General features: G+C 41.9%; 3 protein-coding genes across 4 annotated transcripts; all 3 read left to right on the top strand.

Annotated features, from left to right (window-relative positions):
- Positions 1–50,366: 50,366 nt before the first annotated feature.
- On the top strand, positions 50,367–52,021 carry LOC149029135 (uncharacterized). Its single transcript, XM_089140524.1, has one exon. The coding sequence runs from the start codon at positions 50,884–50,886 to the stop codon at positions 51,955–51,957; it is 1,074 nt and encodes a 357-aa protein (XP_088996650.1). The 5' UTR covers positions 50,367–50,883; the 3' UTR covers positions 51,958–52,021.
- Positions 52,022–52,072: 51 nt separating this feature from the next.
- On the top strand, positions 52,073–54,484 carry LOC149029134 (UPF0496 protein At3g19330-like). Of its 2 annotated transcripts, none has more exons than XM_089140516.1 (3): positions 52,073–52,280; positions 52,397–52,506; positions 52,603–54,484. In XM_089140516.1, exons 2-3 carry the CDS (start codon positions 52,407–52,409, stop codon positions 53,676–53,678), a joined length of 1,176 nt encoding a protein of 391 aa, XP_088996642.1. In that variant the 5' UTR covers positions 52,073–52,280; positions 52,397–52,406; the 3' UTR covers positions 53,679–54,484. The 2 variants fall into 2 exon arrangements, with proteins under 2 accessions (XP_088996642.1, XP_088996633.1); XM_089140507.1 differs by having other exon boundaries at positions 52,383–52,506.
- Positions 54,485–56,715: 2,231 nt separating this feature from the next.
- LOC149029133 (uncharacterized) lies at positions 56,716–57,297 on the top strand. Its single transcript, XM_089142229.1, has one exon. It carries the CDS (start codon positions 56,716–56,718, stop codon positions 57,295–57,297), a length of 582 nt encoding a protein of 193 aa, XP_088998355.1.
- The last annotated feature ends 14,792 nt before the right edge of the window (positions 57,298–72,089 follow it).

Genomic DNA, 72,089 nt, shown 5'->3' with positions numbered 1-72,089 from the left:
GACTTACCCAGAGGAGGGCTGGTGTATAACTTAAAGCATGTCAACTATTAGAGACCTGCATAGTTAGAAATCATAGTATCATTCATATTTTGCATTCATTATTATTATCTGTACATTATGGCATTGTTGGATAATTGATGGGATTTGTGATTGTTTCTTACTGAGTTCTTTAGAACTCACGTCTTTATTTTGTATATGTTTATTAGCCTGTACAGAAGAAGGAATTATACAGGAAGATGGACTGGTTTCCTATGAAGGAACCATCCCGTATGAAGAAGATGTGGCACCGTCAGTGGGAGATGGAAATAGCATGTGCGGGAGCTCTTGCAGCTGCATGGAGTGCGCTTATCGCACCTATTGATGGTCAAAGATGGAAGGTGGTCAGAAAGTTCGCTCAGCGAATAGAGAAGAACTGGAGGACACTCTACCTTGAGATTCATGAAAAACACTTTTTAAACTTAGAAAAGGAAACTGGGAAGAAATTGATATAACTCTTTTGTTTACTTCCGCTGAACCCTTATTCATTTTTATTCATTATTTCTTTCCTTTATTATTGTTATTGGAGTATTTGGACTCCATTAATTCATTTAATTCAGTTATTGAATAGTCTTTGCTCTTGATTATCTTTATTTATCTTAAATATTGTTGATAGACTAAAACCTTGGATCTTGTGACGGATCGCATCCATGGGTTGTCGGGTGGGTAGCCGAGACCGGCGGGTGGGGTGTGACACCATCAGCGAACAAGACGATGCCGGCTGTAGTCAATAGGAGCCATCAATGCAGTCCAAGCTTGAGTGCTGGCTACCTCGCTAGTCAACACCTTGTCCAAATATTTCTGGAGTTGTACCATATATGAAAGGGTCCTTCGTACTGTGGCACGGGTTCTCTTCCGGACCTACAATGTCATCTAAAAACAAGTCCCCCGAAGGGTAAGCTCAAAAGAACTTAGAAAGTAATCCAAACACAATAAGCATATTCACATGATATCAAAGGCAAATAAATGTGCAATGATATGAAACAATATATGCAAGTATGCTTCTAACTCTATATATGTATGTTGGTCTCTATTGGTAGACATGCTTTAAGTGATAGCACCATACTCCTTTGGGTAGGTCTCAAATCACTCTCTTCCGGTTGGTAATGGGTCCTGCATTACTCTCAGACATTCCATGGTTGGGGTTTAGGTCAACACTCTCTCACATCACCATTTGGTCTGAGTACTGGCGCATGTTAGTCAAGCCTAGCCCAATGCAAATCATCTACTTGCTTATATCAATTTGGATCCAGATACTTCCATTCCTCCCCTCTTAGGATTCTTTCTGATATCCTTCTCACTAGAGTCAACGTATCCCTCTCGGACTACAAACTCATTAACCCTATTGGTCATCCACAAGTAGCAAACGGGAAGCTCTCATGTCCTTTCACGGGTTGGTTACCGGTCTTGAACGCCCATGAGCCCAAGTCCACTAAATGTGACCCTACCAATGAATGGCCCCCACAATGTGATTCATGTCCTCTCACGAGTTGATTACCAGTCTTGAGCACCCATGAATCCCCAATGCAGCCATGGGTCACTCGGTCTCAATTCCCTTCCGAATCGGGTTTGATATAACAGGGTATTCCTAGCCAAACACTGCTAGACCAATCCTAGGTATGTCAACTAGTAGTCAAGGAAAGAGCCAAGGGCAACATAGGAAAGTGTCCAAAGACAGAAATACCAAAAGGGCATTCCCCATTCCACAACTTCGACCTAGGCATCCACATCATATCATGATTCCATACATATCATACTCACACTCATAGCCACATCATAGTCCATATCACATTCTCATAATCAATAATCAATTCTAATATGTAATTCACAATATGGACAAGCTACTGTAACTACAGACATATCATGATGTAAACAAATTGAAACAACAGTAGCTAGGCATTCATTTATGTCATAATACAAAAAGACATGTAAATAGGCATATTGTGAGTTGGAATACTCACCTTGAAATCCGAACTTATAGTCTTCAAATAAAAGATCAGAGATCAAGATCAAAACCACCTAAACAAGCTTGACAAAACATGTATAGGTCATAAGAAACAATTCCCAAAAGATTGGAGTCAAAACGAAGCAAAACTGGGAAATTCTGCAGTCAACAGCAGTCTTAGTCGATGGCCTTGGTTGATGGGATCGACCAAGCAGATTCAGTACGGACAGAATACAATGCTTTGGTCATAACTTCATCGTTTGAAGTCAGATTGATTCGAAATTCGAAGGGGAACTTCACATTAATATACTAAGACTATCTAGCATGGATTAGACATCATCAATGGTCAAAAATCATAACTTTCTAATTTGGCAACATGACTTTCTAATTTGGAAACAACATGGTTTTCATTGCAAACACACCATGGATTCAAAGGAGGAATTAGAGAGAACAGGGCTTCACTCTAATGGAATATCAGTAACAAATCAGAGACAAGAACTATCATAAGAATGGGTTAAATCATGCTAGAGAAATAAGATCAAACATGCATTCATGAAGATATCCATGATCTCTTTTAGAAAATCAAATACGGGGATCATAGCATCATTAGAATGAGTGGAGATTCATTCACAACCTTGAAGATTGTAGAAGAGGTGTTTGCAAGGATGCAATACCATCTTCATAATCACAGCAAGAGTAATAATACATTAAGAGAATACTAACCTTGAATGAGAGGAATAAAAATAGAAACTTACTAGAATGCTTAAATCAATGATCAACATAGAAAGCTAGAATGGCTAGAATGAATGGGAATTCATTCAAAGTTTATATGTATAGTAGATCATGCTTAGAAATTGATAAGAAACAAGTCTACAATAGGTTAGGACAACAACTTACAAGGATGATGAATCATGTTAACAAAACCAATCAAAAACATGGAGAATTGCCATATGGCTTCAAGAAATGCATAGAGTGATTGGGGACTCACTCTAAGACACAAGGAAATCAAAGAATAGGTAGTTATAGTAGTGTAACACCTTCTCTACAATCATAAAACATTAAGCTACAATAGTAAAGAGAAGAGAATAGAGAAGATTGAGGTAGAATACTAACCTTGATGAAGATGAATCAAACTAGAAACTAGGAGGAATGCTTGGAGTTCTTCCTTGGTTTGAGGAGGAGGCTCTAGGGTTCTTCCCACGTTCACTAGCAATTGAGAGGCCAAACAATAGGGTTTAACATGAGGTTACATTATATAGAGGATCTCAAAATCAAAACTTCCAAACATAAGATATTCTGTCCTCGCAGCTGCTTTGGTCGATGCTTTGGTTGATGGGATCGACCAAAGGGTCTTCCACCTTCAAATTGCTGAATTTATGGTGTCACATCCACCCAACCGGTACCCTACAGGCATACCCGGGTATGTGATCCACAGCCCCAAAGATCGAGTATCGAGGAACCATGCCTCCCACATACACGATAACATAATCATGAACAAATATAATCAATGTAATGTCATATAAAAAATGAGATTAAAATAAGGATAAGAAGACAATATAATCAAAGTGCGAAAGTAAATGATACCCAATCATAAATATAATCAGGTGTAGAGAGTGAGCAGAAATCACTCCCTGAATCAAAGCGGAAAGTAGTTCGAATCACAGTTAAGGGGTTACAAACCAAGTCTCAAAAAGAGAATCCGTTCTTCCACAATCTTCTTATACAAAATATCCTCAAAGACATGGCCGAATCCGTTCACTAGAAGATCTAGTCTTGGTACGAAGCATAATCCAATGAGTGATCTTCACCGTAATCTTCGTGGTTGCCAGCACCTTGATGGTAGTGTGACACATCAAAGGGCGCTTCATAGAATTGGCCATCCAGTTCTTCGGTGCATGTGGAATAGTCTAACAAAACATTTGCGCAAAAAGGAGTGAGCTCAAAAGAACTCATCAAGGCTAGTTATTCCACAATAACATAGATACATGAAACAAAACATAACATGATTTAAGATGATATGGAACAGACGATGCATGTATGAATCTAACTCTATGTATACTGGTCTCTATGATAGACATGCTTTAAGTCATAGCACCATACTTTCTTGGGTAGGTCCAGTCACTCAGCTCCGGTAGGTAATGGGTCCTACATCCCTCGGGACAATCCATGACTGGGGTTTAGGTCACCGCTCTCTCACATCACCATGGTCTTTGTCAATATTTTCTCCATCACTACAGCATTTTTGTAAAACTAGTTTCATTGGAGGAATACAATAATACAATTAGAAGAATTAATTTAGAATATTGACCAGCCAAACCCACGAACCCATTGGAACCAACAAAGATTCCAAAATATTAACAACTGCATATCCTCAATTTTGCCTTCAAATAAAGGAAACATCCCAAGTTACAAACTTTGCACATAGGCCACTCTGTTAGGCATCGTTTAGGTTAATTTTCAATTAATAAATGGAATATAAAATTTTTTAATATGAGAAAAAAATGCCCCTAACATGTCTAAAATATTAAATGTTACGAATGAGATGCACATGTGTGGACACATACATGTACTGTCACATCTACCCAGCTAGTACCCCATCCGCGATACCCGAGTGTGTGTTCCACAACCCCAAAAATCAGTTCGTGGAAATCAACCTCCCACATTCACAATAAATACAATCGAGAACAAGACTAAATCAATGTTTAAATATTATAAATGAATAATCAAAGTAAGATTCATAGAAAGATTACAATTCAATCAGAGTGCGGAAAATAATACCAAAGGAATAAATCAAATATAAAGTGTAGTAGAAAATCACTATATAATAGCAGCGGAAAAGTAGCTCACAATGTAAATGAAATTACAACCGTCTCAAGGTTATAAGAAAAAGAAATAAACTAAGTCTAAACATAAGTCTCTTCAAATCTATAAATAGTTTATCTAAAGGCTTCAATGTCCCATCGCTGACACACAAGCACCAGAGACTGATCAATCTTGATAAGTTCCAGGTTTGTACTAGTAGTCTTCACAATCGTAGTCATACCCACCAGTACTTTGGGTACCGTATGAGTCATCCGTCGGATTTCGTAGCATTGGTTCTCATAGTCATCTGTGTCACATCTACCCAACCAGTACCTTATCTGGCATACCCGAGTGTGTGATCCAAAGCCCCAAAGATCAAGTATTGAGGAAATAATCCTCCCACAAAAGCAATATGAACAGAAATAATCAAAGTGTAATATATAAACAAGAGATCCTAAGGAAAGAGTAAGATTATATAATATCGAGTGCAAAAGATAACCAGATAAGTATCTAATCAAAAGAAGTAAAGTGAAGCGGAATCTCACTCCACAAGTGTAGCGGAAAGTAGCTCAAAAGAAAGAAAGAAATTACAACTGTTCTCAAAAAGGAAGTAACAAAATTAAACAAAACAGTTTTCAACTTTATAAAGGATGTCTTTATAAGTGTAGACTTCTGAAATCAGATATGACGCTTCCACTCCACGGTCAGGTTAAACATAGTACAAAGCATGATCACATGAGGGATCTTCACCGTGATCATCGTAACTGCTATTACCTTGCGTGAAGTATACCTCTTCACCTTATGCTTCCTCATATGGACCGTCATAGTATTCGAACCCTGTAGAGAAGTCTATCAAAAGATATTGTACAAAAGGAGTGAGTTTCAAAAAAACTTAGTAAGGCAAGTTAAATCCAAAACAACATAAATAGCATGATTACAGAGCATAACATGATGCAATATGATATGAAGCAGACGATGTATGTATGATTCTAACTCTATATATGCTGATCTCTATTGGCAGACATGTTTCCTCTCAAGGGTTGGTTTCCGGTCTTGAGCGCCCGTGAGCCCAAGTCTATCCATTTGCAACCTACCAATAAATGGCCTCTAGCAAGTATTCACAATGTGATTCCTGTCCTCTCACGGATTGGTTACCGGTTTGAGCGCCCATGAATCCCCATTGCTACCACGGGTTGTTCGGTCTCAATACCCTTCCGATTAGAGTCTGATATAACAGGGACATCCTAGCCAAGCACTGCTAGACAGCCCTAGGTATGACAACCAATAGTTCAGGAAAGTGTCAATGGGCACCCCGAAAACATCCCATACTCTTTCTGTTGATGTCCAAGGACAGAAGTGTCAAAAGGACACCTCTCAATCCCAAACCATACCTAATCAGTCACATTCTCAAATCAGTCATATCATACACACTTCCAGTAACTCATCATATAGAAAATATACAATGACATGATCAATCTCATATACAACTGACAATAAAAGATATACATAAACCAAAGAATACATATGTGTAATGCTACTGTAGTTGAAGTACATGCATCAGTAGTATAACAACGAAAGAATACATTTATGGTAATGAATTCAAAAGAATCAGAATATAGAAACAAAGATTCACGCAATCTATGTAATTATAGAAGTAACTATCCTTACCTTATATAGCTTTGAAGAATATCCCAAGAATCTAGGAGAATCGTTCCAAACTTAGTAAGAAGATCCAAAACAATCATAGATAGGTTATTAGGAAGAGGTCTAAAAGATAGAAGGTCAAACCATTCAAAATAGACCAAACACAGAGCTACTGACTTGCTTGGTCGATTGGTTGGTCTCTTGACCCAGTCAACCAACCAGTGACCAACTGAGTTAGTAAGAGACAGAATTGATGTTTCTGATTCCAAATTTGATTTTCATGATCCGAAACATCACAAACTTGGAGGAGACCTCTATGATAGTATCCTAACACTAAAGAGTAAGTCTAAACACCAACATTGATCAAAACACAAAGATACAAATTTGGAAACAAAACCTTCCATAATAGTAACAGTTAGTGTTTTTGATGAAAACATAGCATGGTCATGAAAGGATTCTCATTCTAGTAAAGAATAAACAGAGATCATACACTAATCTATCATGAAAAATAGATCTAAATATGATAAAAATCGAATCAGAGATTGAATCAAAGAATAGACATTGTTTCATGAAGATTCCATAGTGATCATGGCGAAAATCAATATGAAAACATGAAACAAAAGAACACAAGGACATTTTAGAAGGAAATGGTTGCAAGAATGCAGCATCCACTTCATAATCCCAAACATAAAGAGACGAAAACGGTAGAAGTAGATTACAAAAGAGAGTACAAACTTTAGATGGGGGAATAGGAGATGGAATGCTTGAATCTCCGCAAAGATCTTCACCAAAATGCAGAGGAGAGGCTTGAGAGAGAGTCTTCACATGTTCCAAAGGGCTTAGGAGGCAGAGGAGATGAATTAATCTCGTAGACAACAATATATAGAGCAACCAAGACCTAAACAGCAAAACAGATCTTGTTGGTCGATTGGCCCAATCGACCAAGCATGACAGCAAGGCCAAGACAGGGATTTGAATGACCAAATCAAAACCAAATTTAAAGAGCTTCTCCACACACATCATATGAGTTACCTAGTATGTAGAAATGCCTTCGAACCAAGTCAAATAATACTCCAAGTCCCTCAGCTAAAATCATCTTCAACTAGGTGTAGTTTCCTTTTTAGTTCCGAACAAGTTTCCATATATGGAACACCATCATCAACTTCCATGGGTTCTGGGTCAAACATCAAGTCTTCCACTGGGATGGCCAATAGTTGACTTCTTCCTTTGCTTCGGGTCATTGGACCTACAAACAACAGGGTTTCCGGGTCAAGGTCAAGGCTGGCTTTCACATTCCCCCCTCCTTAAAAGAAATGAAATTGAAAGCGTACCTGAACTTCTAAAGAGGTGAGGAAACTTCTCCCTCATGTCTTCTTCATTCTCCCAAGAAGCTTCTTCAGGGGTATGGTTCTTCAACCGAATCTTCACCAAATCAGCAATTGTTTGTCCTTTTTATCTAGGATTTCGGCTGGCTCTTCATCATAGGTAAGATCAGTGCTAAGTCCTCTAGTTGCTTGCTGTAGTATGTGTTCCAGATTCTTTATGTATTTTTGAAGCATTGAAACATGAAACACATTATGAACTCCAGCAAGAGATGGAGGCAAGGCCAAACAATATGTGACAGGTCCAACCTTCTCAAGAATCTCGAAAGGTCCGATGAAACGAGGCTAAGCTTTCCCTTAACATTGAATCTCATCACACCCTTCATAGGTGAAACCTTCAAGAAAACTTTATCCCAACTTGAAATTCCAATTCAGTCCTTCTCTTATCCGCATAGGATTTCTATCTTGATTGAGCATACTTAATCCTTTCTGTAATCATATTAACCATCTTCTTCGTCTCATATTTAACTCCTTTTGGGTAAGGAAGTATTTCAAACTTTTATGATCCGTGAAAATAGAAATTTTCTCACCATTGAGGTAATGTCTCCAAATCTTCAAAGCGAAGACAACAGCGGCAAGCTCTAAATCATGAGTGGGGTAATTCCACTCATAATCTTTCAATTGCCCATAAGCATAGGCTACGACCTTACCATGTTGCATCAGCACGCAACCCAAACCAATCTTTGACACGTCGGTATAGACTGTCATACTGCCAGAACTATCAGGTATAGTCAAAACCGGGGCACTTGTCAATCTATCTTTCAACTCTTGAAAATTCTTCAGACACACGTCAGACCAAACAAACCTCTCTTCTTTTCTAGTCAGCTTAGTCATAGGAGCAGCCAACCTAGAAAAGTTCTCAATAAACCTTTTGTAGTATCCTGCCAATCCAAGGAAACTTCTTATTTCCAAAACAGTCTTCGGTCTTTCCCAATCAGCAACTGCTTGTACTTTTTTGAGATCAACACGAATATCTTCAGCTGAAACCACATGGCCGAGAAATACTACCCTTTCGAGCCAAAAAGCACACTTGTTGAACTTAGCGTAAAGCTTCTTTTCTCGCAATCTTTGCAAAGTGAAATTTAGATGCCTCACATGCTCTTCTTCATTCTTCGAATAGATCAAGATGTCGTCGATGAAAACAATCACAAACTTATCAAGCACATCATGAAATACTCGGTTCATGAGGTCCATGAGCACAACAGGAGCATTAGTCAAACCGAAAGGCATGACTCTAAACTCATAATGCGCATACCTTGTTCTAAAAGCTGTTTTGAAAATATCAATTGACTTCACTTTCAACTAGTGATATCCAGATCTCAAGTCAATTTTCGAGAATACGGTTGTGCCGTTCAACTAATCAAAGATCATCAATCCTGGGCAGCGGATACCTATTCTTGATGGTCAACTTGTTCAACTCATGGTAATCAATGCATAGACGCATACTACCATCCTTCTTCTTAACAAACAAAACCAGAGCTCCCCAAGGTGATACACTAGGCTATATAAAACCTCTATTTAAGAGCTCATTCAGCTGGTTTTGCAGTTCCTTCAGTTCAGTAGGAGCCATTCTATACAGAGCCTTAGATACTGGAACAACTCCAAGGATTAGATCAATAGAAAATTCAACATCCCTATCAGGAGGCAGCCCTGACAGATCACCAGGAAAGACATCAACGAAGTCACAGGCAACCTTGACTTCTTCTAACTTCTTGTCCTTAACCTTGTTTTCAGATGAAGCATCTTCTACTAATGCACAAACTTGCATTAATACGGTCAAGGTCTTCTTATTAATTCTTCCTCTTTCGCCTTGTAATTCGAAAACTTAACTTCCACAAATCTGAAACTAAATTTTCTTTGAAGAGCAAAGAACTACAGCTTTGTGGGCTATCAACCAATTGATTCCCTAAATGATATCAAAGTCTTTCATATCGAGAAGTACTAAATTGGCTTCCAAGCTCTTCTCACCAACCAAAATAGGACATTTAGCTAATACTTTATCTAGTTTCACCATAGATCCAGTAGGAGTACTAATCAATAAACAACTACATAAATTCTCAGGTGTTAGGTCAGTCTTCTTGATGAATGTAGATGATATGAACGAATGGGATGCACCCGTATCAAATAAGACAAATGCAGGAATAGAAGCGACTAACAATGTACTTGTAACCACATCATGGTTTACATCTTGTTCAGTACCAAAAACACTGAACACTCTACCAAAAGGAGGGGCAGGAGCACTCTTCACTACCGAAGCAGACTATTGAACTGGCCTCTTTGGACAAGCACGAGCGAAGTGACATGTCTGCTTACAAAAGAAACAAACAGAGTCCTTAAGTCCCACTGGGATAGCTGCAACTGGGGGCTTCTGAACCAAAGGCCTAGGATTTGCATTCACAGGCCTAGCATTAGGAATGTTCACTGATGCCGATTCCCTCCATACTAACCATGCTGGCCGGCTTGTTGAAATCCAGGACTCTGACCTATACTCCTAGGCTGGAAAGCAGGAGTAGGGTAAGGTGCATGTCTCATAAAGCGCCGCTCCATACAATCCACTAAACCAGGATTCCTTGACAGCCATGGTCTTTGCGCACGAGTGCTCTCTTTCTCAGTCTCTTCCAACTTTTTCGAGTTCTAAACCACTTGAGCATAGCTCTCGATAGGCTAAATAGTGAGATATGCTTTAATTGTTGGTCGCAATCCTTTAAAGAATTTCTTTGCCTTAGCACGGTCAGGCTTCAAAGTATCAGCAACAAAGAAGTGGAGTTCCTCAAACTTCTGTTGGTATTCCAACACAGACAGGGATCCTTGCGTCAAAGTCATAAACTCATTTTCCTTAGCATCCTTCACGGCTTCAGGGAAATAGTTTTTGCAAAAAGCCTCTTTGAAAGCTTCCCAAGACACAACATATGCGTGCAGCTCTTCCAAGATAGGCTGAGTGGAGGTCCACCAGGCTTTAGCTTCGTGTTGCAACTTCTGCTCAGCAAACAGAATCTTTTGAGCTTCAGAACATTGCAGATGTTGGAGAGCCTTCTTTAACTCACGCAGCCACTTGTTAGGAAACAAGGCATCTTTGGACACACCGGTGAAAGTGGGCACTTGCAGCTTCAAGAAACTCTCAATCAAACGCGTATGAGGAGTTCCAGCCAACCTTTTTGCATTCGGGACCGTGGCATGAGGATTTCCGTTAGCACCAGCACGAGTCTCATTGTGCAGAGTCATGAAACCCGCCAGTATCTGATTAAACTGGTTTGCTTGCTGCTGCATCATATTGCCCATAATGTTGGCAATATCACGGACTTTCCGATGTTCAAGGCACCAGGTACGTCATGATTAGCTTGATCATCAGTATTGGTCAGCTGATCATGGACCACCAATTGGTATCTCACCGTCGAAAGGTATTTCACCACTTCCGTGGCCACGAAAGTCAACACAGAAAAAGAAAGGAAAATAGGAGAGAGAAAAAAACGTTAAAGAGGGAGAGAGAGCCAAAGCGGGAGAAGAAGGAAAAAGGGATTTTCTGGTTTCTTCGGCGAATCCGACGATGAAACGTTGCCGGAATGAAGTGAGATTTGAAGGGAATGGTCGTGGCACCTAGCTCTTCATATCCAACGGACAAAATATCATTCTACCACAGTTCTCGGGAAGCCCCTCTGGTGACCTTTATCCATTCTCTTTGTGATTCCATTTATTTGATGGTGTGCTTGAGATTTTGAGTTCCTCTAGTATTATCTAGAGATGGGATATTGATTGTGTACTCATTATTATTAATAGTGGAAGTTTTGGGTAGACTCCGATAACGGTCCCGTGGGTTTTACCTTTGCGGGTTTTTTCCACGTTAAAATTCTTCTGTGTTTGTTTCTTTAATTTACACTAGCATATTATTTAGCCCCATCAAACTAGTACTAGAGCTTGGTCGATAGCTGTGTAAATTAAAATTGAAAGTACCTCAAGTACTATGATTAAGCATAATGGATCAAATTGGTTGATTTGGAAGCCTATGATGGAAGATCTATTATTTTGTAGAGATTTATATGAACCTGTTGAAGGTAATATTAATCGACCATCATAGATGTCTGAAGCTGAGTGGACCAAATTAAATAGGAAAACTATTGGCACGATCTGACAGTGGTTGAACATTAGTGTTCTCTCTCTCCTCTTTTCCTTTCTTTTTCTGCGTTCTCTTTCTTGTGCGGCAACCATATATATAGGAGAGTGAGGTGGCAATAGAGTTTCAAAGAAACCCTATTGCTTCACTTAAAGCTGGGCCCCACATGGCTTTAATGGGCCATCGGCCGGACCCAACAAATCTCCCCCTCCGTGCCCACGAGGGAGGAAACCACAACTTGACTCCTTACTAGGAATCCATGTGCGCAAGCTCCTTGCACACCTCAAACTTCTCTCGAGTAACAATCTTTGTTAACATATCAGAGGCATTCTTATCAGTGTGAATTTTCACAATCTTCAACAACTCATCTTCCACCACATCACACAACCAATGATATCTCACATCAATGTGCTTTGTGCGAGAGTGATATGTAGAGTTCTATGTGTTCCAACTTTCCTGGTCGCTGAAGAGGTCTGACTTGGTGACAGGCGATTTTGACAAGGCACTAGAATGGTGCACTTCTATCCAGATGCCTGCCGAGAGCAGAGCCTTTTCTACTGTCCTGGATAGGGATTTTATAAAGTCCCTGGTGATGTAAGTTTCTCTTCATTGCCTTTCGTTCTAAAGATTTTTTGCTCTTGACTAACTCTTGAGTTGTTGCAGGAGCCTTGCTAGTAATTTCCACAATCAAGTGGAAGCAACTTTTAGACCCAGTAGACTGGGTGATGAGCTTTCCAGGCTTCGAGAAGAATCCAAAGCCAAGGATACTGAAATTGCTTGTCTTGGAAATAATGCCTGGGAGGTTGCTCGAGTGAAGAATTCTGAAAACGAGAGACTTTGTTTGGATTTGGACTGTGCCAGGGAGAAAATTCAAAAGCTGGAGCAGGAAGTTGAAAAGCTTTCAGCAAGGGCGGAAGGGTCTGGAGCTGTATCAACGCCACAAAGGCAAGCTGTTACCCTTTTGCCCGAGTCCCTTCCGACTGATGTTTGCAGGGCTTGCATCTTCAAATATTTGCAGAGTAAATCTTTTGTTGACATGTTGAACGCTTATAACTTGCAGGCATATTGGGCAGTGAGAACGAGGTATGGGAATTGATACTAAGGAGAAATCCTTATTTCAACACGACTCCCCACCGCGCTAATTGTCATCCTGAAGTGTTTTCAAAGCTGGGATTTCCTCTTCTGCTTGGGCCAAAGACGTGGTGGACCTTCCTCCTCCAGATCTGGATATAAGGCATCATCTTGATGACTCTCCTCCTCTGTCTCCTCTTAAAGGATTCAGCTATGAAGAATTTGCCTTGAATGCAGGTCTGCTCAAAGGTCAGGCCTCTAACGAAAAAGCTGGATAAAGAGTATGGAATTGCAGAGGATTCTGTAGGTGGGAGTTTACGGAATTCTTCACAATCCCCGAGGAAGAGAACCAAATGATGAGAGGACCTATGTCTCCACGGCCAATAGCCATCATATGTCTTCCCGACTCCGTTCTTCTTGACTCTGTGTTGCTTCTGACAAAGCTGTTTCAATCCTGTTTTGGAGTTCTTCACGATCACCGATGATGATTTTCCTTCTTGACCGAATGAAGATTGTATCTCAACACTTGTTATCTCATATGTATATTTGATGTAAAGGTTGACCCCTTCTGGTCGTTTAAAGGAATAAAGAATTAACTTAATCTTTAAACTTTGTCAGTCACTTGAGTCTCTGCTGCAATAGGTCTTAGTTGTCACATCCAGCCAGCCGGTACCCTATCTGGAATACTCGGAGGTTTGATCCACAGCCCCAAAGATCAAGTTTAGGAACGATCATATCCATTTATCACAATAAAAAAATCAAAAGCAAGAACAAATCATTTTATTCCAATATTTATTAATAAAAGTCAAGAAAGGATCTCAGAAGGATCACTAAAGAATATCAGAGTGTGGAACAATAAGATACCAATCAAAAGACAACTGTAGAGTATAGCAGAAATATACCCCACAAACATAAGTGGAAGGTAGATGGAAATCTAAGTAAAGCTCTAAGCTAATACAATAAAAGTCTAGAAGAAACAAGAGAATCTAATCAACATCTTTAGTCAGCTCTTCTTCTTCTTCAGTCTTCATCTTCTTCACTTTAGGGTCATGCTCTTGAAGCTTCAAATCAGTATCTAGCACACGACCCCATCTGCGAATAAAACAATGGCGGCTGCCTTCAATGGGAGCCATCAATGCAGTCCAAATATGAGTGTTGGCTACCTCGCTGTTCATTATCTTGTCCAAGGACTTCTGGAGCTGAACCATATAAGGAAAGGTTCTCCGTGCTGGGGCACGAGTTCTCTTTTGATCCTGCAATATCATCTAAAAACAAGTCCCCCGAAGGGTAGCTCAAAAGAACTTAGCAAGTAATCCAAACACAATAAGCATCTTCACATGAATTCACAAACAAACATATATGCAATGATATGAAACAATAAATGCAATATGCTTCTAACTCTATGTATGTATGCTGGTCTCTATTGGCAGACATGCTTTAAGTTATAGCACCATACTTCTTTGGGTAGGTCTCAATTCACTCATTCTCGATACGCAATGGGTTGGTACACCTTACGGACAACCTTGGCTGGGGTTTAAGTCACCTCTCTCTCACATCACCGTTTGGTCTAAGTACTGGCGCATGTCAGGGTAAAGCCTAGCCCAATGCAAGTCTTCTACTTAGTCATATCAACTCAGATCCAGATATGTCCATTCCTCGCCCCTGGCGATCCTTTCCGGTATCCTTCACACTAGAGTCAGCATAATCCCAGACTACGGACTCATCAACCCTATTGGTCATCCACATATATAGTAAACGGGAGGCTATCACGTCCTCTCACGGGTTGGTTACCGGTTTTAAGCGCCCGTGAACCCAAGTCTATCCATATGCAACCCTACCAATAAATGGCCCCCACTATGTGATTTATGTCTCCTCACGGGTTGGTTACCGGTCTTAAGCGTCCATGAATCCCCATTGCTACCACGGGTCGTTCGGTCTCAATACCCTTCCGAATCAGGTCTGATATAATAGGGGTATTCCTAGCCAAACACTGTTAGAACAATCCTAGGTATGTCAACTAGTAGTTAAGGAAAGAGTCAAGGGGCATCATAGGAAAGCGTCCCATACCACTTCCACTGATGTTCAAAGAAAAAAACGCCAATAGGGCATTCCCCATTCTATAACTACGACCTTAGCATCCACATCAAATCATGATTCCAAACATATCATATTCACACTCATATCCACATCATAGTCCATATCACATTCTCATAATCAATAATCAATTCTAATATTAAATTAACAATGTGGACAAGCTACTGTAGTTGCAGAAGTATCATGATGTAAAGAAAACCAAACAACAGTAGTTAAATCATGCATTCATATCATAATACATAAAGACACGTAAATAGGCATATTATGAGTTGGAATACTCACCTCGTAATCCGAACTTATAGTCTTCAAATAAGAGATCAGAGAACAGATGCAAAATCATCTAAACAAGCTTGACAAAACATGTATAGGTCACAAGAAGCAATTCCAAAATATTGGAGTCGAAACGGATCAAAAACAGAGTTGCTGTCACTACGGGTTGACTGGTTCAGTCGACCCAGGCAGTCCGCCCAGAATAGTGTTCGATAGCAACACCAAATCAGTCATAACTTCTTCTTTTGAAGTTTGATTGATCCGAAATTCGAAGGGGAACGTCACACAAACATACTAAGACTATCTAGCATGGATTAGACACCATCCATGATCAAAATTCATGACTTTCTAATTTAGAATCATATTTTCTATTTTGGAAAACAACATGGTTTTCATTGAAAACATGCTATGAATGAAAGAGATGAACTAGAGATCTCATTCTAGTATATGAACACAGTAAATCAAGAGTAAGAATGATCATAGAGATGCATCTAATATGCTTGAAGAAATCAAAATAAGAACATGATCATAGTTTAAGAAGAAATCATGAAAATCATGTTGAGAATGAATATGAAATCATAGCATATAGAATGAGAAGAGATTGTAGAAGATATGATTGCAGAGATGCAATATCTTCCTCATAATCTCAGATTAGAGAAGAGAAAGATCATGGAAAGAATGAATCAATAACATAGAAGTAAGATTACTAACCTTTGATTGAAGAACAAGAGAGAGAAAGCTTGAGAGTGAATGTAGATCTTCTTCCACACCAAAGGAGGCTCAGAGATGAGTTCCCTTTGTTCTCTAGGTGTTTTGGAGGCTAGGGATACAAAAAACACAAAGGCTTATGGTATATATAGCAATATAACCCTATTTAGAAGATTCTGCCCGAATTCAGTATCCTTGGGTTGATTGGCTGGGTAGACTGGCCCAGTCGACCTAGGCTGTCAACTTCGCCGAAAATAGGGATTTGAGGGCCATCCACTACTCGAAATCAAACGAAACTTTAAACACACAAACTATAACTTACCTAGCATGGAAAAATGGCTTCGAATCATATCTAACCAAGCTCTAAGGTCATCAACCAATCTTCTCTTCATCAAGGCGTAGTCTCTTTTCTAAATCAACCAAGGTCTTCAAGTATGGGGCATCACTGTCTAACTCCATGGGTTTGGAGTCGAACACCATCTCTTCAATTGAGATGGCCCACAAGCCTTCTTCCTTCACTTCAGGCCTTTAGATCTACACTAAGGGAGAGGTCCGACTTGACTTCCTAGGACCTTCTAAACATATCAACACCATACTCAAGGTCCAACTTCAAGGTTAAACATCAAACAAGTTCTTCTTCATCCAAAACAAATAGGGTGTCTAATTTAGGTTTTGGGCTGGATTTCACATTAGTTGTTCTTAGAACAATGTCTTTACTTAAGAATTTCCGTAGAAATTCAATAAGTTTGAGAAGGTCTCACTCGGGTTTTAAACCGACGCCGTTACTTAAGGATTTCCGGAGAAATTCAATAAGTTTGAGAAGGTCTCACTCGGGTTTTAAACCGATGCCTTGTAGAAGGTCCCACACGGGTTTTAAACCGATGCCTTTACTTAAGGATTTCCGGAGAAATTCAATAAGTTTGAGAAGGTCTCACTCGGGTTTTAAACCGATGCCTTTACTTAAGGATTTTCAGAGAAATTCAATAAGTTTGAGAACGTCTCACTCGGGTTTTAAACCGACACCTTGTAGAAGGTCCCACACGAGTTTTAAACCGATGCCTTTACGTAAGGATTTCCAGAGAAATTCAACAAGTTTGAGAAGGTCTCACTCGGGTTTTAAACCGACGCCTTGTAGAAAGTCCCAGACGAGTTTTAAACTGATACCTTTACTTAAGGATTTCTGGAGAAATTCAATAAGTTTGAGAAGGTCTCACTCGGGTTTTAAACCGATGCCTTGTAGAAGGTCCCACACGAGTTTTAAACCGATGCCTTGTAGAAGGTCCCACACGAGTTTTAAACCAATGCCTTTTGTTTTTTTCGCTGGATCTGATCTTGGGTGTTGTGTGTTACCCCCGATCAAAAGATAGTGTGTTGAAAACTAAGAATTGTATTGATTGAATTGAATATTGTTACATCATGAATGAAAATGATAATCTTCTCAAGGATAATATTTCTTCAAGTGTCTAGCATTCCATGAACGATCCAGCTCTTTGCTTGTTGTCATGTTCTTCAGCTTATATGCTGCTGAACCGACCGGTTTAATAACCATATATGGGCCTTCCCATGAAGGGTCCAATTTCCTCTGGTGGCGTGGGTCTGAAGCTAAAGTATTCCTTAATACCAAGTCTCCCACTAGGTATTGACGACTCTTCACTTGGGAATTATAATGTGACGCTATCCTTCTTTGATAATGTTGAGTTCGTGCTCTTGCTTTTGCATTTCATCTAATAGTTCAAGGCTATCTAGCAATCCTTGTTCGTTTGCTTTTTCCTCGAACTCTCTTTCCCGTAGTGTTCCAGCCATTACTTCGACAGGCGCCAATGCTTCAGATCCGTAGGCCAGCTTAAAAGGAGTTTCTCCTGTGGGAGTTCAAACCGTAGTTCGGTAGGCCCACAGAACGTTGTGCAATTCTTCGACCAATAAAGCTTTATCAGCTTCGAGTCTCTTCTTTATCCCCTCAAGTAATGTCCGGTTTGTAACCTCCACTTGGTCGTTGCTTTGGGGGTATGCCACTGATGACATACGATGCTCGATCAGATATGTACTGCAAAATTGTTCAAATTGTGGATTATTGAATTGTGTGCCATGATCAGTCACGAGTATTTTTGGCACCCCGAACCGATAAATGATAGACTCTAGCACAAACTTCTCCACCTTTCTTTTAGTGATGGTCGCCAGAGCACTAGCCTCGACCCATTTGGTGAAGTAATCAATTGCTACTATTGGATATTATCTTCAGCCGGATGCCTTGGTGAATTTTCCCATGATATCGATTCCCCACATCGCGAAAGGGATAGGGTCTAGAATCGAAGTCAAGGTTTCAGCCGGTCTTTTAGATACCGTTGCATGGATCTGGCAATTGCTACACCGACGAACATATTCCATAGCAGCTTGTTGAAGCTTAGGCCAATACAGGCCGAGCCTTAAAATTTTGTGGGCCAGGGCCCGACGGCCATGTGAGCCCCACAAATTCCTTCATGAACCTCTGCCAGAGCTATTTCCGATCCTTCGGGACCCAAGCATCTTAAGAGGGGTCCAGCATAGGACCTTCTGTATAGCCTTCCATTCTGCATTATAAATCATGCGCCCGTACCTTGATTAATCTAGACTCTTTCGGATCTTCTGGCAACTTACCATCTCTAAGATATTCCATGATCGGATCCATCCAACATCGTTCAACTTCAATATAGGATATCTCCTTCTCCTGATTGCTTGGGAATGTTACTTCCTCTATATAGACCAAAGGGTCTAAATTCTTTTCCTTGGCATTACCTAGTCTTGATAGCTCATCTGCCATTATATTTTCTTTTCTTGGGATCTGACATACTTTCAAATTCCTTAATTCTTTCCACAATGCTTGCACAACCTCTTGATATTTTTGTAGTCAAGGTTCTTTGACACCATACTCCCCTTGTACTTGATTGACAATAAGCTGCGAGTCACTAAAAATAGTTACCTCCACTATTGCCAATGCTTTGGACAAGCGACGTCCAGCTATTAGAGCCTCGTCCTCCGCTTCATTGTTACTTGCTTCGAATGCGAATCAAGTAAAACCTGCTGGGCTTTTCAAAAGAATTCCAGCCCCTGCTCCTTGTTTATTGCTCGAGCCATCTACGTATACCTCCCACATGGTCAGAATACTAGGCTCGACAATCTCCTCCATTGGTGCAGTAGTTTCTACTACAAAGTCGGCCAATGCTTGGGCCTTAATTGTCGTTCGAGGCTTAAAGCTTACTTGGAATTCGCTTAGCTCGACCGACCAAGCCACCAATCTTCCAGACAAATCAGGTTTACGAAGAACTTTACTAAGGGGAAAAGTAGTAAATACCTCGATCGGATGCGCTTGAAAGTATGGCCGTAGCTTTCTGGCTACTATCATAAGAGCCAAATCCTGCTTTTCGATCTGAGAATATCGTGTTTCCGCGTCGAGTAGTACATGGCTGACATAATAGATTGGCCACTGCTTTTTGTCATTTTCCCGAACAAGCACCGCGTTTACTGCCGAGGAGGATGTTGCCAAATATAGTTGCAAAATTTCTCCCTATTCCGGTCGGGATAGTAGCAGTGGTCTTCCCAGTGTTTCCTTCAGATCTTCGAACGCCTTTTGACACTCTTCAGTCCATTTCACCTCCTTGCTGCCCCTCAAATCTTTGAGTGCTTTGAAAAAAGGTAGGCACTTTTCTCCCGACTGTGAGATGAACTGGTTCAATGCGGCTACTCTTCCCGTTAAGCGTTGCACATCTCGAACAGTCTTGGGTGCTTCCATATCTATCAAATCTTGTATTTTGGCCGAATTAGCCTCAATAACTCTTTGTGACACCATAAAGCCCAGGAACTTGCCCGACGAGACACCGAAGGCGCACTTTTCCTGGTTCAGCTTCATCTGGTATTTTCGTAGTACTGAAAATACCTCCGCTAAATCCTCAATGTGTTTTGATCTTGCAATGCTTTTCACCAACATATCATCAACATATGCTTCCACATTTCTCCCGATCAAGTCTTTAAAAATTTTGTTGACAGCCCTCTGATAAGTAGCCCCTGCATTTTTCAGGCCAAACGGCATGACGTTGTGGTAGAAGCTTTCACGATCGATCATGAAAGCAGTAAGCTTTTCATCCTCCTGGTTCATGAGTATCTGGTTGTATCCCGAGTATGCATCCATGAAACTCTATGTTTTATATCCTGCGGTGGCATCTATTAACAAATCTATTGTGGGCAACGGATAACAATCCTTGGGGCAAGCCTTGTTGAGATTTGTGTAATCTATACACATTCTTCACTTTCCATTTGCCTTCTTGACCATCACCACGTTGGCCAACCAGACTGGGCATTCAATGGGTTCAATGAAACCAGAGTCCTTCAATTTTTCAACTTCACCACGAACGGCTTCATGATTTTCAATGGAGAAACTTCTCCTCTTTTGAATTACTGGTTTTACCTTTGGATCTATCCAAAGTTTATGCTCTGCAACCTGCCGATCAATTCTCGGCATATCCTTTGCAGACCACGCGAACACATTGCTTTTTTTCTTGAAAGAAAAGACTTCAGTTCCTTCTTGAATTCTTCTAGCTGCTCAGACCCATATAAGTAATTCTTTTTTTGTTATCAGGATACAGCTAAATTTGTTCCAACTTCTCGACTGGCTCGGGCCTTTGCATCTCTGCCTCGTCCCGATCGTCTCGTATTTCTATTGGTAACGCAGTTACCTCCCTCGGGCCCTCCTTATCTTTCAAATATGCCACATAGCACTGTCGAGAGATTCTTTGCTCAGAAGAAACCTTACCAATTCCCATTTCTGTCAGGAATTTTATCTTCAGGTGCTTTGTTGAAACTATAGCACCTAACTTCGATAAAGATGGCCTTCCGAGAATGACGTTGTAAGCCGGAAGTTCTCGAACCACCAAGAAGTTTGCCTGAACAATAGCCTCTTTAGGGAAGCTTCCAATCGACAAATCTAGCTTTACTGATCCTTCTGCTATTACGGACGATCTCGCAAAGCCATATAAGATGAGGGCTCCATCAAGTCTTCATCCACTCTAAGCTTTTGATCAGCTGAATAAGATAAAAGGTCTGCAGTAGACCCGATGTCAACTAACACCCTATGTACTTCTCGGCGTGCAATCTCTACCTTGATGACTATGGCATCATCATGAGGTAAACAGACGCCTCTTTCATCTTCCTCACCGAAGGTGATCAAACCCTCACCATTCGGCCTTTTCCGCTTCTGTGTTTCTCCGGTTCCAACAAACTTGGATTTGGCTTTCAGCTTCCGAAGCGACTCAAGTTCGGGACCTCAAATATTGTTAGTATGGGTGACCGAGTGGCATCAATCACTTCCTTACCTTTCTTAGATTTAGGAGCCTCTGTCGGTCATTCTGGACTAACCGAACGTTCCCTCTTGTTACCTGTGTCTTGCGGTTCTGATCATCTTCTTCTGACGAAATTGGACAAGTGTCCCTGAGATATCAATCTTTCAATATCCGCCTTTAAATGCCTGCAATCATTGGTATAGTGACCGTAATCCTTGTGGAGACGGCAATACCTCTCTCTATCTTGCTCCCCAGGCTTCGTGGGAAGCTTTGGTGGCCACTTCGTGATATTTTGCCTCTTGATAATGTTAAAGATGTCAGCCCGAGGAGTATTTAATGGAGCATACTCACTTTTGCCAGGAGATCTTTGCCGCCATGCCTGGCGAGGCTTTCCAACTCGATCATGAACATTCTGCTTCGGCCTCTGCTTGTTCTCAGGGGCCTTCTGTTCTTTCGTAGAGGCGTTATTGTCCCCCTAGCATGCATCCAGGATCTCTGTCACCTCTGCCTGCTTCTGACACCTTTGCACCAGTTCAACATAGGTGGTAGGCATGTCTTGAAGTAGTAACTCCAAGAGTCGTCGGTTAGTGAGTCTAGTGAACAAAGCAGTTTTAGCTACCTGTTCATCTAGATTCTCTATCACCATTGTGACCCTGTTAAATCTTTTTAGATATTCCCGAATCGATTCGCTTTTCCCTTGTCTGATAGTGAACAAGGTCTCCTCGGTCTTTTTAATCTGGATTCCACTTTGGAATCGTCCTATGAATTTGCGCGCCAACTCTTCAAAGTCCACGATCCTTCTCAATGGGAGATTTGAAAACCATTTGTGTGCTACTCCAGTCAAAGATGAACCGAAAACCCTGCAAAGGATTTCATCTGAATTACCCGCAACAGCCATAGTCTGCTGGTAGTAACTGATATGAGCGATGGGATCTCCCGAGCCTTGGCAAACAGAGTCTTTCGAATAACCGAATAAATATCATCAGTTATTCTCCCTCTCGCCAATTGTCCGAGTTTTTGATTGATATTGGCCAATTCTTGGCCAATACGTGCTGATCAATCACCAACAACACGATTATTTTCCCGAACCGCGCGCCTGATAGTTGGTGAGTGAGTTCGCACTCCTGCTCCCAACCTTGTCGTTGAATCAGTTGTGCTTCCTTGCGGTCCTTCAAACCGCTCATCCTAGGTTCTCCTTCTTGCCTCCGAGCGCCTTCTCGCAAATTCTGACGGACATCCTGGTCATCGATCAGTCTTTGCTCCCTTCGCGGAGAACGTCGTGGTGGGAGTGAAGCCAATACTTCCTCCCTCTGTACCACACCCCTTCTCGCACCACATTGATCAGGTGCTTGCGGTGCCACCACCTGCCTGGTCAATGTACGGAGCGCCTGACTCACCTCCAAAAGCTGGAGTTTCAGTTGATCTAGTTGATACTGGAGTGGATCAGGAGGATTATTACCTCCCTGACCACCATCTTCCCGTACTTCAAGAGGTCGACTTCCCTCAGGGATATCTGGATTATTTGCTCCGGTGAGTTGAACGCTAGCTTCTCGTTGGGCCGCTACAGCTGCTACTGCTGCTGATCTAGTAACCATGGCTTTCTAAAGACTTTCCCACAGACGGCGCCAAATGATGCGTTCAAAATCTGCTCAGCCCTTAGATCTCCTGTGGATGACCTGCAAAAACGAACGTCAGATGTGGCCCGACCGCTAGGATCAAGAGTCCATCTCCAAAGGCTAAGTCAGTTGATGAACTGATCATAAACGGCTCTGCCTGAGCACAGAGCTAAAGAATGAATGATGAGAATACGATTCAGATTGTATGTATTTCTATCTCTCTACCTTGTGGGTAGGTGATGTCTTATATAGTGTGTACCTTCGAATCTCCTTTGTTGGATGTTGTTAGTGCTAAAATTGCCGATCGCCTCGAACCGTCACCTTCGCACCGAACTCCTCAGATCTTGATCAATCTGGTTTGCTCTTCAGTCAATCAACCTTCCACTCCTGAAAAATAGAACACCAGTGAGAAACGGAGCCGATCGTCTTGATCGGCGTCACGTGTCCGACGGCCTAGTCAAAATGGTGAAGACGATGCTCCAGAGCTCAAAAGAGCTTCTAAGGTGCTCTAATGGAGTCAAATCAGAGTGCATTAGTGTTTTTTGGTTGATCTCAGAGACTTACCTCTTTACGAATCCTCCTTTTCCTTTTATATAAACTTTCCCGCTCATAATACTTTCAATCATGACCATCGGATCATCGCTCCTGATTGGATGGTGTTGATCATCCTTTCTCTATAATCTCGAGTGAACTCATAAGTTCTTTCATCTCATCATTCGAACCCGGTTAAGCCTGATGAGACCGATATAAACCAGAAGTGGATATTTTAGCCACAACACAAGCCCCCAAGCCTGCTGATCAGGTTGAATTTACATGAGACTCTGATCAGCAGGTTTGAACCTGTCCATCAAAATCATCCTGCATACCCTGCTAAGCTCTTACGTCTTTTCCCAAGGTACTTTTTTTTTTCCCAAAAAACTATGACGCCAAGCCATCATATCGTCATTAACTTGAAAATTGACTAATAGCTCTCCCCCTTATAAAATCATATCTTTTGTAATTGTAGAACCATCTTGCGTGATTATCACATCTCTGTACTCAGCCCCCAAATCATTTTGCAAACCGGCTGATCATAAATATAACTTTTCATCTTCCTTAACGTTATCGCCGCTTGATCATAAATTTTGTCTCTTCCCCACGTACAGTCATCATGTTCTCCCTTACTTTTCATATATCATCCTCGCATTCCTAACTGCAATTTCCCCAAATTCATCGATTGATTCCACGCGTCGGTTATGAAAAGTAATGACCATTGAACTTGGAACATCGTGCATTTTCCCCCCATTTTACAAGAAATCTCCTTTCGCCCCTCTTCATTCTTTATATATTTATCTATCAACTGTCACCTGCTCTCCTCCGTACTCTGTCCTCCTCTTTCGAGAATATAAAATACACTTATCCGCCATTTTTTTTCTCTCACTTTTCTTCAAATTTTATCCTTCAAGTTTTCTTCTTCTTCCTTTCCTGCTTCCACCATGGATCCTGCTTCCAACCCTTCAGCACCCAGTACCTCCACTCAGTCCATTATTCCTTTAAACATCGAACAACTGAAAGATATGTCTGGTGCCTCCTCTTCTCATCAGAATCCCTCAGACTGGAAACCCACTCTGTACACTCACGACGAAGCCATCGTTGTTTATACTCCTGTAGACATGTCCAAGGAGAAGATGGACCCAAAATTGCATGCCCTGAGTGGTATCCCACCAAGATAAAGAAGTCTCACCTGGCTTCTTATTTGGAAAATTACCATTTCCCTTCTGACGCCAGAATATGGGTTCTCGAACCTTCTGACTGTCCTTATTTAGTTGATCCAGGAGTCATCACCATTTATCTTGTCCATCTCGATTCAGGTTTCAGAATTCCTTTGATCCTAATAGTTCAGTCTTTGTTAGATTACTATCATGTCTGTCCCTCTCAACTCACTCCAAGCAGTTGGAGATTGATTTACTGCTTTTTCGCCTTCATTCTCAGAATGAAACGAACCCCCTCTGTCGATCTTTTCAGGAACTATTACACTCTGAAAGTATCCCGCGAACGCGGATATATTCACTTTGCTAGAAGAACCTGTATTTCAAATGAACTAGGTAAAGAATCCCAGATTTTCATTGACTCTTCTATTCCCCATGATAACAAACAGTGGCGAGAAAAGTATTTTTTCTACGCCATTCTGAATCCAAATTTCCGCTCCCGATGGTGTTTACACTCTTTGAACTCCCTGTCCCCTTTGAAAGTGCGTCCAGAACTCAATGAATATGACTGGAAACTTGGGGTTTGATTCCTACTAGAACTCCAATTGACACGGCCGTCTTAAAAACAGATGCAGGCCTAATCAAACACGGTCTCTTCCCAGGTAAGGATAATAGTAATAATATACCTTTCCTCTCTTTACCACTACTTTTCCTTTAAACCTTGTCTTCATTTTCTGCATCTATAGAAACTGTTGTTCGACCAATTCCTAGTGTCACTGAACTTCGAAGGGTTGTCTTAGAAGAAGAAAAATCTGATTTGAAGGTTATCAAACCCTCCAAGAAAAGAAAGCACACTGCTCCTCAAAAAGAAAGTCTACTGAGAAGGAAACTTCCCCTTGACAGAAGAAAGTTGACCAAACGCCAGAAGGTTCCGTCAGAGAAAACCCTGATGTTCAAATCGTGAAGACTGTTGCCAGTAAAACACCTGGTCCCAAGATGAGGACCTCCAGAACTTTCAACACCCTGAGATTTAGACTTCGGTCTACAGGTCCAGCTTCTGGCCAAGGGTTATCTGGTTCCAAGAAAAAGAAGAGAAAAGAATCCAATTCTGTTCCTGTTGAAGCCCCCAATGAGGAAAACAAACATCATTAACTAGGTCATGCATTCAAATCACAATACAATAAGACATGTAAATAGGCAGATTGTGAGTTGGAATACTCACCTCGTAATCCGAACTTATAATCTTCAATAGCGGGATCAAAGAAAAGATCCAAAATCACCTAAACAAGCTTGACAAAACATGTATAGGTTATAAGAAGCAAATCCAAGAGATAGGAGTCAAAATGGAGTAAAATTGGAATTATTGTCAGCCTGGTCGATTGGTTGGTCTACTGGCCCAATCGACCAACCAGTCGACCACCAGAGTCAGTACGAGATAGAATTGATGTTTCTAATTCGAAACTTGATTTTCATGATCCGAAACATCACCAAACTTGGAGGAGACCTCAATGACATACCCTAACACTAAAGAGTAAGTCCAAACACCAACATTGATCAAAACACAAAGATACAAATTTGGAAACAAAACTGTCTATAAAAGTAACAATTAGGGTTTTTGATGAAATTGTACTATGATCACAAAGGGAAAACCAAGATGGAGGGATTCTCATTCTAGTAAAGAGTAATCAGAAATCATACTCTAAACCATCATGAAAAGCAGTCCTAATCATGCTAAGATTCAAATCAAAGAATGGATCAAGAATAGACATTGTTTCATGATGATTCCACAATGGTCATGGCGAAGATCAATATGAAATCATTAAAACAAAGAGAATGCAAGGATATTGTAGAAGGGATGGTTGCAAGAATGTAGCATCCACCTCATAATCCCAAACATAAGAGATGAAAACAGTAAAATAGATTATAAGAGAGACTACAAACCTTAAGCGGAGAAATGGAAGATGGAAGGCTTGAATCTTCGCAAAGAACTTCACCGAATGCAAAGGAAAAGCTTGAGAGAGGTCTTCACACGTTACAGATGGCTTAGGAGGCAGGGGAGACAAAAAGGCTCGAGGTTTGATTAAATAGGAAGCTAAAAACCCGAAACAAAAGGTTTTCTCGAATTTCAGATCTGGTTGGTTGATTGGTTGGTCTACTGGCCCCAATTGACCAACCAGTCGACCAACAGAGACAGCAAGGCTAGAATGCATTGTTTTGGTCATAACTTCTTTGTTTGAAATCCAATTGATCCGAAATTCAAAAGGGAACCTCACACAAACATACCAAGACTATCTAGCATGAATTGGACATCATCCATGGTCAAAAAAATCAGTACTTTATAATTTGGGAACATGAGTTTCTAAATTAGAAACAACATGGTTTTCATAGCAAACTCACCATGTGGTTTCAAGGAATGCATAGAGTGAATGGGGGTTCACTCTAAGACATAAGGAGATAAGAGAATAGGTAGTTACAGTAGTGTAACACCTTCTCCATAATCAAAACATCAAGTTAGAACAGTAAGAAGAAGAAACGAGAGAAGAAGGAGATAGATTACTGAAATCAAGGTCCAACTTCAAGGTATAACATTAAATTAACCTTTCTTCACCCAAAACAAATAGGGTGTCCTAACTAGGTTTGGGCTGGATTTCACAACTACTCTTCAGTTGGCAGATAAGTCAATTAAGATTCCCAAAGGGATGGTCGAAGATGTTTTACTGAAAGTGGGAGAATTTATTTTTCCAGTTGATTTCATTGTGCTAGATACTAAACCTTTTTCAATTAAAGATGAAATCCCAAAAATTCTAGGAAGACCATTTTTGGTTACTAGTAATGCATTAATCAATTGTCGAAATGGTCTCTTACGGTTGTCTTTTGGAAATCGAACTGTGGAGTTTAATATGTTTAGGATAGGGAAACAACCACAAATAGAAGAAGAGATCAATATGCTTGAGGAGTCTTTAGATTTTCCTAATGATTTGATTACCAACTTTGAGATTGATTTTGATTTTGAATTTAAAAAATGTATGGATATGTATGATGATGATAGTGAAACTTTCTTTTCTGAAATCTTAAATTTTCACACACCTTTGGAGCCTATTGAACCTCTATCCATCTCCATCTCCACTCTCAAGCCCTCAATAATTGAACCCCCCCAGCTAGAATTGAAAGAGTTGCTTTCTAATTTGAAGTATGCTTTATTGGAACAAGATAATACTCTTCCTGTCATTGTTGTCTCTGATTTAATTTCTGACAAAGCAGAAGAGTTGATCACACTGTTGAATGATAATAAAGAAGCATTGGGTTGGTCTATCACAAATATCAAAGGTCTAAGCTCTTCCATTGTACAACATCATATTCATCTTATGAAGGATGCTAAACCTTCTAAAGAACCTCAACATATGATGAGAATTTTCTCTTACATGGTGAGTGATTTTCTTGAAGTCTTTAGGGATGACTTTTCTATTCATGGTTTTTCTTATTTGGAGTGCCTTTCCCATCATATATAGCAATTGAAGATAAGACAAAAGCTTCCCATGATAAACACATCTTGATTGAAAGGTATACCCCTCTTTTGCCTTGTCCTTATTCTTCATTTCAGCATGCATTGAGGACATTCCTTAGAACTAGAAAGGGCACTTCGACTCAGAATCGAGGTGACTTGATCGAAACTCTTAGGAATGAGATTATTGAAAAGAACTCTCACATCACTGTCTTTGTGGGCATATGCAAAGCAAAGCTACAAAGTAACTTGGGTTTCTGGTGTTTGCTCCACCATGTCATTCAAGCCAACCGTAGTACTACTCAAAAGAAAAGAGAGAGAGATAAATACAAGTGTCATTAATACCTTGGTAGAAAATACTTCAAAGCCTTAGTCCTTGGTCCCCTTACTTTATGAGTGGTTTTGCTTAAAGGAGAGGTGTACTTGAAAGATATAAGGTGAGGCTTTGATTGAGATATATACTTTGTCTCAAGAATCAATATGGGGTAATAAAGTTCAAGTGTGGGGGATCTTAAATCCATGGTGAGAATAAAAGTCATAGCTATTTATCCTGTATGAGTACTTACCAATTGTTAGAGTTGGAATTTGCGATGTTTTATTTTGAGCTGAATTGGAATTTTGGATATATATTCACTGCAAACATCAACGAGACAAAACTCATCCTCTAGGGGTAACCTAGTGATTTAAAGGCTTGTTGCACATGCTAAGTGTAACCGTGATTCCTACGAAAGTGAGTTAGGATTTATTTTGTTGCACTAGTTTCTTATCTGCATTTGTATTTTTCTTTAATTTTTGCTTGAGGACAAGTTTAGTCTAAGTGTGGGGGAATCTGATGAGCACATTTATGTGTGAAATCTTACGGCATAAAGCATGCATTTTACACACTTAGAGTGGAGCTACCTTGGGTTTTATGTTGTTTTTGCAGATTTGAGGACTTTTCAATATTTAAGCAAATATTTGGAGTTTTGGGTATGAATCATGCAATTTTACACGTCAAGAGGTCCATTCAAATTCTCAAATGCAAAAATGGGCCTAATCTGGAGCATGATGGGCTAGAGATGTGATTATGGGCCAACTCCAAAATATTTAAGAGATAAAGAAGGCAAATTTGATCTACGGCTGAGATTATAAATTATCAATCAAATCTACAGAGATATTATTGAGAGAGTCCAAATGGAGAAAGAGTCCTTGCATACCTCAATATCTTATTTCCTATTTGTGATTTGATTAAAGAAAGAAAAAGAGGAAAAAGAATTATATTCGGATAAGGAAGAAGGAAAAAACCCATTTTTGAATGTCTCTGTTCAATTTCGATCAAGTCCTTCATCGAACGGTCATCCGGTGTAGTCCGATCAAGCTGATTTTTGGAGAAGAGCTTCAGGACTTCTGGATCCTGAAATCAAACGGTGGAATTATACATTTGATCTCTCTAAGTCAGTCCGATTAGTACGTCAAACCCTAATTGGTTGAGTCAGATAGAAACCCTGAGTTTGATTCAAATTCTATCAAGATTCATATCCCATGTAAACTCTATAAAAGGAGAGCATACTCCATTAAAGGAGAGGTGTTTTTAGAGCTTAGTAGAAGAATTCTTTCTTCTCTCTTCAGTTTATTTAGGCTTTCTCTAGTTTTCTTTGCTCGCATTTATGAGATTTAAATTTTTAGATTGAATGTTTAGGTTTAATTTTTCTATGTAATGCAGTTCAAATTCAAGTTTCTAGTTCAAGTTTCAAGCTTTAAGATTCGTTTTTCTCTGGGTCTAGTAATTGCAGATCTAGATCTAGATCTGGTTGTTAGGGTTGGTTGAGATTCGAATCGTTTGTTCAATTTGTGAGTAAGTAACTGATATGGAGAGTTTATGATCAGACCGGGTTCATACCTGTTCTGACCCTCGACCCCGGTCGAGAGGGAGAAAACCGAATCGCTCCCGAACGAACCGGATCCAGAAGATGGCTTGCCAAAGAAGATAGATTATTCGGCTGCAAGCGTGCCCTAATCTTACTTATGGATTAGGGTAATCACCCTGATGACAGCAGACTCAAACTGACGGCTGCGGATAATCATCATCAATGGGATAACTATCGCATAACCTAACGGTTATCTCAGGAGTCCTCTACTAGCCCAAACTAGTAGAAGTTTATCCTTCAACGGATCTTACTAATGAGATCCAACGACTACCCGAAGAAGGCTCGAGTGCATCCAACGAAGGAGATTCGAAGGTACACTCTATATAAACCTCACTACTATACAAGGTGAGGGACGAATCAATCGATCAAGGAGAATACTATCTGAGACTTAGGTTCAGATCCATACTGATAGACCTAAACTATCAGCGTCCTGCTATCTAGATCACCTTTCCCGTTTCTTCATTCATTAGCTCTGTGCTTCTAGCAGAGCCGTTTGTGATTAAGTTCATCAACTGACTTAGCCTTCAGAGGTGGACTCCCGACCCCAGCGGTCGGGCTACATCTGACGCTTTTGTTTTGCAAGACACTACGTGGAGATCCAAGGGCTGAGCAGATTTTGGACGCATCATTTGGCGCCGTCTGTGGGAAAGACTTGAGAAAGCCATGGTGACTAGATCAGCAGCCGCAGCAGCCGCTGCACAACGCAATTCCGGTGTTCAGATACCTGGGGTGAATAATCCGGATATTCCCCAGGAAAGCCAAAATCCTATCGAAGTGGATAAAGGCCAGGGAGGACGTAATCCTCCTGATACAATCCAAGATCAATTGGATCAGGTAAAGATTCAACTCTTGGAGGTGAGCCAAGCACTCCGCTTGCTCACCAGACGAGTGGTTTTACCACAAGAACCTGATCAACACGATTCGAGGAGACGTGCATTGCCACGTGACCAAAGAATGGCTGAAGACCGGAATGTTGATTAGAATTTTCGTGAAGGAGACCGAGGACTTCGGAGGATTGATGATCAACTAAGGCGAGGCGATTTGTTCGATAGACCGCAAGAGAGTACAACCGATTCAAATACAAGGTTGGATTCTGGGGTAAGAACTCACTCACCCACTGTCAGAAGAACCGTTCGTGATGATCGAGCAATTCGTGACGAGAGAAACGTTCGTGAAGGACGGGCTGTTCGTGATGAACGAGTGGCACGTGATGATCGTGTTAATCGAGGTCGTGATCGTATTGCTGAAGACCATCCGACCCAGATTGGTCAAGAATTGGCCAACATCAATGAGAAGTTAGGGCAATTGGCTAAGGGAAGAATAACTGAGGATATTTACTCAGTCATTCGGAAGACTCCTTTTGCTGAGCCAATCGCGGGATATCGGTTTCCCCATAACTTCCGTTTGCCTACCTTCTCAACATTCGATGGCTCCGGAGATCCAACAGCTCATATTGGCTATTACCAACGAGACCATGGCGTTTCGGGTAATTCGATGAAATTTTATGCGGGGTTTTTGGTTCATCTCTAACTGGAGCGGCACAAAAGTGGTTTTCTAACCTTCCCTCGGGAAGGATCGTAAACTTTGACGAATTGGCACGCCAATTCATAGGGCGATTCCAGAGTGGGATACAAGTCAAGAAAACGGAAGAAACCTTGTTTCTTGTCAAACGGGGAAAGAACGAATCGATCGGAGAGTTTACGAAAAGATTCAACAAAGTGACGATGGAGATAGAAAACTTGGATGAACAGTAGCCAGAGAACCGCTCTATTCACGGGACTCACAAATCGGAAACTCCTGGAGTTATTACTACATGATATACCCACGACTTATGCTTTGAGTTGGTACAGAGATGCTAGAAGCGGTGCTGAAGTCATGGAAATTCTAGATGCGCGCCAAGGAGATAATAAAGTCTCCAATAAGGAACAAAAGGCTCTGAGCGAGAGGCGAAAGCCAAAGAAGAATGTTCGTGATCGGGTTGGAAGATCCCAACCTTGGCGCCAAAGATCCCCCGGTAGAAGTGAGTACACTCCATTGAATGCTCCTCGGGCCGATATTCTGAATATCCTCAAAAGAAAAAATATTTTGAAGTGGCCGCCTAAAATTCTTTTGAAACCCGGAGAGCAGCGGGATCGGGAAAAGTATTGCCGATTCCACAAGGACTATGGTCATTACACTAATGACTGTCGTCATCTAAAGGCGAGATATTGAGAGATTGATATCTCAAGGACATCTGTCCGATTTTGTTAGCGAGAAGAAGGGAGGAGCCACGCGGGCCACGTGCGGCTGCCCCTAAAAGGAATCGTTCGGTTAGTTCGAACGATCAAGGGAGGCCCCGAAGTCCAAAAAAGGCAAGGAGGTGATTGAAGCTGCTACTCGATCACCGATCCTTACCATCTTCGGGGGTCCAGAGCCCGAATCATTCCGGAGTTTAAAAACCAAATCCAAATTTGTTGGAGCCGGAGAGGCGCGAGAAGCGGAAGAAGCTAAATGGTGAAGATTCTATCACCTTTAGCGAAGAAGACGAGAGAGATGTTTGTTTACCTCATGATGATGCTATAGTCATCAAGGTAGAGATTGCACGGCGGGAAGTGCATAGAGTATTGATTGATACGAGTCTGCAGGTGACCTAATTTCTTACGAAGTGTATCAAAAATTGAAGGTGGATCAAGATTTGATGAAACCTTCATCAACACACCTATATGGCTTTGCGGGGTCATCTGCGGTGGCGGAAGGATCGGTTCGATTGGATCTTTCCATTGGAAGTTTTCCCAAAGAAACAAGCTGTCCGAATCAACTTTCCGGTGGTTCGAGAACTACCAGCCTATAATATGATTCTTGGGCGACCATCTTTATCCAAGATAGGTGCTAATGTTTCGACAAAGCACCCAAAGATAAAATTCCCGACTGATATGGGAATCGGTCAAGTCTCCTCCGACCAAAAGATCTCTCGGCGGTGTTATGTTGCCTATTTAAAAGACAAGGAGGGTCCGAAGAAGGTTCTTGCCCTCCCCATAGAAGTTCGAGATGATCGGGAAGAGACAGAGATGCAAAGGCCCGAACCGGTGGAGAAAGCGGAGCAAATCCAGCTGTGTACCGAGGATGCGAAAAAGATTACTTATGTCGGGTCCGAACAGTTGGAAGAGTTTAAAGATGAATTGAAGTTATTCCTTCAACGAGAATAAAGATGTATTCGCGTGGTCTGCTGAGGATATGCACGGATCGATCGGGCCATTGCAGAGCACAAACTCGGATAGACCCTAAGGCGAAACCAGTGATACGAAAAAGAAGAAATTTCTCTATTGAAAAGTATGAAGCCGTTCGGAATGAAGTTGAAAAACTTAAGAATTCTGGTTTCATAGAACCAATCGAGTGCCCAACTTGGTTGGCCAACGTGGTGATGGTGAAAAAAGCGAATGGGAAGTGGAGGATGTGTACAGACTACACAGATCTAAACAAAGCTTGCCCAAAAGATTGTTACCCGTTGCCTCGGATTGACCTCTTGATAGATGCTACTGCAGGATATGAAACTTTAAGTTTCATGGATGCCTACTCGGGGTATAATCAGATCCTTATGAATAAGGAGGATGAGAAATATACGGCTTTTATGACTGATCGTGAAAGCTATTATTACAAGGTCATGCCTTTTGGCCTTGAAGAATGCGGGAGCAACATATCGAGAGGGCCGTCAACAAGATTTTCAAAGAGCTGATAGGAAAGAACGTTGAAGCATATGTTGACGACATCTTGGTGAAAAGCTTTACAAAAGCAAATCACATTGCAGATTTAATCGAGGTTTTCTCGATGCGAGGAAACATCAAATGAAGTTGAACCCCGAAAAATGTGCCTTTGGAATCTCCTTGGGCAAATTCTTGGGTTTCATGGTATCACAGAGGGGAATTGAGGCAAATCCTGCCAAAATACAAGCTCTGGTTGATATGGAGGCTCCCAAAACTGTTCGGGATGTAAAATGTTTGACAGGGAGAGTTGCTTTGCCTTAAATCGATTTATCTCCAAGTCCGGAGAAAAATGTTTGCCTTTCTTCAAGGCACTTAAAGACCTGAAGGGCGATAAGGAAGCAAAGTGGACTGAAGAGTGCCGAGAAAGCTTTTGAGGAATTAAAAGAAGCACTTGGACAACCACCGATCCTGTCCGAGGCGAGAGAAGGGGGAAATATTACAGCTATATCTAGCGACATCCCTTTCCGCGGTCGGTGCGGTACTTGTTCGGGAGAAAGATAAGAAACAGATGGCCGATTTACTATGTAAGCCACGTGTTGCTTTGGATGCGGAGACGAGATATTCGCAGATTGAGAAGCGAGCTCGGCTCTCATGATGGCCGCCAGGAAGCTAAGGCCATATTTTCAGTGCTCATCCAATTAAGGTATTTACAACTTTTCCTCTTAGTAAAGTTCTTAACAAACCTGATTTGTCCGGAAGGATGGTATCCTGGTCGGTTGAGCTAAGTGAGTTCCAAGTGAGCTTTAAGCCCGGGACTGCAATCAAGGCTCGGGCATTAGCCGACTTTGTAGTAGAAACTACTGCACACCGGTGGAACCCACCATTGAAGATCCCATTATACCAACCACTTGGGAGGTATATGTCGATGGTTCGAGTAATAAAGATGGAGCAGTGCGGGAATTCTATTAAAAAGTCCGGCGGGATTCATTATTCGATATGCTTTGAGATTCGCATTTGATGCGAGTAATAACGAAGCGAGTACGAGGCCCTAATAGCGGGACTTCGGTTGTCAAAGGCATTAGCTATTGCAGATGTTACTATTTATAGTGACTCTCGACTTATAGTCAACCAAGTCCGGGGGGAGTATGGCATTAAAGAACCACGCTTGCAAAAATATCGGGAGATAGTGCGGGCATTTCAGAACCAATTTCGGAATTTGAAGATATCTCGATTTCGAGGAATGAAAATTCGATGGCGAGATGAGCTATCCCGACTAGCCAATGCCAAGGAAAAGAATCTAGACCCTTCGGTCTACATTGAAGAGGTAACCTTTCCAAGTTATCATGAGAAAGAAATTTCTTATATTGAAGCGAACGTTCTTTGGATGGATCCAATAATTGAATATCTAAGAGATGACAAGTTACTTGAGGATCCGGTAGAAGCAAGGTTGATCAAGATTCGATCAGCTAGATTTGTCATTCAGAATGGGAGACTATATAAAAGATCTTATGCTGGACCCCTTATGAGATGTATAGGGCCCGAAGGAGCAAACTCAGCTTTGGCTGAGGTTCATGAAGGAATTTGTGGCGCTCACATGGGTGGCGAGCCCTGGCCCACAAAATTCTAAGACTGGGGTTATATTGGCCTAAGATCCAAGAAGTCTGCTATGGACTATGTTCGTCGATGTAGTAACTTGTCAAATTCATGCTACGATGATCGAGGTGCCCGGCGGAGACTATGACTTCAATTCTAAATCCCATTCCCTTTGCAATGTGGGGAACTGATATCATGGGCAAATTCACCAAGGCATCGGGCGGACGGGAATATCCGATAGTAGCAATTGATTACTTCACAAAATGGGTAGAAGCCGATTACAATGGCGACAATTACTGAGAAAAAGTAGAGAAATTTGTGCTTGAATCAATCATATATCGATTTGGGATTCCAAAGATAATTGTCACTGACCATGGTACTCGGTTCGATCGTCCACAATTTGAGCAATTCCGTGGAACATATATGATCGAGCATCGTATGTCCTCGGTGGCATACCCCCAAAGTAATGGCCGGGTAGAGGTTACTAACCGAACGCTACTTGGAAGGAATAAAGAGAAGACTTGAAGCCGACAAAGCTTCTTGGGTCGAAGAACTATATAATGTCTTGTGGGCTTATAGAACTACGGTTCGAACACCTACGGGAGAAACTCCATTCAGGTTGGCATATGGATCCGAAGCATTGGCACCAGTGGAGATAATGGCGAGGGACGTTGCGGGATCGTGAGTTCGAGGAAAAAGCAAATGAACAAGGACTGCTTGATAGTCTTGATTTGTTGGATGAAGTTCGGGCAAAGGCAATAGCACGAACTCAACATTATCAAAGAAGGATAGCGTCTCATTATAATACTCGAGTGAAGAATCGTCGGTACTTAGCCGGAGATTTGGTGTTGAGAAACATCCTAGCTTCCGACCCGCGTCACCAAAAAAAGTTGGACCCTTCCTGGGAAGGACCTTATATGGTTGTGAAACCGGTCGGTTCAGGAGCTTACAAGCTGAAGAACATTGATTCCCAGAAAGAATTGGATCGTTCGTGGAATGCTAGGCATCTCAAAAAGTTTTATCCTTGAAGATGATTTCAATTTTGTTCGTGATGTAATCATTTTCAACTCAATCAATGCAATTTTTGGTTTTCAACAAACTATCTTTTGATTGGGGGGCATCATACACCACATTCAACAACACATTCAAGAACAAGATCCAACTATAAGGCATCGGATGAAAATTCGTGTGGGTCCTTCAACACTTCAACACTTATGGAAAATCTTTCGAACTTTCTTAAGTCGGGGCATCGGATGAAAATCCGAGTGAGTTCCTTTTGCAAGGCGTCGGTTTAATACCCGAGTGAGTTCCTTCGAGACTTATTGAATTTTTGAAATATCCTTAAGTATAAGGCATCGGTTTAAAACCCGAGTGAGTTCCTTCTCAGACTTATTGTATTTCTCTGGAAATCCTTAAGTATAGGCATTGTTTCAGACAACTAAAACCTAATGCAACGACGATTCAAGTGGCAAGCAAAGTTCAAGATAAAGTAATTTCTTATTTCTTCAGAAGATCCAAAGAAGCCAGTATCAAAACAATCACAAGAGCTGGATATAATCTCTGATCAAAGAAGAAAGTCATTACAGGTGACTGTTAACAAGTTATACAAGATCGACGCGACTTTGCTAGAACAAACATATGAGTCAACTATTGGTGAGGAAAAGAAGAAATGAGGATTACAAAAATATTCTAATATTCAGAAAATCCTCTGCAATTTCATACTCTTTGCCCAGCTTGTCCAGGAGAAGAATGGTCCTCGACCAAACTCGCATTCGGCACAAGCTCGTCATAATTGACTTCTTCCAGCGGAGAATAAACAGGAGAATCTTCCAGATATTGCATAATATCTGGATCGGAAGGTGGAGGATCAATCTTATCCTTGGTCCAGTCGGGAGGAGAAATACCCAGGTTGGTAAATACTTCAGGATGGCAAACAGCACTGTAGGGAGTCGTATCAAAATGAGGATCTTTCCTTAATATTGATTCCCATACTTCGTTCTCACCATCCCGGTACGCCTGCAAATTATAAGCATTCAGCATATCAACAAAAGGCTTACTGTGTAAATACTTGAAGACGCAGGCTCTGCGAACATCGGTTGGAAGGGATTCGGGCAAAGGAACGACGGCTTGCCTTTCGGGTAATGTTTCAAATCCTTTAGCTCCTGACTTTCCAACTGTCCGTTCCAGTCGCCGGATCTTCTCCCTGGCATCATCCAAATCTGACCGAAGACGACCAATCATCGAATTCTTTTCTCCTGCCACCTCCCAAGCTAGATTCCGAAGGCGAGCAATCTCAACATCTTTAGCTTTAGAGATTCCCCGAAGCCTAGAAACTTCATTGCTCAACCTACGAGTCTAGTAACTTGCTTCTACTTGGTTGTGGAAGTTATCGACAAGACTCCTACAAACAACTTTCGAGTTAGCGAGGAGCGAGAAAAGTAATTTTTCAAAATTAGAGGAAAATGAAGAAAGACTTACATCACCGGTGACTTCGTAAAGACTTCATCTGGAAGTTTGGAAAGAAGCTGCGCTCTCGAAGTCATTCGAGCAGTAGTACACCATTCCAACGCTTTGTCAAACTCGTTTGACACTAATTCAGGCGAAGGATGAGAAGGATGAGCTACATCAAGAGAAGGACGAACTACACCAAGAGAAGGATGAGCTTCATCACTTGTCATCCGACGACGCTTCTGGTAGCAAAATCCTCCAACTCGAAGGAGAGGAGGAGGATGCCAAACAAGCACTTGGGAGTTAGAAATAGGAGCAGCACTGCTGGGCCACACCTTCATCGACGCCAACATAGTTGCCTCGGATGCCCGAAGAGTCTCCTTCGGGGGTGCACCGACAGGCTCACCAACAAGCTCACCGAGCGGGATTGCCGCCGGGACCATCGGCAACGGAGTGATCAAGATCTTCCTGGGAAAGACGAGCGGTCACTTCGGGCAAAGGAGGCGCAGGGACGGCATCAACGAAGGCTGCGGGAATCGACTTGAAGATTCACCGCCGGCGATCGCCTTACGCTTGGAGGATTCACTAGCTGAAACCACCGCACCGGCCCCAATCACCACCGACGGAACGCTATTCTTGCGAGATTTTGCTCGATAAAGTCTGGGTTGATCTTGGGAGCCACTATACAAAAAAAAAAAAAAAAAAATGAGCAGCCGTATCGATACGAAATAATAAACGACAACAACAATGGGGAAACCCTAGTTTTCTAAAGCATCGACGAGACCAACAAAATAAACCCCAAGTATAACTACTGTGCGGTTTACTTTGGGGGGGAAAAGGAGAAGGAGATGAGAAATCTAAAACTCACTCGTTCAGAAATGGATAGAGCTGCCGTCGAAGTACGAGGAATACGGAGGCAGGCCGAAGGACGAAAGGTTGCTTTGGCACTTTAGCAAATCTATCTTGCAGAAGTCAGGTTAGATGGAGAGTACCCACGAAGGCTTTAAATAGCCTCAGGTATAAGACGACGGTTGAAGGCTAAGAACAACCGACGACCCAGATCGAAACGACGCTTCGAAATCCACAAAAAGCAAGATCAAATGTCGAAGGGATGCCACATGGGAACATGTGGAAGCGAGCACCTGGTGCAGAGAAACCTCCAATCGTCGCACTACCATTAAAATAATGGAGGTATTTCCGACTCATTGGAAACATGATGAATGGTACACAAAAAGCGGGAAAACGTTTGAACTTCGCGAGAGGGAAACGTGCGGACTTTGCAATAAATGAAGTGGTGGGGAAGATTAACGCATCTTCCCGAAACGCATCTTCACAATATTTCTACAAGATCATTATTCGGCGAGGAATGAAGAGTTAAGTGATAAGTTTTATCATTAATACTTTGATATTCAAGGCAATACTTCGGCAAGAGATGAGGAAATTCTGAGGCCAACATGAATAAAGAAATGTCTATTCATTAAAATAAGGGTACATCTTTACAAAGGAACAACACCCTAAGCCTTTTCTTCATTGTTGCCCGAGGGACCCTGGTCGGGATGACTTTTCTCAGGATCCTGAGAAGAGCCTTCCTCAAGAACGTCATCGGCTGAATCCTCTACAGCAACAACTTGAGACTCGGCTTGTGATTTCTCCTCTGGAAGTGCCAGCTCGTCATCTAGATATGCCTCATATTGAGGGTCAGCTGGAAAAGGATCATCTACTCCCTGGGCCCAGTCTGGGAGATCCATACCAACTTTCCCGAAGACCTCCGGGTGGCATACCTCACGAAAAGGAGCAGTGTCGAAGTCAGGGATCGTTCCAAGGATCTGCTCCCAAACGTCGTTCTGCCCCATGCGGTAAGCCTGAATGTTGTAGAAACCTAGCAATTCGGAGAAAGGTACGCTGTCCAGGTATTTCCGGATGCACTCCTTCGAAGGTTTGGCTTGATATGCTCAGGCTTGCTAGGGATTGCCAACTTCAGATGTTCTTCGAGATCCCTACTCTTAATTTCAAGGCGGTCACCAAACAACGTGGCAGCTGCCTTTTGCTTCCTGGCCTCGCGCTCGGCAGCAGAGACACGAATTCTTGAAGCTTCAAGGGCTTCCTTGAGGGAGGTCACTTCTTCCTCATGCTTTTTCTGCAGCTCTCGAGTAGCTGCGGTCAGTGGTCTATTTCAGAATTGGCCTTGGCCAATTTCTCTTCACAAGTTTGCAGCAAGGAGCTGGTGCGACCAACACGGCTCAATGCTTCCATGTGTTGATAAAAGCTCAACACAGCATTCCTGGGAAGATGGAAGATATCAGAAGAAGTCATCAGAAATTATGAAAACATAAATAAGCAAGAAGACCGTTACCTTGTAGATTGACTCACAAGGGAGGTGTCATCTAGGGCTTCAAACTCCTGGCGATCAGAAGGAGCAAGACTGAGAGAGCTCCACTCTGCAGCTTTCTCAGGATCCCGAGTGACCCCGTCGGTCATCTTCAGGGTCCACTGGGGTAGGAAGACTTCCTCACCATCCGTCGAAGCTTTGGATTTTTTGTTGGAGGGAGCATCAATTGTGTCATGCCTCCTCTTGGTTCGGACGGAAGAGGAGACGGTGGCCCTCTCCACCATTGGTTTCTTCCCTTTACCCGAAACATCAGCTACATGCCTGATATTCCTGATACCCCTGTAAGAGGGGTCGGGAGAGAGAAGAGAAGCCTCTTGATCTGCAATCAAGACCCTGGGCGATCGTTGTTCGGCTGTCACAACGGCTCTAGCGGCCTTCACCCGCAGGTTTTCAGGGTTCGTTCTGGGAGGCACTGCAAAGAAGAAGGACAAGAATCAGAATTCAAGACATATCACTTCAGTCAAATCAAAGGATGATGGTTAGAAGCTCACAATGAGCCAAGCCCCAGTACTGAAGGATGGAGTTATACTCCATTTCATATCCATGTATCTCTTGATACCACGGAATAGATTTGATCTTCAAGATGGCCGCCTCGTCTTCTTTGGATAAGGGAAGGCCCCGGTTACTTTCGGACGAAGAAGTAAACCTCCTCCAGGTGGTCGGGAAGTTAAGATCTGATGGAGGCGCTCGACAGAAAAAATATCGTTCGCGCCATCTTTTGTGGTTAGAAGGGCAAGTTCCTTTGGCGAGGATGATGCCCCTCCAATCAAGTTCAGCCCTATTGCGTTTGGAAGACCCATCCGGGAGGATGGGAGATAGAAAGAACATGAAAATGTACAAAAAGAGAAAGAGATGGCGTGATGCCAAGCTCAAAACACAAACCCAAGAAACCGACGATGAGACGCCAGCTATTGGGGAGGAGCATTCCGGGACAAATGTTCCAGTGATTCAAAACTGCGGAAAATAAAGGATTAAAAAAGGGAAAGCGAACCCCGCTTTCCAGTGTATCTATGTACAGAGAAAATTCACCCGAAAGGGATGAATCAACCCTCTCATCAGGGTGGGGAGCCCTAACCTGATATGAGGAAGGAAGGTCAAAATCTTGAACAGCGGAAAGAAGAGTTTCCCCATTATAAATGGAGGGAACAGAGCCAGGCCCACTATTGGACCCGGAGGTTTGAGGTTGCCTAGAGGAATCAACGATCTTGGAAGATCCGGACTCGACAAGGACGGGGAGAAGTTTCGGTTTTTCTTTCAAAACCTTTTTGAGAAACTTCAGCGAACTCCTGCCAGAGGACGGTTAGGGTTTTGTTATCACTATCCGACTGTTCGGGAGCTGGAGAAGCAAAAGCATCACTGCTATCACCAACATGGGGTACTAAAGAAGCCCTATCATCCGCCATTACTTGTTTCAGTAAACTACAAAAAGAAAAGATCGGTAAACTTACCGATTCGGTGAGACGGAAGCTTGAGAGCGGGAAGGCGCGAAAGCGGACGACAAAGGTTCAAATTCCAGACAGGAAGAATGAAACCTACGAAGACAACGAACCGCTTTTAAAACTCCCGCACGAGTGTTCGGGAATCTGAACGATCGAGATTGATTCAAAATCAACGATCAAGATTGAAAGACGTTTTGAAAGTTTGAACTCACGAATCCGAAATAGGCGTTCGGAAACCGTCGCTTGGATGACGTGAGCCACGACAGATCAACTGCAACGGAGACATGTGGCCTTACACTCACAACGCTTGAGGAAAAGTGACCACCGCATTAAATGTGATATGACATTTAATGAAGCACGCAGAGATCATCACCTGACGACGAACCCAGTTAAAACCAAGCCCTCGGGATCGACCAAACGCTTGGTCTGGGGGGCTCGTGATATGGAGAGTTTATGATCAGACCGGGTTCATACCTGGTCCGACCCTCGACCCCGGTCGAGTGGGAGAAAACCGAATCGCTCCCGAACGAACCGGATCCAGAAGATGGCTTGCCAAAGAAGATAGATTATTCGGCTGCAAGCGTGCCCTAATCTTACTTATGGATTAGGGTAATCACCCTGATGACAGCAGACTCAAATTGACGGCTGCGGATAATCATCATCAAAGGGATAACTATCGCATAACCTAACGGTTATCTCAGGAGTCCTCTACTAGCCCAAACTAGTAGAAGTTTATCCTTCAACGGATCTTACTAATGAGATCCAACGACTACCCGAAGAAGGCTCGAGTGCATCCAACGAAGGAGATTCGAAGGTACACTCTATATAAACCTCACTACTATACAAGGTGAGGGACGGATCAATCGATCAAGGAGAATACTATCTGAGACTCAGGTTCAGATCCATACTGATAGACCTAAACTATCAGCGTCCTGCTATCTAGATCACCTTTCCCGTTTCTTCATTCATTAGCTTTGTGCTTCTAGCAGAGCCGTTTGTGATTAAGTTCATCAACTGACTTAGCCTTCGGAGGTGGACTCCCGACCCCAGCGGTCGGGCCACATCTGACGCTTTTGTTTTGCAGGACACTACGTGGAGATCCAAGGGCTGAGCAGATTTTGGACGCATCAGTAACCTTCTTCAATAATCTTCTCTCCTCCCCCCATTCCTGCTTCTATCTACCCCTCCATATTCTTAATTTAGGATTTACTTTCAGCATTTATTTATTGTTCTCCCTTCCCCTGGGTCCTTGATCAGAGATGCCTACAGTCGTGCTTCTCTTTGATTAAGGTTTTCCTTTTCTTTTATTACTCTATTATTTATTTTATGTTATTTACTTTCAGTATTTATTTATTGTTCTCCCTTCCCCTGGGTCCTTGATCAGAGATGTCTACAGTCGTGCCTCTCTTTGGTTAAGGTTTCCCTTTCCTTTTATTGCTTTAATTATTTCTTTCTGCAATTTCTTTTTCTCTAATATCCTTTCCCCCGATCGGTGGACTGTAAGCTACGGCAAAGGGTCCACGGTCAAAGTCATTATAATTATACTCCCCTTTCCTAGATCCAGAGCTGACACTCGAATGTCTTCCCTTTTATTTTTATTTATTTATTATTCACATTTTTTTCTCCCTTTATTAATTATGCATTGATTATGTTTGCTTTAATTTTCGTTTCAATTCGATTGCTTAGTTTAATTAAGTAATTAACAAATTTGAATCATTGCACTCTCGCATTATCATTAAGAAGTTAATTTTAAAGTGGCATATCTCCTTGAGATCGACCTATTAGCTACATGATACCGTGCGCTTGCAGTTACTTTTAATTTCACGAACATTACTCGTTCAAATTCCTCAAGTATTTTATTCAAACCCTCTTCTTTCTCATTTCACCACTTCACTTTACTGTTTTCGTGAACTATTGTTGTATCTGTGATTACGCTTCTATTTGCAAGTTTTTGCTCTTCCAAGTTTCAAAGTTCAAAGAAATCCTCTTTTGTTCACAAGTGTTATCTTCTTAGTTATTCTCTGTTTTTCTTTTTTTCTTTTCTCTCATTCAGGGCTCTGTCTTTAGTTCTAGTAGAACCTTAGTTTCTTCATTTCCCCCTCATGTTTTGCTAGTTGTGTGAAACACAGCCCTAACCTTTAGCAATGGGGATTCATGGGCGCTAAAGACAGGTAACCAACCCGTGAGAGGATAGGAATCACATTGTGGGGGCCATTTATTGGTAGGGTTGCATATGAATAGACTTGGGCTCACGTGAGAGCTTCCCGTTTACCATATGTGGATAACAAATAGGGTTGATGAGTCCGTAGTCAGGGACTATGAGGACTCTAGTGTGAAGGATGCCGGAAAGGATCGCCAGGGGCGAGGAATGGACGTACCTGGATCTAACTTGATGTAACTAAGTAGGAGACTTGCATTCGGCTAGGCTTTGACCCTGACATGCGCCAGTACTTAGACCAATGGTGATGTGAGAAAGTGGTGACTTAACCCCCAGCCATGGAATGTCCCGAGGGATGCCGGACCCACTACCAAAAGGCGTTGTGTGATGAGACCTTCGTAAATAAGTACGGTGCTATGACTTAAAGCATGTCTGCCAATAGAGACCAGCATACATAGAGTTAAAATCATATTGCATCATGTGTTTCATATCATATAAGCATTTTACTTTGCTTTGAAATCCTACTATTTATGTTGTTATGGATTAACTGCCTTATTGAGTTTCTTTGAAATTCACTCCTTTTGTACAATATCTTTGTTAGACTACTCTATAGGTACTGATGACTACGAAGGTCAATATGAGGAAGCACAAGCTGAAGAGGCGTACTACACGCAAGGTGCTGGCAATCATGAAGATTACATTGAGGATTCCTTAAGTGGTTTTGCTTGTTACTAGAATTAGCCCTAATGTGGAGTGGGAACGTCTGAGCGTCATTGATGAAGTCTATGTTTATGAAGACGTTCTCTATAAAGTAGAAAGACTTTAGTTTAGTTTGTTACATCTTTCTTTCTTATCTTAGAACCGGATGTAATCTTTCTTTTGACTTGCGATCTACTTTCCGCTGGTTGTAGAGTGGGATTCCGCCTCACTTTACTTATTGATCTAGACATTTTGATTGTTTTTCATACTCTGATGATATATGATTTATTCTTTCCTTATTTGGATCTTTTGGATTATACTTGGTACATCGATTATTTATGTTCATGATTATGTTATTGTCTATGTGGGAGGTTGATTACCTCGATACTTGATCTTCGGGGCTGTGGATCACACACTCGGGTATGCCAGGTAGGGTACCGGCTGGGTGGATGTGACAGAGTGGTATGAGAGCCCAAAGTTCAAGGAAATCCTAATCACAGAAAACAATAATGGAACATTCCTGAGTCATAGATTTGAGATGACTCATCTACTCTTAGAAGTGAATAATAGAACACTTGGATTAGAAACTTAACCAACAGCGCTAGGCACAGGGGAAGTCTCAGAGGAAACCCTACTATCTTCCATTACTAAAAGATCTGACTGTGGTTCACAGAGAAAAGAAACCTGGAGACAGAAAGTAAATTTTGCAAAGGGATCAATAAACTTACTGAATCACTGAGGCAGAGAGCTCGAGAACGAGAGAATCGTAAAGGCGTGAAGAGGACGACGAGGTTTCAAAATTCCAGACAAGAAGAATGAAACCTACGAAGACAACGAACCGCTTTTAAGCACCCGCACGAGTGTTCGAGGACGTGAACGATCGAGATTAATTCGGCATCAACGATCAAGATTTGAAGACGGTTTGAAAGTTTGAACTCACGAATCCAAAACAGGCATTCAGAAACCGTCGTTTTGATTGCGTCAGCCACGATAGTTTCGACTGCAAGAGGATGCATGGTGGCACCCTCACAATGCTCAAGGAAAAAGCGACACAACTGCATTAAATGTGAAATGACATTTAATGGGTTATGCAAAGACTATTACTTGATGAAGAACCCAGTTAAAAACCAAGCCCTTGGGATCGACCGAACGCTTGGTCTGGGGGGCTCATGATATGGAGAAAATATGATCGAACTTGGTTCATTCTTGGTTCGACCCTCGACTCCGGTCGAGACAAAGGGAATCAACTCGCTTCCAAGCGAGCAGGGTTCAGGAGGTAGCTTGCTGAGGAAGAAAACTAAATCAGCCACAAGCACGCCCTAATCCGATACTTTTGGAGAAGGTTAATTAACCTAATGATGGCTAGCAGAGTTCGGTGGCTGTCACTCATCGCTATCATATGGATAACCACCAGATAACAGTCGGGTTATCCTAGGAGTCCTCTACTAGTCCAAACTAGTAGAAGTCTATCACTCAACGGATCTATCTATTAAGACCCAACGACTATCCGAAGAAGGCTCAAATACATCCAACGAAGAAGATTCGAAGGTACACTCTATATAAGACATCAACCTACCCACAAGGTGGGGACGGACGAAAGCACTCAGATGCTTACTATCTGAATCGTATTCTTGTTATTCATTCCTTAGCTCTGTGCTCTAGCAGAGCCGTTTGTGATTAAGTTTATCAACTGACTTAGCCTTCGGAGGTGGACTCCCGATCCCAACGGTCGGGCCACATCTGACGCTTTATTTTGCAGGTCATTCTAAGGAGATCTAAGGGCTGAGCAGATTTTGGACACATCATCTGCCAATAGAGACCAACATACATACATAGAGTTAGAAGCATGTTGCATTCATTGTTTCATATCATTGCATATATGTTTGTTTGCGAATGCATGTGAAGATGCTTATTGTGTTTGGATTACTTGCTAAGTTCTTTTGAGCTTACCCTTCGGGTGACTTGTTTTAGATGACATTGCAGGTACGAAAGAGAACCCGTGCCACGGTACGGAGGACCTTTCTATACATGGTATAGCTCCGGAAGTCCTTGGACAAGTTAATGAATAGCGAGGCAGCCAACTCTCAGATTTGGATTGCATTGATGGCTCCCATTGATGGCAGCCAGCATCGTCTTATTCGCCGATGGGATAATGCGCTAGATGCTGATCTGAAGCTTCAAGAGCATAACCTAAAGGTGAAGAAGAAGAAGAGCCGACTGAAGATGTTGATTAGACTTATCTTGTTTCTTCTAGACTTTTATTTTACTTGCATTAGCTTAGGGCTTTGCTATAGATTTCGATCTACCTTTCGCATATGTTTGTGGAGTATATTTCCGCTATACTCCACAGTTGTCTTTTGATTTGGTATCTTGTTATTCCGCACTCTGATATTCTTAGTGATCCTTCTGAGATCATTTCTTGAATTTTATTATTAACTTATTAGAATACAATGATTTGTTCTTGCTTTTGATTATGTTATTGTGCTAAATGGATATGACCGTTCCTAAACGTGATCTTTTGGGTTGTGGATCACTCCCCCGGGTAACCCAGATACAGTATAAGCTGAGTGGATTTGGCAGGATGTGATAGTAGTTCTAGTTGCTTTCAATTCTTCCAGTCCTAATTCCTTATAAACATGGTAAGGCAAAAGATTCACACTTGCACCAAGATCAAGTAAAGCATGTTCAATGTGTGTATTGCCTATGATACAAGCTATGGTAGGGCTCCCTGGATCCTTATACTTGGCTGCTACAGGTTGAGTAATTATGAAACTAATGTTACCTGTCAAGAATGCCTTTTTGGGAATGCTAATGATTCTTTTATGAATGCATAAATCTTTCAACACTTTTGCATAGGCGGGGGATCTAAGATATGACATCTAAAAGAGGGATATTTACTTCTAACTTTTTGAAGACATCAAAAAATTTCTCCATAGTTGCAATCTTCTTCTTATTAACTAGACGACTAGGATAAAGAGCCTTAGGAACATAAGGACTCTCATTTGAAATTTGCTCTTTTCTCATAATTTCTGATAGTGGTTCACCAAACTTAGGTACTACTAAAGCAATTGCCTCATCCTCAACTTCTATGGGTTCCTCATACAAACTTTTATTAGGAGATACTTGAACATTCTCCTCATCACAGTGGTCACTAATCTCTCTCTTTTCATTAATATGTGACTCACCTATTAAATACCCTTTCCCACTTCTCAATGCAAACACATAATTAATTGAAGCTAAAGAAGAATGGGAGGATTCAACTTGGTTGACTTGATTTGGTGGGCTTTGTTAAATTTGAATCCTAGGATTTAACTTAGGTTGGCTAGGCATTTTACATTTTTCTCGCTCAGACAAAGCACTTGCAAGAGAAAAACGAATCTTAAAGCTTGAAACTTGAACTAGAAACTTGAATTTGAATTGCATTACATAGAAAAATTAAACCTAAACATTCAATCTAAAAATTTAAATCTCATAAATGCAAGCAAAGAAAACTAGAGAAAGCCTAAATAAATTGAAGAGAGAAGAAAGAATGCTTTTACTAAGCTCTAAAAACACCTCTCCTTTAATGGAGTATGCTCTCCTTTTATAGAGTTTACATGGGATATGAATCTTGACAGAATTTGAATCAAACTCAGGGTTTCTATCTGACTCAACCAATTAGGGTTTGACGTACTAATCGGACTGACTTAGAGAGATCAAATGTATAATTCCACCGTTGGATTTCAGGATCCAGAAGTCCTGAAGCTCTTCTCCAAAAATCAGCTTGATCGGACTACACCGGATGACCGTTCGATGAAGGACTTGATCGAAATTGAACAGAGACATTCAAAAATGGGTTTTTTCCTTCTTCCTTATCCGAATATAATTCTTTTTCCTCTTTTTCTTTCTTTAATCAAATCACAAATAGGAAATAAGATATTGAGGTATGCAAGGACTCTTTCTCCATTTGGACTCTCTCAATAATATCTCTGTAGATTTGATTGATAATTTATAATCTCAGCCGTAGATCAAATTTGCCTTCTTTATCTCTTAAATATTTTGGAGTTGGCCCATAATCACATCTCTAGCCCATCATGCTCCAGATTAGGCCCATTTTTGCATTTGAGAATTTGAATGGACCTCTTGACGTGTAAAATTGCATGATTCATACCCAAAACTCCAAATATTTGCTTAAATATTGAAAAGTCCTCAAATCTGCAAAAACAACATAAAACCCAAGGTAGCTCCACTCTAAGTGTGTAAAATGCATGCTTTATGCCCTAAGATTTCACACATAAATGTGCATGTCAAATCAATTGATGAGGATGAACGACGGTTCGGGTATCACTTTTCAATGGATGGGATCAATTGAAGATCAATGCCTGGATACGCGAGACGGTTTGAGAAAAAGTGTAATAATGGCGTTTGAATATTGTAGGCACGTGGCAGCAAGCGATGCACAGGGGTGGCTCGATGAACGTATTGTTGCATTGTAAAGTAATAAATGCAAAGTTTCAAAAACGAGAGGACATTTAACCTTTTGGCTGATGATCGAGAAGATAAGCAAAGCAATCGGTCCCGAGGACTCACCTTGATCACTTAGCCTAGGGGGCTCATGATGAGGAGAAAATAAGGCGGGACCGGGTTCAAACATGGTCGGGCCGATGACCTCCGATTTGACAAACTCGATGATCAAACCATCAAGTGACGTGAAGAAGGGACTTGAACATTTATAGAAGGTAGTACAATCCCTGAAGATTCAGAATGGACGATCGTGTTCTAAAAGGTAACTAACACTAGTAAGGAATGAATAATCGTGCCAAAGAGGGTAACTACCATTATCTCTAAAAGAGAGTTAAAACACTAGGATCGGATGGCTACAAAAGAAGATAATGAACGAATCCAACGGTCGAGAATAAAAGGTAAATCCTATATAAACTAAAGGGTCACACACAAACAAAAGTAACTTAATCGTTTCCCTCCATTATCGTATTCAATTAAGCTCTACAACTAGCCAGAGCTTTGTGGTGATCCATTAGCCACCCAACTGCGCGGTCGGACCACATCTAAAGTCTATCTTGTAGGAATTTGAGGGCTAAACCATTTTTGGACGCATCACAATGAATTTTGGTGCAATCAGATAACCTAATAGGTATCTCCTATCTTTAAGGCAGTAGGGTGAATCTGTAATTAGGTGTTAACCATGTCCTCAATGCCATGACTCAACTCATTGATAGTGTTAATTCATGTATTTTCCAGCAAGTACAAAGGATGTATAATTCATGTACTTTCCCTTCTCTAGTTACTTGGCATTCTTCCACTTAGGTGTTTTATACCGTATTCTATATATTTTTACTTTTTTTGGATAGAAATATATTTTTACTTAATATCCAAAAAAAATATATAAATTCAGAATTAGTATTGATAACAATCTAATCCATCAATTTTTTTTCTTTCTTTTTGCTAGAAGTCTAGAATATCCATTAAAATGAATTTGCCTTGATATATATTTGTCTCAATAAAAAACCTATAAAAATCCAGGTTTTATTGGACCGATATTATTAATAAACGAATATAAATATGGATCAGTGAATTTCCAAAACATCCAAGAAAAATCCCAAAAGTACCAATTATATCCCCCAACTCAACCCAAGGAAATCGTCAGATCAATCTCTTTTTGTGTAGAAATATCATAGAAGAACAAATTAAGTCCAAGGTGGTTTTTTTGGTGGCCTTAGTGGGTGAGACACCACGCCCTAGCTTTGCTCAATTTCTCATGGACCCTTCTGCAGCACTTGTTCTGTTTTTTTTGCATTTGAACAGACCAAAGAAGGCCATTGACCAAAGAGAAGGCTCATAAATCTATCGCCTTTCTGATCTTATTCGGGTCCAGCACAGTACATCAAGTCATTTACTTTGGGCGGTGGAATTAGAATTTCTGTCAAAATTTCGGATCTTACGGCCGAAATTTCTGCTTCATGCTAATGCGCTGTATCCAAGTTTTTTCGTCTCATCAGTCGTCACGACAGTAGCGGAAGAGTAAATGAGACCTGCAAGACTGTAAGATCATTTACGAACCGCGTGTGTTCAATTAAATCAAAAACCCCACTTCCTTGGCCTTTCATCCTTGAATTCCTACCTCTCTTCCTCTCGGATTAAATAAATATCTCAAAGCCGATCGACAAGAACACCTTAGCTTTCCCCTAAAGAAAGAACCAAAATTTTTTTTGGGGTCATTCGTCGTTTCTGAATCTTCTTGTAGCAGAGAAATCTGAGAAGGAAATGGCACGGGGCCTGGGCCAGGAGCCAGGACCTGGCTCGGGTTCCTCTGATGTGGGTTTCTGAAAGGAAACGATAAGGGAAACATGGTTGAGGACAAAGAGAATATCAGAATTGGGTGGATTTAGGAAGCATAGATGAGGTGTAAGAGACACCCTTTCGACCCCAGCAGTGGCGTTGGCATATGCGCTTCTTGTCTTCGTGAACGCCTCTTTGCAATCATCGCTGCCCAAGCTCGTCAACAAGCTCTAGCTCAAGCTCAAGCTCAAGCACAAGCAGAAGCCGACGCTGAAGATCGTCGGAAATCTAACGCCCGCCGCCCACCTCCGCTTGTCTTCCCTCGTTCTGTCTCTCCTTACATCTATAGCCGCTCTGCAAGCGATCCTTCTGTGGAATTCAATCCCAATCACCACCATAACAAACTCGATCAGCGATTCTACAGCACCCCTCAGGTGGGTTCCACGTCTAACTTCTCCACCACCATCGGCATCGGCGGCGCCACTCCCAAGAAGAAGCGCAATCAGTTTTCGATCCTCAAATATCTGTTAGGTAAATTCAGATCGGAAGATTCAAATCCGCATCCCACAAACTCTAGAACTTTTAGAGTCTCCAAGTCTTCCTTAACTACTACATCTTCATCGTCTTCACCGATGTCCTCGCAAAATTCGTTCACAAATTTCTTTCCCAGTCACCGTAAGAAACTATCTTCACCGCTGTCGTCGCAAAATTCGTTCTCAAGTTTCCTCCCCAGTCACCGTAAGAAACTATCTCGTCTTTTCACCTTCAATGAAACTCGCAGCGGCAGAGGCCACCGACCGCCAGGGAGAAGAGATCGAGGAATTTCACCAGAGAGAACAACCGCTGCAGGCGAATTATGCGGCGATTACGACGACACCAGCAGCTACTCATCAAAATCCTCACCACGGGGGCTTCAGGCTCAACGGACGCCACCACATGCGACACCGACAAGGTCTCGACGGCGAGGCCATCATAGTAGAAATGTTTCAGGTTTGGCTGTTTGTTTTAGCCCATTGGTGAGACCAAGCCCAAGTAGACACCCTCGGAATGTGGGAATCTCCGGTGAAATTGGGTTCTCAAGTGAAGTTCGAGGTTCAAGTAAGCCGCATTTCCCTTCTGCTCCTTCTTTCTGCAAGAACAGATCGAAAAAACTTGCAGACATTGGAAGGTACAACAACGGTTACAAATCTTGATGTTTGATGATAATTGGTTTGTGATAGAAAACTTTTCTTTTTGGGACGGTTTTGACCTTGTAATTCTCAGGTTTTTTTTTTTTTTTTTTTTTTTTTCACTTCTTATAAAGTTATAATGTTGCACGCAACCACAGCTGCTGGTTCAGCTTTACTGTTTTTTGTACTGTCTTGTTCAGAAAAATTAAATAGCCATTACTGGAGTTGAATTCTCTCAGTTTCTCCTTCTCTCTCTTCCTCTCTCATCAGTTTCTGTGTAAAATTTCAAGATCCAAAAGATGGGAAAGTGCTAAATTTGAGTCGTGGGGCCTGATGGCTAATATTTGGTGAGAGCTTAATTTAATGATTATTTCTTTACTTAATCCTAGATTTTTATCTTTTTCTCTTAATCGTTAAATCCTAGCTGGGATTGAACCTCCAACCATCAGAGTCAATTCTGCAGAACAGGCGTTATGAATTGTTGTTTTGCCCTAAAATCATCAGCACCGGCAGCGGCTGCGACAGGGACGGCAGTAGTAAATTCGCCATCTATAGAATCATCATCTTCCATAGGTAACTCTGCTTTCGTTTTATTGCTGTGCTACAGTATTTGTTTGTGTTTTTCCACTTTATGGTGGAATTTATATTCGTGATGATTGGGTGGTGCAGGGACTGAAACCACCGAGAGTTGTCGAGAGGAGACACCGGCATCGTCGTCGAGGTCGACTACCCAATTCTCACCTACTTTCGACCTCACTCGTGAGTATACTTCCGCACTCCAGACTAATTCGTACAAAGAGATTTGGTCAAAAATTCATCAAATCCACCATCATAGTGTCGAATTGAGTACTCCAGATTTGTTGTCGCAGTTTCTCCAACCAAACCGATCGTCGGTTGAAGAAGCCCTCCGCGACGCCACCACACCCGGCAACGTCACTCGCCTCGCCTGTGCTTCCTTCGATTACAGCGAACACGCCTCTAATCTCTGCCTATGCCTTCATCAGAGTATTGATCGTGCCAGATCCCTCTACGGCCCAATTCACGACCTTCTTGAGCTTCTTCCTATCGACTTGGATCTAATTCCACTTAACCAGCAACAATGCTACAGGGCGTTCGATGTTTTCCTTGAATTCGAGTCCCTCGACAACCCTTTCCCTAACCCATATTCGAATCCTAACATCTTTAACGACATGCGTCACTGCTTTGCTCAGATGAAGGTACAGCTCGACGTGAACCTCCACAAATCCCGCAAGAAGGTGCGTCTCTGTCGCGGGGCCACCACTGGTTCTGCACTTTGCCTCATTGGGTTGACGGTAGGTGTGGCCGCAACTGCTGTCGCCATTGCTACGCATGCTCTGGTCGCGATCGTGGCTGCTGGGCCCCTTTCAGCTTTCTTACCCACTCACTTCACCAAGAGAGAACTCCACCATGTTGCACAGCTTGAAGCTGCTGCCAAGGGTACTTACGTTATCAACAATGACCTCGACACCATTGATCGTCTTGTAGCGCGCTTGCACGCTGCTGTGGAGAGTGACAGACTTATAATCCGTTTGGGCTTAGAGCGTGGAAGGGATAAGTATCCCATTCAGGAGATAGTCAAACAGCTCCGCAAGAATCAACCCAACCTGCTCCATCAGCTTAGAGACCTCGAGGAGCACATCTGTCTTTGTTGTTGCACAGTTAACAGAGCCAGATCTCTCCTTGTTCGAGAGATTCATCTCCAGCAGACCCGTAATCTTCACTAACGTAGCCGACTCCAAGCATTCTTCCATCGTGTAGTTCATTTGGGCATTTTCACAAACAGTTGCGAGGCAAGCTTCTTCCCCATCCCCTACTGAGAAACCAACAGACCAGACATTTTCTATTTCAGTGGCAATATGGGCTGGACCCTTGAGCCCAAGAATCTGAAACGCTTGATTCCTAGCCCAAAGCAAGATTGGTTGGTTGCGTCTTGCGTGCATTGCGAAATAGGGTTTGTATGGATGCGGCTGGTACGGAAGCCGCGGTTGGTTCACTTTTTCCTTTTCTCTGGAAAACTGGAATCTTTATTCTGTCGGAGTGAGGGACCTTTACTTAATGTACAATCTTCTACTGGTCCAGTTTCCAATGGTGACACATTGAGCAAAAGCCGGCACCAAGAATGTTTGTGGAAAAGGTAGGAAAAGGGGAGAGTAAACCAACCGCCTTCCATAACCATGTTTGAATGTAGCTTTTGTTTAGGTAATTTAATTAAAAATTGTGTGGTCCAACCGTTCTATAATATTCGGAATTTAAAAAAAAAATCCATATCTCTATATGCAAATAAGGGTGTCAATCAATACGGTGTTGGTAATTCGGTACGGTATCAACTTTGAATACCTAGAACCAGAACTGTACCGTACATAATTTTAATGGTACGGTACGGTTTTGGTATTCGCAAAAACGGTCCGGTACGGTTTTGGTATAAAATCGTGATACGAGGAAAATTGTACCGAACCCATGGACCGGGTTCATAATCATCAGCCAGGTTAGACCGGTAACGGGGACCCACCAAACCCTAATTAAATGATCATAAAGGCGCCGCATTTTGGTTATCAATCCGGTAAGATCTCCCAAACCTTGCAGTAGACGAAGCTGACTTGTAGAAAACAACTACCGGCAAAGCGGTGAGGGAATCGTGCCGCAATTGGTAACTACCTGTGTTCCCGAATATCTAGAAGGAAACCCTACAATCGGATGGCCACTAACAGAGATCGAGACTTTACTTAACGATCGAGAATTGGAAGTAAAATCTATATAAAAAAGTGATTTATTCACTCAAGAGTTATCTGAATCGTTTCCAATTTATGCATTCATTATTATGCTCTACAACTTGCCAGAGCCTTGGTGATTAGTTCAGTAACTGACTTAAGCTTTGGAGGTGGCCTCCCGACCCCCACGGTCGGGCCACATCTAACTCTCTTTTACAGGCCATCGTCAAGGATTCTGGAGGCTTGAAATTTTCTGGACGCATCATTTGGCGCCGTCTGTGGGAAACACTTCAAGAAGTCATAGAAACAAGATCAGCAGCAGGAACAGCGGCTCAGCGAATCGCTACCAATCCACCACTCCTTGGGGAGAATCATCCGTCAAATGTTCCCCAAGGAAGCCAACTCCCAAAAGCGCATGGGGATGGAGTTGATGGACCTGAACATCAAAACCATCCGAATCCTCTTCAGCAACAAATGGACCAAATGCAGGTCCAATTCCTAAAGATGCAGGATATGATCTGCACTCTAGTTAGACAGTGCAATTTCTGTCGAAAGGGAAGGACAACCAGTTGAAGGCCAGAATTTTGGCCCAAACGCTCAAAAAGACCTTCTATGTCGAGCCTGGGATTTGAGGGTTGGCGAACTTCCAAGGAGGGGCGATCGGTACGACAGGCCGCAGGCCAGTTGAACGACTCTTGGACGAGGTTGCCAAGGGGAGTGCGTACTCATTCTCCAACATCCAAATGTTCGGAAAGGGTGACCGTTCGGACGGAGGATGGGCGATCCTTTCACATCGGCCGAGAGCTAGCCAACATAAACCAAAGGTTGGGGCAACTCTCCCGAGGGCGAAAAACTGAAGATATATATTCAGTTATTCGGAAGACTCCTTTCTTGATACTATTGTCCTGTTCGTGTTTCCACATAATTTTAGGCTTCCTACTTTCACGGCGTTTGATGGTTCGGGAGACCCTACTGCCCATATTAGCTATTATCAGCAAACCATGGCGGTAGCTGGAAACTATGATGAAATTCTTTGCAGGGTGCTCGCCTCTTCCTTAACTGGGGCAGCTCAAAAATGGTTTTCGAACTTCCTTCGGGAAAAATCAATGATTTCGACGACCTTGCCTGCAAGTTTATCGGGCGTTTCCAGAGTGGTATCCAGATCAAGAAAACGGAGGAAACACTCTTTACAATCAAGCAGGGAGCAAATGAATCGATTCGGGAATACCTGAAGAGATTTAACAAAGTTACCATGGAAATAGAGAATTTGGATGAACAAGTGGCGAAAACCGCTCTCTTTACGGGGTTAACCAATCGAAAACTATTGGAATATCTACTTCAGGATATGCCATCCACCTATGTTGAATTAGTGCAAAGATGCCAAAAGCAGAAAGAAGTAACAGAGATACTCGATGCACGGCAAGGAGAATCTAAGACAGCAACCAAGGAGCAAAGGGTCCCCGAGAAAAGTCAAAAACAAAAGCAACCTACTCAGGACCGTGATCGGACAAGAAAGCCACGTCCGGCGTGGAGAAGATGATCACCCGATCAAGACAAATATACACCATTAAATACTCCCCGATCGGAGATATTGATGCAGATAAAAAATCGAGACATTTTGAAGTGGCCGCCTAAGATAGTTGGGAAGACGGGAGAAAAGAATATGGAGAGATATTGCCGATTCCACAAAGACTTTGGGCACTACACTAATGACTGTAGGCACCTCAAGGCAGATATTGAAAGATTGATCAATCAAGGTCATCTTACAAGTCTTTTGAAAGTTCGGGAGGACGAGAAGAGAATGACGAATGAAAAAAGGGATCGTTCGCCAAGCAAGGAGCGTCGAGTCAAGGTTCCAAAATCTTAAAAAGGCAAGGAATTGGCAGGATTTAGTAGATTCCCAATCCTCACTATATTCGGGGGACACAGACCTGAGTCCCTGAGAAAGCTAAAGGCAAAATCAAGATTTGTGGGATTAGAAGAATCCCAAAAAAGAAAGAAAGTGGAGGAAGTTCCCATCACGTTCGGTGAAGAAGATGAGCGAGGTATGAGCATGCCTCATGATGATGCAATAGTTATTAAAGTAGAAATCGGGCGATGGGAGATACACAGAGTCCTGGTAGACTCGGGATCTTCGACTGATCTTCTTTCTTATGAAGCTTTCCAGAAGCTAAATCTTGAGGAAGATCTAATGAAGCCATCATCAACGCATCTCTATGGATTCACAGGTTCGTTTGCCATAGCTGAGGGATCGGTTCAGTTAGATCTTTTGATAGAAAATTTTCCGAAAGAATCTACCATTCGGGTTACTTTTCTGGTGGTTCGGGATCTTCCTGCCTACAATATGATCCTCAGTAGGCCTTCGTTGACAAAGCAAGGCACTATAGTTTCGCCAAAACATATGAAGATAAAGTTTCCTACTGACACTGGGATCAGGCAAGTAGTTTCAGATCAAAAACTCTCCCGACAGTGTTATGTGGCTTATCTAAAGGATAAGGAAAGACCAGAAAAAGCCACGGCCTTACCAATTGAGGTAAGAGATGATCGGAATGAAGATACCATGCAAAGGCCCGAACCAGTGGAGAAAATAGAACAAACCTGCTTACAGATGGGACTTTGCTTGGTCAACAAGTGATATGCCAGGAATTGATCGAGCCATAGCCGAACACAAGCTTTGGATCAATTCAGAGGTCAAGCTCGTAATTCAGAGGAGACGGAACTTCTCAATCGAAAAACATGAGGCTATTAGAGGGGAGGTCGAAAAACTGAAGAAGTCTGGTTTCATCGAAGCCATCGAGTGCCCAACGTGGTTGGCTAATGTCGTAATGGTAAAAAAGTCTAATGGGAAATGGATGTGTACTGATTACACATACCTCAACAAAGTATGCCCGAAGGACTATTATCCTTTACCGCATATAGATCTTTTGATTGACGCAATGGCTGATTATGAAACATTAAGTTTCATGGATGCTTATTCGGGATATAACCAAATCCTGATGAACAAGAAGGATGAAAGACTCACGGCTTTCATGACGGACAGGGAGAGTTATTTTTACAAAGTTATGCCATTTGGTTTGAAGAATGTGGGAGCCACATACCAGAGAGCTGTAAACAAGATATTTAGTGATCTGATCGGAAAAAACATGGAGGTATACGTCAATGACATGTTAGTGAGAAGCCTTCAGAGGGCTGGGCACATTGCAGATCCTAAGGAAGTTTTCTCTGTTTTGAGAAAATATCAGATGAAGCTAAATCCGGAGAAATGCGCCTTCAGAGTATCTTTAGGGAAATTCCTGGGATTTATGGTTTCCCAAAGAGCAATTGAGGCAAACCATGTAAAGATACAAGCTTTGATCGATATGGATCCCCCAAAGACCGTTCGTGATATTCAGTGCTTAACCGAACGAATAGCAACCTTGACCCGATTCATATCACAATCAGGAGAAAGGTGCTTACCTTTCTTCAAAGCCCTTAAGGATTTGAAGGGAAGCAAAGAAGCTCGATAGACGGACAAATGTCAAAAGGCATTCGAGGAATTGAAGAAGAGACTCGGGCAGCCACCATTGCTTTCTCGGCTTGAGAAGGGTGAAATTTTACAAGTATATTTAGCATCATCACAGTCAGCCATGAGTGCTATCCTCATTCGGGAAAAAGAGAAAAACAATGGCCCATTTACTATGTCAGCTATGTGCTATTGGATTCCGAAACCAGATATTCGACGATTGAGGAGCAAGCATTGGCGCTTATGGTAGCAGCCCGAAAGTTGAGACTGTACATTCAAGCTCATTCGATCAAGGTACTGACTAATCTCCCCTTGAAAAAGGTCATGTTCAAACCTGATCTATAGGGAAGGATGGTAGCATGGTCGGTCGAGTTAGGGGAGTTTCAGGTGGATTTTAAGCCCCGAACAGCCATAAAAGCACATGTTTTGGCTGATTTTATGGTGGAATCTACAGCCCCGATCGAGGAAGAAAAGGAACCTATCATACCAAGCATGTGGCACATATATGTCGATGATTCTAGCAATAAATTTGGTTCGGGAGCGGGAATTTTGTTAAAAAGTCCAAGAGGTTTCCTGATTCGGTATGCTTTGAGGTTCAAATTCATGGCGGGTAACAACGAAGTAGAGTATGAAGCTTTCGTTGCAGGACTTAGGCTCGCCAAAGCTTTGGCAGTAGCTGAAGCGACAGTATACAGTGATTCTCAACTTATTGTCAATCAGATAGAAGGAGAATACGGAATAAAAGAACCTCGCTTACAGCAGTACCAAGAGCTGATCAGGAATCTAAGGAAGGAATTCAAAGAAACAAAGGTATGTCAAATCCCCGAAAGGAGAATTCAGTAGCAAATGAACTCTCGAGGTTGGCAAACGCTAAGGAAAAAAACTTAGGACCATCGGTCTATATAGAGGAGCTGAACTTCCCGAGCGCTAAGGTCGACCCCATTTTGTACATAAAAAGCGACAAATGCTAGATGGACCCCATTATTGAATATATTTAGGATAACAAGTTACCTGAGGATCTAAAAGAAGCACGATCGATAAGAGTTTGTGCGGCAAGATTCACCATTCAACAAGGCAGGCTATATCGAAAGTCTTTTGCGGGGCCTTTACTCAGATGTGTTGGTCCCGAAGGAGCCAAAACTGCGTTGACTGAGGGTATCTGCGGAGCACACATGGGTGGACAAGCCTTAGCGCACAAAATCCTCCGTCTTGGGTTATATTGGCCCAAGTTGGAAGAAGATTCATTGAAATACGTTCGGTCTTGCAATCAATGCCAGATACATTCGAACGTGCCAAAGCAGCCTGCTACAACACTCACTTCAATTCTAAACCCCATCCCGTTTGCAATGTGAGGGATAGACTTGATGGGAAAATTCCCCACAGCAACAGGAAGAAAGGAATGCCTGATCGTAGCAATCGATTACTTCACAAAGTGGGTAGAGGCAACTCCTTTGGCATCGATCACAGAAAAACAAATGGAGAAGTTCGTGCTAGAGTCGATCATCCACAAATTCGGAATTCCAAAGATACTGGTGACTGATCACGGAACTCAGTTCGATAATCTCCAATTTGAACTCTTTTGCAATACTTATATGATCAATCACCGAATGTTGTCTGTTGCATATCCTCAAAGTAATGGTCAAGTAGAAGTGACAAGCCGAACGCTAATGGATGAAATCAAGAAGAGACTAGAAGACAACAAATCCTTATGGACAGAAGAACTACCGAACGTCCTTTGTGCATATCGAACAACAGTCTGCACACCTACTGGAGAAACTCCATTCAAATTAACATATGGTGCGAAGCACTTGCACTTGGTCGAGATAATGGCAGCAACCATTCTGGAAAGAGAGTTCGAAGAACAAGCCAACAAAGAAGGTTTATTAGACAGCCTGGAATTATTGGATGAAGTTAGGGCAAGAGTAGTCGCTCGAACCCAACAATATCATCGAAGAATAGCCTCTCACTACAACGCTCGAGTAAGACATCAATAGTTCCGAGCAGGAGATTTGGTTCTAAGGAACACTCTTGCCTCGGACCCACACCATCAACGAAAGTTGGACCCAACATGGGAAGGACCATATATGATAATCAAGCAAGTAGGATCAGGAGCTTATAAATTGAAAGATCCGGCAACTGAACGTGCATTAGATCGATTGTGGAACGCGAAGCATTTGAAGAAATATTTCTCTTGAAGATTGTCAAACACCTTTTTTATTGAAGATTGTTAATCAATCTTGATCAATTTGATCTATAATTACTTAATGCATAATACTGGTTTTACTTCCTGATATGTCCAACATCTGCTCAGCCCTTAGATCACGGATGAATGACCTGCAAAAGCAATCGTCAGATGTGGCCCAACAGCGGGGGTCGAGAGTCCACCTCTGAAGGCTAAGTCAGTTGATGAACTGATCATAAAAGGCTCTGCTTGAGTACATAGCAAATGTATGAATACGAATATAAGGAATATGATTCAGATACCTCTCTTGTACGTAGGTCATGTCTTATACAGTGTTTACCTTCGAATCTCCTTCATTGGATTTACTTGAACCTTCTTCGGGTGGCCGTCCGATCTTAATGATTAGATCTGTTGATAATAGATCTGTTCGTTGGTGGGATAATGAATAACTACACAATCATATCGTGGCAGTTATCTGAGTAAGCACGATCGTTTGCTCCCCTAAGTGCCGTTAAGCGTCTCTCCTTGACGATTCGTCCACTCTGATTATTACGGAATTGGGTGTGCCTGTTGACTGAGTCAGGTTTCTTCCCAACAAGCTATCTTTAAACCCGGCCTGCTTGGATGTGAGTCGGTCCATTTTTTCCTGACCAGAGTCGAGGGTCGAACCAAGGGCGGACCTGGTTCGATAATTATATTTCCCGTATCACAAGCCCCCCAGACCAAGCATTCGGGCGATTCCGAGGGCTTGGTTTGAACTGGTCTCGTTAATCAAATGATAGTTTTGAATGATCCTTCGCTTATTAATTGTCGAATAGCATTTAATGCTGCTGCATCACTTTTTCCCTCGAGTTTCGCGAATGCCTTCATTTTTCATGGGGGTGATGCCACGTGTCCTTTGCAGCCGAAATCATCATTGCACACGAAATCAAAACAACGGTTTACAAAACGTCTGTTCTAATTCGATTTGTTCAAACTTTTTTGAAATGTCTCTCGATCATGATTGTCGATCCTGAAGTTATCCTGATCGTACACGTCCTCGATTATCTATGTGCATAAAAGTTGTCCGTTGTCTTCGTGTGTTTCATTCTCTTTGTCTGGAGTTTGAAACTTCGTCGTTCTCCTTGCGCCCTAATAGTCTTCTTGCTTTCACGCTCTCTGCTTCGGTGAATCAGTAAGTTCACTGACTCTTTTGTATCCTTTATTTGTCTCGCTCTTTCTTTTTTTGCCTTCTTTGCAGTGCCTCCCCAAGTTAACCCAGAGAACCTTCGGGTCAAGGCGGCCAAGGCAGTTGTAGCTGCAGAACAACGATATCCTCTGGCACTGATGACAGATGAGATAGCTGCTATGCCTCCTCCAGACCCTTCTTACAAGGGTATAAGGAATTTGAAACCAATGGTTGAAGCTTCTGGGAGAGGGAAGAAGCCAATTGTAGATGAGGCAAAAGTCCCCTCTCCAGCCCGAACCAAGAGGAAGCATGTCCCAACCGAAGCCTTTGTCCCGAAGAAATCTCAGAAGAGTCAAGATTCTGAGGAGATCTTCGTTCCACAGTGGACGCTAAGCATGTTGGATCGGGTCACACAAGATCATGAAAAAGCTGTTGAGTGGAGCTCTCTTAGCTTGATGCCAGCCGATTGTCAAGCTCTTGAATCTTTGAGTGATGATACGCTCGTTCGTTTCTCAACAAGGTATTGTATTTCCTTGATCTTCTGTCACTTGCTTTGTAATCCTTTCTAGTATTTCTTAATAATTGTCTATTTCCTCAGGACTATTGTGGTGAGCTTCTACCAGCATATCGAAGCTTTGAACCGGATTGGTCGTAATGGTTCCCTACTTCAAAGTTGTGAAGAGCAGTTGGCGAAGGTGAATTCCGAAGTGGATCAGTTGAAGAAGGAAGCTGGAAGAAGGAAGCTGTAGTGTTGAGGGAGGAAAATGACAAAGTCAACAACACCTTGAAGAAGGAACTTGACTTGTCTATTAGTCGCATAGGAGCTTTGGAGCGTGAAGTGAAGAAACAGACAATGTACGCCTCCGAATGCATGGAATGGGTTGAAATTTTGGGCCTTGACAATGATTGTCTTAAGAAGGTGATCGTTCCCTGCAAACCCGAACATCTTTCCCAAGATCTTCGGAGAAACTACATTCGGAAGTACCTGAACAGCGTCCCCTTCAGCGAACTAATGACTCCGTACAACCTTCAAGCCTACCGAGCGGGACAAAATGATGTCTGGAAGGCTATCCTTGAGCAAACCCTACTTTTGATATGGCTCCTTTTCAGGGTGTTTGCCACAAAGAAGTCTTCGAAAAGCTCGAGTTGCCTTTCCTAGATTAGGCTCATGGAGAAGAGGATCCTCGGGAAGAGGTGGCGAATCATTGAGAAACTCCTCAATGTTCGTGGATCCTTCTGCAAAGCCCATTAAAGAAAAATAGAAAACTGTTTCTCTTTTCCTTTTTATTTTTTTTATTTTTTTATATTTTTGTAAGGGTTGGCCCCCTATGGCCCTTGGCGATGAAATGAATTTTACTTTCTTTTTCTCGAACTCTCGCAATATTTGTTGTGACGAACTGGTAGAACTTTCTTCATACTTAGAGAATTTTCTCTTTTCCTTCTTTCAGAATCACGTTCGAGAACTAAACTTTTTTCTGAAGTAACCTTATTCCTTGGTCAAAGTTGACATTTGGGAACCTCAGAGGGGTTGACGTTCAGGATCCTTAGGATACATCCATGCCTCTGGGTTGATTTGGTTCAATCTGAATCCCCTGTGACTTACTTGAAGCGTTTTTCTCCAAGTTGCACCCACTTTATGACGAAAATCAAACGTTTCCTTCGTATTTGTGTATAAAGTTGTCCTTCCCAAGAAATTGAAAATATTCTTGTCATTTAATACTGGTGCAACGGTTGGTTTTTTGCTGCGCATTCTCGTATCAGGTGCATATTGCTCCACGTGGAGGCTTGGGACGAACTTAGCTCTTAAATTTCGAATTTGAAACATCCTTATCTCCTGACCGTTGATCCTAGATTTGTTTTTGGAAATTCAAACCGTCCCTCGTTCATGACCCTTGATTCGTACAAGCCATAAACCGTCGCCTCACCCCCTGTGGCTATTTAAACCCCTCAGGGGTGCTTCAACTTGCTTTCATCCTTTGTAGGAGCAGTTGTTTATCTGATTACTTTCTCTTCGCCTTCGTTCATTAACGAAACTTGTCTTCATCCTTTGTTGCCTTTGCATTCCTATCCTCTAATGATACCCTGAACAGAACTTGAAAAAGTAAGTTTTCTCATTTTTTTTCTATCTGGTTTGTTGGCCTTCTCCTCCCTGAATAAATTCCATGTAGTATACTTGGGGGTTATTCATTTCGGAAGCTCTTTGCTGGAAACTCCTTTTTTGATATCTGAACTTCAGACATCTAGGGTTTCTTCTTCTTTTTTTTTTTTTTTTTTTTTTTTTTTTGTGTTGGCTGATCTCTTGAACTGACGACGTTTGTCTTTCCTTGTAGTGCCTCCAAGAGTTAACTTGGATGTTGTTAAGGCAAAATCTACTAAGAAGACTACTCCTGTGAAACCCAGCCCTAACCTTGACCCGGAAACCTTGTTATTTGTAGGTCCAGTGACCCGAAGTAAAGTAAGAAGTCAGCTTTGGGCCATCCCAGTGGAGGACTTGGTGTCTGGCTTTGAATCCATGAAAGTTGATGATGAGGTTCTATTTATGGAAACTGAATCTTGATGAAGATCGGATTAGTTGATGGACTTGGAGTGCTCTCTATCATGGTTTGAAGGCATTTCTACCTATTAGGTAAGTCACTTGATATGTGTGCAAAACCCCTTTAGGATTGGATTTGATCTGGGTCTTCAATTCCCTGTTTAGGAGTTGTTTGAACCGATTGGTCGATCGATTGGTCGACTGGACCAGTCGACCAATCCACTCGACCAATGGGTTCTGTCTTTGGCAATTAGGTCTTGCTTGCTCTATTTAAGTCCAATCTCGAGTCTACTTCGTATTTTCTGCCTCCAAACTCTTTGGAACGAACCAAAGACCTCTGCAAGTCATCTCCCTTGCATCCTTGGTGTTTATCTTGACGGATCTTCGTCAAAACTCTTCCTCTTGCATCAAAGGTATGTCTACACTCTCTTCTTCACCTCCATCTCTGTTTTTCTTTCCTTTTTGAGTTGAGACAGTAGAGGAGATGCTGCATTCTCTGTTGCAAACATCTCTGGACTTGTCTCTCATGATCTTCCTAAGGATTGATGGCTAATGCAATGATCATGGTTAAGATCATTGCAAGCTTTTGAAGGAATCATGATCAAATCATGATCTTGTCTTTGTTCATCTTTTGATTTAAATTCTGATCTTCTTAGATCTACTATACTGATCATGTTAGTAGTCAATTGCTGTGTTTTCTTTACATGATCCATGATCTATCAATCTCTAGTTGTTTCTCTTCTACCATACCATGCTTTCTTCATGAATCATGATAGTTACATCTATGGTAGGTTTTGTTTCCTTATTTAGATTTTTGCTCTTAGGTCTATTTTCTTGAAGATCTAAGTATGCCTTCCTTGATATCTTTATCCGAATCAATGATTCATTCTCCTATTGTTCTTGTCTATGATTTCTATCTTGAATTCTTCAAGAACCATGATTGATCTAATTATGGTAACTTTTTGTTTCCTAATTTGTATCTTGAAGGCTTGATTCGATTAGTGTTTTGAGGTCCCCTATATGTTAGGATACTACTAATGTAGTTTACCCCTTGTTTAGTACCCTTTTGAACCACCAAATTCGGATCTTATATATTAAAACTCTGATTTTGTAGGCCACTGTCTTCATTGGTCGACTGGGGCAGTAGACCAATCCAATCGACCAATGAGTACAGCAACTCCAGATTTGGTCTGTTTTGGATGTTTTGATATCTTTTCTGTTAGGGATCTTTCCTAATATGTTGTATACACTTGTTTAGGACCTTCTTCTCAAGTTTGTCAAGATCTTACTTGATTTCTTAGGATTCCTTTGCAAGTTATAAAAGGTAAGGATGGTTACTTCTTTAACAACATAAATTGCATATCTTAGTTTCTATATTTGAATCTTGTTAATTTATTTCTTTAATTAGATTCTTATAATGTTATACTACTGTGGTACTGTCTTGATATCAGTAGCATTACTTATTTATATAGAATTGACTCATGTATGATTTACTTACCAGTTATATACAAGTTGATTGTAATTATTGATTTCTTTCCATGTATGAAGTTACCATATATGTGATGTTATGAATTGATGCTTGTGTATGCTTAAGTATGGTTTGGAAAGGAGAGGTGTCCTTTTGACACTTCTGTCCTTGGACTACTACGGGAATATTATGGGATGTTTCCGGAGATGCCCTCTGGACACCTTCCTAAACTGTTGGATGACATATTTAGGACTATCTAGTAGTGTTTGGCTAGGATGTCCCGTTATGTCAGACCCTAATCGGAGGGGTATTGAGACCGAACGACCCGTGGTAGCAATGGGGATTCATGGGCGCTCAAGACCGGTAACCAACCCGTGAGAGGACAGGAATCACATTGTGGGGGCCATTTATTGGTAGGGTTGCATATGGTTAGACTTGGGCTCACGGGCGCTTAAGACCGGTAACCAACCCGTGAGAGGACGTGAGAGCTTCCCGTTTACCATATGTGGATAACCAATAGGGTTGATGAGTCCGTAGTCGGGGACTATGAGGACTCTAGTGTGAAGGATACCGGAAAGGATCGTCAGGGACGAGGAATGGACGTATCTGGATCTGACTTGATGTAACTAAGTAGAAGACTTGCATTTGGCTAGGCTTAACCCTGACATGCGCCGGTACTTAGACCAATGGTGATGTGAGAGAGTGGTGACCTATACCCCCAGCCATGGAATGTCCCGAGGGATGCCGGACCCATTACCAACTGATGATGAGTGATTGAGACTTTCCTAAAGAAGTACGGTGCTATGACTTAAAGCATGTCTGCCAATAGAGACCAGCATATATAGAGTTAGATTCATACATTCATTGTTTGTCTCATACCATATTGCATTTGTGTTTGTTTTGTAATCCTGCCATTTATGTTATTATGGATTTAACTGCCTTACTGAGTTTCTTTGAAACTCATTCCTTTATTGTACAATGTTTGTTAGACTAATCTACAGGTTCTGAATATCATGACTGCTCGTATGAAGAAGTGCAAGGAGAAGAGGCATATCTCCAGGAAGGTGATTGCGGTTACGACAATTACACTGAAGATCCCGCGAGTGGTTATGCTCCGTACGATGCTTAGTCTGACCATAGAGTGGAAGCACCCTTGTGCCATTTATGAGATTTATACTTATAGGGATATTGTCTATAAGATTGAGAACAATTTAGTTACCTATTGTACCTGCTATTGGGATTAGATTCTATCCTGTTTATTCTCTTTTAGAACTACTTTTCCGCTGGTTGTAGAGTGGGATTTCGCCTCACTTTACTTATCTGATTTAGACACTCTGATTATATTTAGTACTCTGATTTATATATGATTCATTCTTTCCTTATTTGGATCTATGGTTTATCTTTCGCACATCGATTATTATTGTTCATGATTATGTTATTGTTTATGTGGGAGGTTGATTACTCGATACCTGATCTTCGGGCTGTGGATCACACTCTCGGGTATGCCAGTTAGGGTACCGGCTGGGAGGATGTGACAACTCCAGTGGTGAAAAAGGTTGTTCAGCGTGAAGAGGTTGCTGTTGCTGAAGTTCAGATTCCCACAGCCTTTGCTGATGCCTCGTTGGCATCTTCTTCCATGATGGAGACCGTTCGGTCTGCTATGGAAGATGTAGTTCCTTCAGCTGTCGTCCGCGCCTCCGAAATCCCATCTGGTGCCTCGTTGGCATCTTCCTCCATGCCTTCAACGGTCATGGATGCGACACGGATACTGCTCCTCCGAGGGTGGAGGAGGTTTTCCAGAAGGCCGAGTAAGATTCATCCTGTCTCTGCTCTCTAAGTACTCGGACATCCTCCGTGACCTGTGTCAACTGAGCCTTCATCCTCTCCTATCTACTGTACATCTGCTCCTGTCTGACCTCCATCCTCTCCAGAATGGAAGTCATAGTAAGCATCTTAGCATACAAGTCTAGTGTCTCTGGAGCTGCATGTGAAGGGCTTCCGACCTCAAAGTGTGATGATGCGGGAATCTCACAATGACTTGGATCAGCCTCATGCATCTTGTGTCATCTCCTGCCTTGTCATCAGTATCTAGACCAGCATCTCCCTCATCCTCTGAATCCTCATTGTCATCCTCATCCTCATCATCCTCCACACCCGGAGATCTCTCTGCATGACTAAGCTGCATCTAACTAATAGTCCTTGTCCCGATGGCATAACCCAGATCTCCAGTAAGCCCAATTGTATCCTCTAGCCTCACCTCAAAGTGCCTGAAGATGAGTGTCAAAAGTCGTCCGAAGCAAAGGTTTCGCTTACTTGGATGCTATACTATTCTATCATGGTGTTTTGAATGATGAAGGACAAGTCTATCTCGAACCCCATGTAGATGCGGTATATCACTAAAGCCTCCATCACTGTTATCTGATGGTGATATCCCGACCTCTAGCCTTGCTGAAAGATGATAGGTTGCTGAAGAAAAAACTCACTAAGTCGGGATATACTAGAAGGTCTATAGTGAATAAATGAGTCCATTGCATGACATCGAACCTCTGTTAGATCCGAAAAGTCCTAAGCTGTCGTAAACGTAGTAACCGACCGTACTCTATATGGCAATGCTCAAAGAAAACCTCATACAGGAACTCTGCCTGAGGTGTGACAAAGCAATCACGACGAATGACATCCTCTCGTGGCTCTAAGAGTAGTACTCTACCCCTGCTTCTACCTCTCCTGTCGTCTATCTGTCATCCTTGTGGTGGCATGATGAGTATATGTGAAATCCAGCCCAAACCTAGCTAGGACACCCTATCTATTTTGGGTGAGGAAAGACTTGTTTAATGTTAGACCTTGATGTTGGACCTTGATTTCAGTGTTTCTATCTTTGAAAGTTTTAGGAAGACATGTCAAACCTTTCCCTTAATGTAGATCCAATGTCCCGAAGTGAAGGAAGATGTCTCTGTGGGCCCTCTCTGTAGAAGACATGGTGTTTGACACGAAACCCATGGATATTGTTGATGGTGCTCCATTCTCGGATGCATTGTTAGTGTTTTTTTAGAAACTGCACCTTGGAGAGGGGGAGCTTAGTTGATGTACCTAATGCACTCCCGGACATGATTTGAAGGTAATTCTCTGACCTAGACTTGTTGCTTGACCTGTAGGAGAAAGCCCAAGTGATTTTGACTCAATCTGGCCCTCCAATTCCGTCCCCCAAGTTGCTGTCATTGTTTGGTCGACTAGCTTGGTCGACTGAGCCAGTCAACCAACCTAGTCGACAAAGGATTATTAAGCCCGAGAAAATCTGACTTTTGGGTCTTTTTGAGCTCTATTTAAGTGGTCTTCATAGCTTAAGCCCTATTCTATTGCTAGGACTCTCTTGGAACGTGGAGAGGCTCCTCTTAGGCCATTCCTTGGTGTTGGTGAAGATCTTCTTCAAGAATCATTGTCTCTCATTCCAAAGATCATCCCTAAGGTATGTATTCTCTCACTCACTCTATATTCTACTCTAATCCCTTCTCTTACTTGCTATTGTAACCATGAAGTTGGTGCTGTAACATTGCAACCACCACTTCATGTGTTCTTTCCTTGCTAATGCATAAGTCCCTTCCATTCCTACCTATGCTATACTTTCATTTTGATTCTTGTATATGCATTTCCATGATTTTCTTCTTAGCAACTTGTATTCTTGTCCTAAACTGAATTGTAAAGCATGCTAAGTGTAAAACCCAGCCCTAACCTTGACCTGGAAACCTTGTTATTTGTAGGTCCAGTGACCCGAAGTAAAGTAAGAAGTCAGCTTTGGGCCATCCCAGTGGAGGACTTGGTGTCTGGCTTTGAATCCATGAAAGTTGATGATGAAGTTCTATTTATGGAAACTGAATCCTGATGAAGATCTGATTAGTTGATGGACTTGGAGTGCTCTCTATCTTGGTTTGAAGGCATTTCTACCTATTAGGTAAGTCATTTGACTTGTGTGCAAAACCCCTTTAGGTTTGGATTTGATCTGGGCCTTCAATTCCCTGTTTTGGTCTTGCTGTCAGCATTGGTCGACTGATTGGTCGACTGGGCCATCGACCAATCCACTCGACCAATGAGTGCTTGTCTTTGGCAATTAGGTTGTTCTTGCTCTATTTAAGTCCAATCTCGAGTCCACTTCGTATTTGCTGCCTCCAAACTCTCTGGAACGAACCAAGGACCTCTGCAAGTCATCTCCCTTGCATCCTTGGTGTTTTCTTGACGGATCTTCGTCGAAACTCTTCTTTTTGCATCAAAAGGTATGTCTACTCTCTCTTCTTCTCCTCCATCTTTGTTTTTCTTTCCTTTTTGAGTTGAGACAGTAGAAGAGATGCTGCATTCTCTGTTGCAAACATCTCTGAACATGTTCTCATGATCATCCTAAGGATTTGAGGCTAGAACAATGATCTTAACCATGATCATTGCAAGCTTTTGAAGGAATCATGATCAAACCATGATCTAATCTTGTTAAACATCTGATTTGAATTATGATCTCTTTGGATCTTCTATGTTGATCATGTTAGTAGTTAATTACTGTGTTTTCTTTCCATGATCCATGATCTATCAATCTCTAATTGTTCTCTTCTACCATACTATGTGTTCTTCATGAAGCATGGTAGTTACATATATGGTAGGTTTTATTTCCTTATTTAGATTTATGCTTCTAAGCCTTGTTCCTTGAAGATCTAAGTATGTTTTCATGAAACCTTTACCTGAAGCAATGATCCATCCTCCTATTGTTCTTGTCTTTGATTTCTATTTCGAATTCATCAAGATCCATGGTTGATCTAATTATGGTAACTTTTTGTTTCCTAATTTGGATCTTGATGTCTTGTTTGGATTGGTATTTTGAAGTCCCCTATATGTTAGAATACTACTGATGTAGTTTACCCCTTGATTAGTACCCTTTTGAACCACCAAATTTTGATTTCATATCTTAAAACTCTGTTTTTTTTAGGCTACTGTCTGCATTGGTCGATCGATTGGTCGATGGACCATCCGACCAATCCACTCGACCAATGAGTACAAAGAACTCCAGCAATTGGTCCGTGTTGGATGTTTTGGTATCTTTTCTGTTAGGGATCTTTCCTAATATGTTGTATACACTTGTTTAGGACCTTCTTCTCAAGTTTGCCAAGATCTTACTTCATTTCTTAGGATTCCTTTGCGAGTTATAAGAGGTAAGGATGGTTATTTCCTTAATTACATAGATAGCATGAATCTAGTTTCTATATTTGAATATCATTGATATGATTCCTAAATTAGATTCTTACAATGATATACTACTGTTGCATAACTTTGATTACAGTAGCATTACTTATTCATATTGAATTGATTCATGTATGATTTACTTACCAATGTTATACAAGTGATTGTAATTATTGATTTCTTTCCATATATGAAGTTACCATATATGTGATGATATGAATTGATGCATGTGTATGCTTAAGTATGGTTTGGAAAGGAGAGGTGTCCTTTTGACACTTCTGTCCTTGGACTACTACGGGAATATTATGGGATGTTTCCGGAGATGCCCTCTGGACACCTTCCTAAACTGTTGGATGACATATCTAGGATTGTCTAGTAGTGTTTGGCTAGGATGTCCTGTTATGTTAGACCCTAATCGGAGGGGTATTGAGACCGAACGACCCGTGGTAGCAATGGGGATTCATGGGCGCTCAAGACCGGTAACCAACCCGTGAGAGGACAGGAATCACATTGTGGGGGCCATTTATTGGTAGGGTTGCATATGGTTAGACTTGGGCTCACGGGCGCTTAAGACCGGTAACCAACCCGTGAGAGGACGTGAGAGCTTCCCGTTTACCATATGTGGATAACCAATAGGGTTGATGAGTCCGTAGTCAGGGACTATGAGGACTCTAGTGTGAAGGATACTGGAAAGGATCGTCAGGGACGAGGAATGGAAGTATCTGGATCTGACTTGATGTAACTAAGTAGAAGACTTGCATTTGGCTAGGTTTTACCCCGACATGCGCCAAAGACTTATACCAAATGGTTGTGAGAGAGTGTGTTGACTTAACCCCCCGCCAAGGTTTGTCCCGAGGGATGAAGGACCCATTACCAATCGGCTGCTCAAGACCGGTGAAATGATCCGTGAGAGAATCCAAGATATCTTAAATGGTTGAGGATGTGAGTGGACTTTCCTAAAGAAGTACGGTGCTATGACTTAAAGCATGTCTGCCAATAGAGACCAGCATACATAGAGTTAGATTCATTCATTCATTGCTTGTCTCATATCATATTGCATTTATGATTGTTTTGGAATCCTGCCATTTATGTTATTATGGATTTTAACTGCCTTACTGAGTTTCTTTGAAACTCATTCCTTTATTGTACAATGTTTGTTAGACTATCCTGCAGGTACTGAGTACTATGACGGTCCCTATGAAGAAGCGCAAGGCGAAGAGGCATATCTCCAGGAAGGTGATTGCGGTTACCACAATTACTCTGAAGATTCCGCGAGTGGTTATGCTCCGTACGATGCTTAGTCCGACCATTGAGTGGAAGCGTCCTTGTGCCATTTATGAGATTTACACTTATAAGGATG

Source organism: Hakea prostrata, chromosome 1 (assembly GCF_041222555.1).
Source record: "Hakea prostrata isolate BN-2017 chromosome 1, UWA_Hpros_2, whole genome shotgun sequence".
NCBI lineage: Eukaryota > Viridiplantae > Streptophyta > Magnoliopsida > Proteales > Proteaceae > Hakea > Hakea prostrata.
This window is presented reverse-complemented; position numbering and strand designations above follow the sequence as displayed.

Excerpts from the sequence above, each read along its gene's own strand:
- LOC149029135 (XM_089140524.1), top strand. The coding sequence starts at position 50,884 with ATGAGGTGTAAGAGACACCCTTTCGACCCCAGCAGTGGCGTTGGCATA.
- LOC149029134 (XM_089140516.1), top strand. The coding sequence starts at position 52,407 with ATGAATTGTTGTTTTGCCCTAAAATCATCAGCACCGGCAGCGGCTGCG. Across the intron at positions 52,507-52,602 it reads AGAATCATCATCTTCCATAG|GGACTGAAACCACCGAGAGT; the intron begins GTAACTCTGCTT and ends TGGGTGGTGCAG.
- LOC149029133 (XM_089142229.1), top strand. The coding sequence starts at position 56,716 with ATGCCTCATGATGATGCAATAGTTATTAAAGTAGAAATCGGGCGATGG.